This window comes from Micromys minutus, assembly GCF_963924665.1.
Source record: "Micromys minutus genome assembly, chromosome: 21".
In the NCBI taxonomy this organism is placed as follows: Eukaryota; Metazoa; Chordata; class Mammalia; order Rodentia; family Muridae; genus Micromys; species Micromys minutus.
In genome coordinates this window covers 21,604,174-21,676,262 of record NC_137956.1, presented here as the reverse complement: position 1 = coordinate 21,676,262, position 72,089 = coordinate 21,604,174, and the positions used below count along the sequence as shown (strand labels likewise).

General features: G+C 41.2%; 3 protein-coding genes across 4 annotated transcripts; 1 reads left to right on the top strand and 2 right to left on the bottom strand.

The window, feature by feature from the left end:
- Positions 1–21,660: 21,660 nt before the first annotated feature.
- Positions 21,661–22,264, top strand: LOC308434210 (uncharacterized protein; the record flags this gene model as incomplete). The annotated part of the gene is made up of 3 exons (XM_080934354.1): positions 21,661–21,728; positions 21,856–22,030; positions 22,187–22,264. The coding sequence occupies 3 exons, from the start codon at positions 21,661–21,663 to the stop codon at positions 22,262–22,264; spliced, it is 321 nt and encodes a 106-aa protein (XP_080790480.1).
- Positions 22,265–24,299: 2,035 nt separating this feature from the next.
- On the bottom strand, positions 24,300–51,844 carry MTHFS (methenyltetrahydrofolate synthetase). Of its 2 annotated transcripts, none has more exons than XM_080934185.1 (3): positions 51,715–51,844; positions 47,141–47,402; positions 24,300–25,826 (listed from the first exon to the last, which is right to left on the bottom strand). In XM_080934185.1, exons 1-3 carry the CDS (start codon positions 51,829–51,831, stop codon positions 25,594–25,596), a joined length of 612 nt encoding a protein of 203 aa, XP_080790311.1. In that variant the 5' UTR covers positions 51,832–51,844; the 3' UTR covers positions 24,300–25,593. The 2 variants fall into 2 exon arrangements, with proteins under 2 accessions (XP_080790311.1, XP_080790312.1); XM_080934186.1 differs by lacking the exon at positions 51,715–51,844 and adding an exon at positions 48,125–48,165.
- A 3,705-nt stretch (positions 51,845–55,549) lies between these two features.
- Positions 55,550–63,693, bottom strand: BCL2A1 (BCL2 related protein A1; the record flags this gene model as incomplete). Its single annotated transcript, XM_080934310.1, has 2 exons — positions 55,550–55,673; positions 63,274–63,693. The coding sequence occupies 2 exons, from the start codon at positions 63,691–63,693 to the stop codon at positions 55,566–55,568; spliced, it is 528 nt and encodes a 175-aa protein (XP_080790436.1). The 3' UTR covers positions 55,550–55,565.
- Positions 63,694–72,089: the final 8,396 nt, after the last annotated feature.

The following is a 72,089-nucleotide window of genomic DNA, read 5'->3' as shown; positions in this document are numbered from 1 at the left end:
GTAATATCTAGAAACCAGGAAAATGTCACAAAGGCAAGATGCGGAGTCTGATTCAATATCCAGCCCAGCCAGGCTACAGAAAAGCACTCTGTTGTATGTTCTCATATATCTACCAGGGTAGGAACCACGGATCTAAGTCAGCATAAGAGTGTACAGGAAATATTATCCACTGGTGGGAACTACTGTCTCCAAGTTAAAACACTGTGAAGGGAAGAGGGTAGCATCAGACTCAGGCAGCTCACACAGCATACAAGACTTAGAAATCTCATGAAAATTATGAATCAAAAGACCTTTATAGGAAGAAACCGTTCCTCAAGGAGAGGAGACTACTGTATGCAGCACTCCAGGAATGGAGCTTTCATGAGCCCACATCCTCACTGGCGTGGCTTCCAGTGATACTCTGACTTTAAAACATTATGCTCCTGTAAGTAACCCCAATAACATCAAGGGTTTACCAAACTAAAAAGGGGTGAAATCATGTTCTGGTCTATTGTCAGTTACCCTACATAGATATTTGCTCACTTCTCCCTAGTAAAGTAATGTAACACCCACGTAAGAAGCAAAGAGGGTGTGTGGGAACCCACTGGTCTCATCAACTATGACAAAGCCCCTCAGCCTGAGACCTATCTGAGAAAAGCAAGATCTAACTGGGGAAATTTGGGTGTGGACTGCAGCTCAACCCTTTGCCTTCTGTGTGTCCTCTGGTAACTTGAGTTATTTCTCTGAGCTTTACATAGATAAAATGGAAAACATAAATCCTGCCTTAGAGGGTGGAAGGAAGGTTTATTCGAAGAGTCTATGTGTGCCAAGCAATAGCCAATACTCTGGGGATTTAAGAAAGAAAAGCCAATCATGGTTTTTGACTACATGGGGTTTGTAACCTAATGGGAGAGTGACATTCAGCAACTCATTTTATCATAATGAACATTTCAGTAGGAATGAGAAGCACTGAAACACAGAGAGTACCAAGGAGACTTTAGGCAGTACAGGGAAGGAAGGTGGCTGGATTTTCATGGGGAAAGGAACAATGGGCAGTTCTGATGGAGCAGGAAGCACGGGGAGTGGAGAAAGGGATGTATGCTACAGTTGCTACAGTGCAGATAAATGGACCCAGTGCAGAAGACAGGTTTGGGCCACAGGGAGCTGCCGGGCAGATAGAATGTTGTGAAGAGCATCCGAGTGCTGCTTTAGCCATAGGGTAGAAGAATCAGCATCACAGGCAAGTGAACAGCATGAAGGCCAGCATTAGTCCCAAGAGGCCCTTGTTCCCCTGGGAAGCCAAGGTCCTCAGATCTGCATTAAGATCAGCATTCTCAGAAGGAGGGACAGCCAGCCAGGAAGAGATACCCTTTACCTAGCACCTGCCCTGCCTGCTCAGCCAAGAATAGAGCAGAATATTCAGACCTATAAACCTAGTTAGAAGTGCAGCAAAAGTGGCATATATCTACTCTGTGAGTTCCTCCTCCAAGCTCCCACTTAGGGCAGAAACCACTGCCTACCCTGCCCTTCTGCAGCTGCATGAAACAGGAAGTAGAGCTCAGTAGTCCTGGGGCCTTCCAGTTTTTTCTTTTTCTTTCTTTCTTTCTTTTTTTTTTTTTTTTTGTTTGTTTGTTTGTTTTGCTTTTTGTATTTTTTTGGGTTTTTTGGTTGTTGTTGTTTTTTTTTTTTTAAGATTTACTTGTTTATTCTTCAGACACACCAGAAGAGGGCATTCAGGCATTACAGATAGTTGTGAGCTATCATGTGGTTGCTAAGAATTGAACTCAGAACCTCGGGAAGAGCAGTCAGTGCACCTAACTGCTAAGCCATCTCTCCAGCCCTGCCTTCCAGCTCTTTTAGACCACTAAATCTCGTGTATCTCCTTTATCTTTTTTTAGTGTACATAATTAAGAAGAGAATGGGGCCTGGAAACTCCTTGTCTGATCAATAATTAAAAATGCTGGTCTATGTGACATTTTTGCCATTATTATTCTTAGGTCAAGCTTTCATGAATTCTGCAGAAGTTCCCTGCTGGGACACCAAGGGAGAATGAATGTAATCTTTGAATAAATTTGTATTTTTTTTAATTATCCTTCCTTTTCTTCTTAAAGCACTGTTAATAAATAAAGGTGAATGTAAGAGTGCCATGAGTTAGAGATTTGTAAAGCTGGCTATTCAATTCCAGTACAAATTAGAGAAGCAAGAAACTTTGTGGGTATTTGTTGAGCAAAAAAATACCCATTCAGCTGGATGTGGTCATGTAGTCCTATTTAGAAAGAGGTGAAACTAATTCACATGACATTTAGAAACTCCTGACATTTCTGTTTTATAATGAGCACCACTGGGGTATCCATGGCCTTGAGAAGTACTCTTCTCTCTCTCTCTCTCTCTCTCTCTCTCTCTCTCTCTCTCTCTCTCTCTCTCTCTCTCTCTCTCTCTCTCTCTCTCTCTCCTCCCTCCCCCTCTCTCTCTCTCTCTTCTCTCTCTCTCTCTCTCTCTCTCTCTCTCTCTCTTTCTCTCTCTCTCTCTCTCTCTCTCTCTCTCCCTCTCTTCCCTTCCCTCCTCCCCTCTCTCTTTCTCTGTCTCTGTCCTCCCTCCCTCCCTCCCTCCCTCCCGTGTATTCTCTAATTTCTGCCTCCTATGCATGGGTCTGCTTGATGTCTTCCCCCTCCTCACCCAACCAGTCCTATAGAAAGTACTCCAGTGGCTTGGCTAATACCAGCATCTTCTTCTCTCAATATTATATAGTGACTATAGTTAACAAGGTGGCACAGCTTTCTGGACCCAAATCCTGACTGGAGAGAGCTGGTCTCCCAGAATTTCTGTCTCTACTAAATTCACAGGTGAGAGGAAGACTGTTGCTCCAATAACTGGCCAACAGGACTCAGGAACCGTGGAGCAACTGCGGAAAGGTACTCACAGTCTCCATCTGTAGCATAGCTCTCCAGACCCAAATCCCACACAGAGAGCTGGTCTACCAGGAACACTGTCACTCCTAAGTTCAGGGGGTCACAGGCTCACAGGAGGGACAGGCTCCAATAAGAGATGGCAAGAACAACTAACACCAGAGATAACCAGATGGCAAGAGGCAAACACAAGAATCTAAGCAACAGATACCAAGACTACGTGGCATCATCAGAACTTAGATTGCCCGCTAGAGCAAGTTCTGGATATCCCAATACACCAGAAAAGCAAGATTTGGATTTAAAAATCATACCTCATGATGATAATAGAGGACTTTTGGAAGAATATGAATAACTCCTTTAAATAAATACAGAAGGACACCGGTAAACAAGTAGAAGCCCTTAAAGAGGAAACACAAAAATCTCTTAAAGGATTACAGGAAAACACAACCAAAAAGGTGAAGGAATTGAAAACCATCCAGGATCTAAAAATAGAAATAGAAGCAATAAAGAAATCACAAAGACAGACAAAGCTGGAGATAGAAAAGCTAAGAAAGAGATCAGGAGACATAGACACAATCATCACCAATAGAATACAAGAGATAGAAGAGAGAATCTCAGGTGCAGAAAATACCATAGAGAACATTGACACAACAGTCAAAGAAAATGCAAAATGCAAGAAGCTCCTAATCCAAAACATCCAGGAAATCCAGGAAATAATGAGAAGACCAAACCTAAAAATAATAGGTATGGAAAAGAGAAAAGGTTCCCAACTTTAAAAGCTAGTAAATATCATCAACAAATTATAGAAGAAAACATCCCTAACCTAAAGAAAGAGATGCCCATGAACATACAAGAAGCCTAGAGAACTCCACAAAGACTGGACCAGAAAAGAAATTCCTCCCATCACATAAAAATCAAAACACCAAATGCACAAAACAAGGAGTGTTAAAAGCAGTAATGGAAAAAGATAAGTAACATATAAAGGCAGAACTATCAGAATTACTCCAGACATGTCTCCAGAGACTCTAAAAGCCAGAAGATCCTGGGCAGACATCATACAAACCCTAAGAGAACACAAATGCCAACCCAGGCTACTATACCCAGCAAAACTTTCAATTAACATAGATAAAAAACCAAGATATTCCACAACAAAACCAAATTTACACTATATCTTTACACAAATCCATCCCTACAAAGGATAATAGATGAAAAACTCCAACAAAATGAAGGAAACTACATCCTAGACAAAGCAAGAAAGTAATCTTCTTTCAACAAACCCAAAATAAGATACCCACACAAACATAATTCCACCTTTAACAACAAAAATAACAGTTAGTAACAATCACTTTTCCTTATTATCTCTTAGTATCAATGGACTCAATTCCCCCCAAAAAAATACATAGACTATCAGACTGGATACATAAACAGGATCCAGGATTTTGCTGCATACGGGAAACAACCCTCAGTGACAAAGATAAAAACTACCTCAGAGTGAAAGGCTGGAAAAAAATTTCCTAGCAAACAGTCCCAAGAAAAAAGATGGAGTAGCCATTCTACTACTGAATAAAATCAACTTTCAACCCAAAGTTATCCAAAAAGGTAAGGAAAGGTACTTCATAATCATCAAAGGAAAAATCTACCAAGATAAACTCTCAATCCTGAATATATATGCTCCAAATGCAAGGTCACCCACATTCTCAAAAGAAATTTTACTAAAGATCAAAGCACACATTGCACCTCACACAATAATAGTGGGAGACTACAACACCCTCACTCTCATCAATGGGCAGATCATGTAAACAGAAACTAAATAGAGACCGAGTGAAACTAATAGAAATTGTGAATCAAATGGATTTAGCAGATATCTATAGAACATTTCATCCTAAAACAAAAGAATATACCTTCTTCTCAGTACCTCAGGTATTTTCTCCAAAATTAACCATATAATCAGTCACAAAACAGGCCTCAACAGATACAAGAAGATTAACATAGTCCTATGCATCCTATTAGATCACCACAGACTAAGTCTGGTCTTCAGAAACAACAAAAACAATAGAAAGCCCACATCACATACTCACAGAAGCTGAACAATGCTCTACTCAATGATAACTTGGTCAATGAAGAAATAAAGACATTAAAGACATTTTAGAATTTAGTGAAAATGAAAGCACAATATACCCAAACTTACAGGAAACAGTGAAAGCAGTGCTAAAAAGAAAACTCATCGCTCTGAGTGCCCCCCCAAAAAAATGGAGAGAATATACACACTATTAGCTTGACAGCACCCCTGAAAGCTCTAGAACAAAAAGAAGCAAATACACCCAAGAGGCATAGAAGGCAGGAATAATCAAATAATCAAACTCAAGGCTGGAATCAACCAAGTTAAAACAAAAAGAACTATACAAGGAATCAACAAAACCAGGAGCTGGTTTTTTGAGAAAATCAACAAAATAGATAATAATAGCCTTCCTCTATCTACTCAAAGGATAAACAGGCTGACAAAGAAATTAGGGAAACAACACCCTTCACAATAGTCACAAGTAATATAAAATACCTTGGTGTGACTCTAACTAAGCAAGTGAAAGATCTGCATGACAAAAATTTTAAGTCTCTGAAGAAAGAAATCAAAGATTTCAGAATATGGAAACATCTCTCATGCTCATGGATTGATAGGGTTAATACAGTAAAACTGGTCATCTTGCCAAAAATGATCAACAGACTTAATGCAATCCCCATAAAAATTCCAACTTAGCTATTCATAGAGGTAGAAAGAACAATTACCAAATTCATTTGGAACAATGAAAACAAAACAAAGCAAACAAATAAACCAGAATATCGAAAACTATTCTCACAAGAAAAGACCTTCAGGGGGAATCACAATCCCCAACCTCAAACTGTATTACAAAGCAATCATGATAAAAAAATGATAATAACAATTTTAAAAACCTACAAGGTAGAGTAACAGGCATAAATCAATGGAATAGAATTGAAGACCCAGAAATGAACCCACACAACTATGGTCACTTGATCTTTGACAAAGGAGCTAAACCCATCCAATAGAAAAAAGACAGTATTTTCAACAAATGGTGCTGATTTAACTGGCAGTCAGCATGTAGAAGAATACAAATTGACCCATTCTTATCTCCTTGTACAAAACTTAAGTCCAAGTGGATCAAGGACCTCCACATAAAACCAAATATACTCAAACTAATAGAAGAGAAGGTGGGGAAGAGCCTCAAACACATGGGTACAGGGAAAAATTTCCTGAACTGAACACCAATGGCTTATGCTCTAAAATTAACAAATGGGACCTTATAAAATTGCAAAGCTTCTGTAAGGCAAAGGATACTGTCAATAGAACAAAACAGCAACCAACAAATTGGAAAAAAGATCTTTACCAATCCTATATCTGAGAGAGGGCTAATATCCAATACATACAAAGAACTCAAGAAGTTAGACTCCAGAGAATCAAATGACCCTATTTAAAAATGGGGTACAGAGCTAAATAAAGAATTCTCAACTGAGGCATACTGAATGGCCAAGAAGCACCTAAAGAAATGTTCAACATCTGTGGTCATCAGGGAAATGCAAATAAAAAAAAATCCTGAGATTCCACCTCACACCAATCAGAATGGCTCAGATAACAGCAGATGCTGGCAAGGACGTGGAGAAAGTGGAACACCCCTCCATGGTTGGTGGGATTGAAATCTGGTACAACTACTCTAGAAATCAATCTTGTAGTCCCTCAGAAAATTGGACATAGTAATACCTGAAGACCAAGTTATACCACTCCTGGTAACATACCCAAAAAATAGTCCAACATATAACAAGAACACATGCTCCACCATGTTCATAGCAGCCTTATAATATCCAGAAGCTGTAAAGATCCCAGATGTCCTTCAATGAAGGAATGGATACAAAAAATGTGGTACATTTATACAATGGGGTACTACTCATATGTTAAAATCAATGACTTCATGAAATTCTTAGGCAAATAAATAGAACTAGAAAATATTATCCTGAGCAAGGTAACCCAGTCACAAAAGAACACACATGGTATACACTCACTGATAAGTGGATATTAGCCCAAAAGCTCATAATGCCCAAGGTACAATTCACAGACCATGTGAAGCTTAAGAAGAAAGAAGACCAAAGTGTGGATGCTTCAGTCCTTCTTAGAAGGGGGAACAAAATACTCAGGGAGAAAATATGGAGACAAAGTGTGACGCAGAGACTAAAGAAAAGGCCCTTCAGAGACTGCCCAACCTGGGGATCCATCACATATACAGACATCAAACCCAGACACTATTGAGGATGCCAAGAAGTGCTTGCTAACAAGAGCCAGATATAGCTGTCTCCTGAGAGGCTCTGCCAGAGCCTGACAAATACAGAGGTGGATGCTCTCAGCCAACTATAGGACTGAGCATAGGGTCCCAATGGAGGAATTAGAAAAAGAACTAAAGGAGCTGAAGGGGTTTGCAATCACATAGGAAGAACAACAATATCAACCAACCAGACCTCCACCTGCCCCAGAGCACCCAGGGACTAAACCACCATCCAAAAAGTACACATGGCTCCAGTTGCATATGTAGCAGAGGATGGCCTTGTTGGACATCAATGAGAGGAGATACCCTTGGTTTTGGGAATATCAATGCCTCATTGTAGGGGAATGCCAGGGTGGAGAAGAAGGTGGGGGCAGGTGGATGGGAGAGCACCCTTATAGAAGCAGGGGGAAGAAGGATGACGGGATGGGGGATTCCACAGGGGAAACCAAAAAAAGGGATAACCTTTGAAATGTAAATAAATAAAATATCTAATTAAAAGAAAAAGAAATGCCTCCCTGATTCTGTTCTAGCTAGATATGCACAAGTGAACCATCTGGCCAGTGATGTTTGAGCACAGACTAGACCTGCCTTGAATTATTCAGCGATGTATGCAAAGAGTAACCCAGAACAACTTGACTTTAGAGAACAGCAGCCTTGATCATAGTTGTTACTCCATCTTGCGTATAAATGGCAAGAGAAATGGTTTTATATAACTTGTTTATAACCACACAATGGTGGTCAACAACTGTACCCACCAGCACACATGGAGGTACAAATTGATAGAATGCTATCCCCTCAAATGGAGCTACAAAATGAGAGCCCCAAAACAAGTATGTACCAGGCGCACTGTCCGTGATGAGCCCTGACTCTGTTTCAGGCTCCAGCTCATGTCTTTACCTGACCTTTAGACTACTTTCAATGTCACCAGGACTCAGATTTGGCATCTGTAAGCCTGAACAGCTCTGTGCTGGAAGGTTCTAGGCCTTCCATAGATCTGTTTTCTGCGCCTGCGTCATTAGAGCTTATGAAAGCCTCTCAATCCTGCAGACTCTGTAGTACTTTTTTGGCTATTTTATAAGCCACGTGAGTGCAAATTGCTGTGTAATGTCTTAGGAGTGATATGAGAGCTACTATTTGTAACTTAGATTAAAATAAAAGAATCTGTGTGACTGGTAAGATGACTGAACCGATAACCATCCTGGGCTTGATCTCTGTGACTCACCCACCAACTTCTCTAAGTCCTCTGACTTCTACAGCTGTAGCCTGGAACACATATACAAAGAGAAACAAAACACATAAAATTTTAAATTAAAAAATAATCTGTGTTTGCCAATGGCCAGCTATTCAGAGAAATCAGATTGCTTGGCAAATCGCGGCCAACAGAACTGACACAGCTTGTGAATTTATTGGCCATTCAATAAATTTTGACATAGTAGAAAGACACAAATGTGGCCATTTGTATTTCTGCCATGGCCCACACATGAAAGATGTCAACAGAAAATGATGAAAAACAAAACTGACTTCCCTGGTCTGAGCTTGTGCCGCCTGCCTTATTCCTGCCTGGAGAGTTGATTCTGGAAGGAACCAGAGGACAAGCAGAAGTCTCACAGATATGCTGTTAAGTCCCACATGAACGGAACCCAACTCCTCCCTCAGCACCTATACCAACCTAAAACAGGCTCTGTGGGACCCATGGTACCTGTAAAGGAACTACATTCATGAAGATGCTCACAGAGTCAAACACGTTTCCCCAATCTGCATGAGCTCCCCTGTTTTAGATCCAGAGAATTTTCTGACTCTGCTACCTGGAAAATTTAACACAGTCTGAGATGGAATATCACAACAAGACAGTTCTCCACTGCCTGATAATAATTTAAGACAGCAGGAACTTCTACAGGCCCCACCCACCTATATGCTGGAAATGAGAAACTGAGCACAATATCTAGAAGCCACAGCGCAGTTTCCAGGAGCACAGTGAAGACCTTCAGCTACTGGGAAAGCCTCATAATGTACTTACTGGACTTCAGTTGCTCAGATCCCTTCATCCCCATACAATATCCATGCAATACATCTACCCGCCCTCACATGACCTCAGATCTCTTCTGGTACAAAAAGCAATGCATCCTCTCAGCTAGCTCCCCGCCCTACCTAGGCATCACTGAGACTCCAGCTTTCTGAACTGGTTCCTCCGCTACAAGTGTTCACTACATCTCCTGACCTATCTCTTTGCTCGACTTCCACAGGCACTTCTGTGCTGCCCCCGACCTCCCAGTTCTCAACGACCTCCTCCCAGCACAGACCAACAACACAGCCATCTATGTGTTGGTGAATTAATGAACATCCCTTCCTTCCTTCAGACTCAAGCCTCTCATGTCTGTTAGGTCAGCCTAATGGATATCCCACTTGGATGATTCCTTAAGAGTCTTCAGCTGAACATGATGAAACTTCAAGTTTTATTTTATTAAAACCAAGAAGCAGATATCGTTTTATTTCACATACATTAAAATGGTTATTATCAGAAAACAAAAATAACAAATGTCAGTCAAACTGTAAAAACAGAGTTAAAACATTGGTACATGTGTATTCTTGGTAGGAATGTAAAATGTTTCGGTCTCTGTGTGAAATAAAAATACAGTAGTTTCTACATTAAAAATAAATAGAATCCTCATTGATCTGGAAGTTCTGCTCGGAGTATGGATTCCAAGGCTAAATGCAGAAACTCCAATACTCATCTGTGCCGCTTTGCCCTGAACAGCGCTGCTCACAAGAGGCCCATAATCAACAGGTAGAAACAGCAAGTGCACCAGATGACCACAAAAGCAAGATGTGCCACAGACACAGCCTAGCAGGGGAAGGAAACCATCTTCGGTGCTGAGGCATGGGAACCAGGGCCGACAATAGGAGGGTAGGTAGCCTCTTTCCCCACTTGGGAACTAAGAGCTCTAGAGACACAGCCTAGAGTGACTGGGGAGAGGAGCATCTTTGCCAGTGGCTAACAACAGGGTACACTAGGCAAGAACTTCACTCTGAGGTATGCCACAGCCTCAAAAGAAAAGGAACTTAGACTTATGTTACAAAGTGAAGTAAACTTGAAGATATTGTGCTAAGTGAAATAAAGCCATCATCAAAGAACAGAAACTTGAAGATTTCACGTACACAACGTACCTAGAGTAGTTAACCTCATAGAGTTAAAAGGCAAAATGGTGGTATTTGGAAAGTTAAGAAAGGTGAAGCAAATGGAAAAGCTGTTGTTAGCCAATGGCAAAGATGCTTCTCTCCCCAGTCACTGTAAGCTATGTCTCTAAAGCTGTTAGTTCTCAAGTAGGGAATGAGGCTACCTACCCTCCTACTGCCAAAGAGATGACAAGTACAGCCTGCTGTGCTGCCTAGACTATGGCAGATCCTGGTTATCAGAGGGAAAAGGGTCGGCACTGCATAGCAGGAGTGTCTCTGGAATGCAAGAGATCTGATGTGGTGCATGGCTCGTGGCAAAGTGATTAAGACTGATAGAGAGCTGGCTAGATGGTTCAATGGGCAAAGGTGTCTGCAGCCAAACCTGAGATGAGCCAAGTTTGATCTCTAGAATCTGCATGGTAGAAGGAAAAACTTATTCCTGAAACTTCTATTCTGACCTCCACACAGGAGCCATGGTAAGCATGTTTAGGCCCCCATATATGCATAATATATGCATGGGATAATTAAAAAGTACACAAAATTGATGGATACTTACATTCAATTTATACATGAGTGTGAATAGCCTAGGATCGGCAAACTACAGCCTACAGCATTTTAGTGTGACAACTGCAACATCCAATTTAGTAGTTGAAACAGAATCACTAAGTCATATTTTGCTTACCTTCCCAGAGCCTTTACTGAGGAAGATTTGATGACCCCTGGCCTAGACCTACCTACTACTGGGTACCTGTAGAAGGCAAAGGTGATACCAAATAATGGATTGTAACTAGCTATGATCATATGACCAGTTATATAAAGGAGACTCATAATATTTATATTATTTTGATATAGATGTTTATATATTAGGAATGTTTATATAATAGGAATGTAGCTCAGTTGGTAGAATGTTCTCCTAACATGCACAAAGCCTTGGATTCAGTCCCCCAGCAAAGCATAATCTGGCATTGGAGTATATTCCTGTAATCTCGGCACTGAGAAGGTAAGAGGCCAGAAAAAAAAAATCAACTCAAAGTCATCCTCAGCTACTTAATGAATTTGAGGCTAGTAAGAGCTGGATGAGAGTTTATCTTAAAAAGCAAAAATTAACAACAAAACCCATAGATGTTTATGTATATAAATTGTGACCCTCTTACCACTTACATAGGAAGTATTAGTAATAGTTAACCATTATATATAATGTATATATACGTGTGTGTGTGTGTGTGTGTGTGTGTGTGTGTGTGTGTGTGTGTGTGTGTGTTGAAATAGAAGAGAAATAGGATTAAAAGAAGAAACAAACGCTACGCTTGAGGAGGAGGCAGGAGTTACAAAGGCTTTGTGAACAACCAATATAATCCTGGCTCTACTGCTTACCAGGTTTGTGTAACTTGGCCATGTCACCAGTGGCATGTATCTTCCTTTCACCTGGCCCACAAGGTAACTAAACACAAAATTAAAACCTAACATCGTTTCCCTTCATTTTTTGTCTGTTTTTTACTCTGGCTGAAAGGACAAAGATGCCACTGTCCTTAACCTTTTCTTTTGAGTCGCCTTAGGCTGCTGGCACAGAAAAATCCCACAGGACAGCTCCTTGCCCAAATAAGGGCAATTATTCATGATGGTGAAGACATACCTTGTAATTATCTAAGAACCAAGTGATGACAGTGCTGAGAGATCTTTGGGTCATCTTGTAGAACCAGAACCAAGGGAAAGATAACCACACCACATTATTCATGCCATACCTTACCATATGCATGCATACCTCTGGCCCACTGCCCTAGCTCTTCCTTTCCTAAATCTAAGCTGATATCAGCATCCTAACATTGATTTGTGATTACTTCTGCCCTTTATCTGTTTCCACTCCTAATGCACTCACACAGAAAAAGTCTCTATTTTCACCATTATTTGACAAATAGCTGGACCTAGCCTGTTGGGGCTCCTTGGAATGAGAGGTTTTGCCCTGAAGGCTCTGGTAACGATACTGAAGGATGTAATGTTTCTATTGGACCTTGCAGGAACACAGATAAGCATAGCACTTTCTCACCCCACCTGGAAGGAGTTCCTGTGTATGGATGGGATAGAAGTGGGTTGGAAAAGGTCTTTCTGTTAGCTACTAAGCAAGGCAGGCACTTTCGGGGAAAGATGCCTGTGTTAATGTACATTGAAAGTATCCTTTCTTTCTTTCCTTCCTGCTGAAAACTTGCTACCAGCTAAGCATGCCCAGGGGCATTTCTGTCCATTGCTCTAATCTTTTTCATATGTGCTCCATGGCTTTGAACATTGTCTACAATGAAAATTATGACCTTAAACTGAGCATGCTCAGGGATTTACTACCTAACTGAGCAAGTTCAAGAATCAGCCAACCCCTATCTGAGTGTTATATCCATACATAAAATCTTCATGCTTCACTTGTTCTAGTAGGGCATGGCTTGAGAAGTGACAACTGTGCTCTTTGCTTGCTACATGTAGAAAATCTTTTCCCACCTTTCTTTATGCCTTCATGGTATTTATTTCAGATCTGCACTCAAGACCTGAACCGACTGCACTGGGTCACAGTTCTGCAAATACAAAAAAGTAATTTCATGAAACTGTGGGCTCTTAGCCATTTGCTGTGACAAACCAGCTTGGTGCTTTGCAGCCTTCAGCACTATAAAGCCAGTGAAATCATGACTCCCACTTGGAATGTATCATGTTACTTTTTCAAGACTAAAATGTAAACACATACCATACATTATATCTATAGACCAATTATGCTGGGGTAACAGGACCACTATTGCTGGTGGTGAATGATCAATGATACACTACACTCTCAATTTCCCACTGGCTATTTCTATTATTCTTTAATGTCCCACTGATCCTTTAGAAATGAAGGAATTTCACATAAAATGCATAGCTTGATGAACTTTAATCTTACCCATAATTAGATAATAAAATTAGTTATATACAGTAATTAAAAGGATTGTGGTAAGAGAGTCACTCTGCCATTCAGTTTGATCCTCTTCCCAAACATAAATTCAGCTTGCAGGAGAGTAGGAGTCAAATAATGACCTTTAGGACAGAAATGGCTCAGTGGGTAAAGTGTCTCACTTGCAACCCCTGAGAATCTGAGCTCAGTCTCTGAGACCCATGTGGTGGAAGAAGAAAATCAACCTGTGTGAAATGTCCCCTGATATGCACCACAGGTTCAATTACACACACACACATACAGAGAGAGGGGGTGGGGGTGGCAGTGGTGGTAATAATATAATAATTACTTTAAAAACAAAGACAAACCAATGAGCTCCTTTGGGCAGGAAGGCTCTGTTACCTGTTAGAGGAAAAAGTACTATAGAGACTTCCCACATCAGCAAGGGCTGATATCATTTGAGAAGCTTTGATGCAAAGTCTTTCATTTTAAAGTTTAGACTTTGACTTGCTAGTGAACAAGAAGTAATCCGCATGATTTTAATCTAGTGAGTTTAATTTTCTAGATTGTCTCCAGCTGGTTTATCTAGCACAAATTAGCCATTGCTACTTCTTTAGCATAATGTAGAATTTGCAATTCTTTTTTCTTCCTGGAAATTCTGATGTAATATGTCTAGAATAAGACAAGGAAACCCACATTTGTAAACAAGAGTTGTGGGTAGTTTTTGTGATATGGCAAGGAACTGATTTTATCTCAGTTTAGAATCACCTGGCAAGATTTAAAAATGAGGATCAAGCCAGTGATAGGTCATCCAGACCAGCTCTTCCTATAAAAATGAAACAAAACAATATTTAGAAAAACTCATTATGTTCAGAAGCATGCAGTGAGCTCTTCAGCCATTGGGGTCAATATGAAAAAGACACACAGAAGTGAATTTAGTGTTGGCAAAGTATTTGCCTCAAAGTATTTGCTGAGCCTGAAGCTAAACCTACAAGCTGAGGAGCTGCACGTTTTATCAGAGAGAAGCAAAAGGAGAAATAAAGTAGAAACTGGAAGCCTCTGAGGCCAGGGCATAAACAGAGCTGTGGGTATCTCTCTGCCTATGAGGAGCAAAAGTAGAGTTCATGGTTTCTCCCAAAAGGAGGGCCCTGGGATGAACACAGATTTTTACAAGAATCTCCTGAATCCTAGCAATGTACTAGTCGGAAATAGAGTGATTTTGACTGGATATATACCCATCTGCCCATACTTTGATTTGCAAAGGCAAAAGTATATCTCAAGGTGAGAGATGGTACCACCTAGACCCTCATATTATCTACAAAATTACTCACACAGTATCTGCTTACCAAAAAAACAAATTACAAAAACCAATGAAACAAATTAAAAACATAAACTCCCAGAATTCAAGAAGATAAATATAGAGATAAATCCAAAGAGGTCCTGATACTGGCCTTATAACATTAGAATAAATGTAATTAATATGTACACACAAATAAATTTTAGAAAAGAAGTATATCCAAATGAAAAATCTTGATGTAAAAATACAATAAAGCAAAGAATTCATTAAACTTAGTAGTAAAATAGACACAGCTGGAAAAAGAATTAGTGAATTCAAAGAGAAGTATCAGAATATTGTTACTGAATGAATGGAAAGAAAGTCATGCATAGAAAGTACTGGGGTAGACCAGAGCAACACATGAGGCGCCATGTATTGGATAAAGGCCAACGCACATGTGATTGGACTTCCGCAAGTCAAGAAAAGGGCACTGGTGAGGTAGTCGTTTTTATAGAATGATAGAATTTCCTGAAACTAACAAAATATGTTACTACAGTTTCCAGAAGTATTATAAGCTTCAAACAATAAACACAAAGAAAATAAAATTTAACCACAGTAGTTGTAAGGCCACTTTTAATTTTAAAAGCACTCGGGAATTCTTACTTCTTTTAATTTTTTTCATTCCAAGTCTCTCTTATACCTACGCCTATTCTAAACTAGTCTCCATTAAAAGCATAAGAGCTGACTAAATTAGGTTCCTTAAATCTGGAAACTACACAGACTGATCACTCCTCAAAAGTCTCATGGAGTGTTCATTTGTCCAAAGTTCACTGGAGTTCATGGCCTCTAATATAAATTCTGGGCTAAAACTGTGCATAGTGGAGAGGTAAGCAGGGCCCCACTTAAAACCTGCTTATCTGAGCTCAAATCCTTTCTACACTCCTGTGGTGCTTGTTTCTTCAACTTGACACAAGCTAGAATCATTTAGGAAGAGGGAACCTCAATCAAGAAAATGATCTCCTCCAGATTGACCTCTGGGCAAACCTGTGGTTCATTTTCTTAATTAGTGATTCAGGCAGAAGGGCCCAGCTACCTTTAGGCAGTGGTGCTGGGATACTGGCCCTAGGTATTAGAAGAAAACAGGTTCATCAAGTCATGAGAAGCAGGCTGGTAAACAGCATTCTTCCTTGGCCTGTGTACTAGTTCCTGCCTCCAGGTCCTTGCCTTGAATTCCTTCCCTCAGTTCTCTAGATGATGTAACAAAAAGTGTAGGATGAAATAAATCATTCCGTGCTGGATAGATGTCTCAGTGATTAAGAGTACTGACTGCTCTTCTAAAGGTCTGAAGTTCAATACCAGCAACTACATGATGTCTCACAACCATCTGTAATGAGAACCGATGCCCTTTTCTGGTCTGTCTGAAAACAGCTACAGTGTTTCCTATAAAATAAATAAATAATATTTTTAAAAGAGAGAGAGAAAAGAAAGAAAAACAGAAAGGAAGGAAGGAAGGAAGGATGGATGGATGGATGAAAGAAGTAATTTCCTCCCTGAGTTCATTTTGCTCATGGTGCCCTATCACAGCACCGGAAGCCCTAAGGTAACTCCCCCTCTACAGGGTAGCTTAAAACCATTAGAGTTGTATCTATGACTCCAGTTTTCTGGGCACTATTGGAAACCTCCCCCAGTTCAGTTTCTTAACCCTGAGGATCACATTAGCCTGAGCCTATCTCTGCCTTGCAGCTACCTGGACAGGAACAGGTACATTAGCATCTATCTCTGCTAAATCATATTTCATCCAGACTCTTACCCTTACCCTAATTTCCTCGCTGATCTAAACAAAAAGAACAGCACTAGTTTATTGTGAGGTTCTTTCCCTCACCCTCACTATAAGTACAGGAAATACATTTTTACTGCTCAAAGACTACCCCAGAACCATTGAGCCAAGTAACTGTGGAACAGTGAAATTCACCTGAAGCTGTTGTACTTCAACACCGTTAAGCCCTGCATCTGCCAACCTGCACCCAAGAAGAAAACCTGATGCTTTTACGCCAACAAATCCAGACAAAAAAACAAAAACTCTAAAATACTGAAGGTGCCAATGATGTGAGCAAGTAAAGAATAACGAGAAGAATTTGTGGGATTGTAAACCCAATGTCTGGTTGTGATCATCCTGCTTGCTTCCATTTCTAGAAGTACACTCGGCCATCTGATTCCCTGTATCTGGTTCCTGAACTTTTAACCTGTCAATTTGTTTATTCTTAGGTTCAACAGCTCTACTCTAGAGAACACCTCAAAAGGTTTTCTACTGTTCCCACTGGAAGCACAATTTCCATTAGCCTACAACGAGGGTCTTCTACAAAAATTACTGGGTAGGACAGACAGTCTGTCAGACTGTTGTGTGAACGACTTTTCCTGGGAACACAGCACATGTCTACTCTCTCAGAAAGTAAACCTGTGATAGAATAAAGCAACATCTGCACTGTAACATCCAACATGGCTAACCACTGAGGATTTTATTGGGGTAACTGACAGGCTTCTGAAGGAATGTAGGTATAAAAATCCCAGATAACTTAAAAGCAGCTTCATCACCCCAAAACCTACCCCAACGTAAGTGATTCCCCAAACTGTAAACCCATAAGGCTCTCTAAAAACTGCAAAGCTGGGAGGCTCTCTATACAACTTACACTCAGTTGCAAACTGCAATTTGACTGGTCAGAGCATAGTTTATGTCTTTTTAAGGCTGAAGAGGGGCCCTCAAGAATCTTCTCTGTATTCAGAGACACGTGAACTTTTGTTTACCTTCTGAAGCCTATAAACCTCCCTTTCATCTCTCAAGGAAATATTGCATTTGAAGTAAATGTTGCAATTTGGAGAAAAATGCCCTTTAACAGACACTTTGACAAACATTATTTGATACGAAAACTGGGCCTAAGTCTATGCAGTTTTTCCAGTTTTCTACAGGTCAGCCATTATGTTTTGTTCTTTATCCATTTTCTTTTTCACCCTTCACCACAAATCTCAGAGGTACATATTATGATTATTTCTCAGGCAGGATCTGAAACTACGTGTCAACCTTGGAACACACAGAGCTTCTTAGTTGCGTTGCTACCCCCCACGTCTGACCCCCCACTTTATGGTCACCCCATAAAGCAACCGATGCCTTCTGTAGCATCCACCTGGCAGATGGCATGGCAGCCTGTCGAGCAACAGGGCCTATGGTTTCCTGGCTGTACCACTTTATGTGGTGATTTTACCTACAGTCTCTCCTTCTGTGGCCGTGCATTTCTCCATTTGGAAAATGGGGACAATGATGCCCATCTTCAGAGTGGAATGAGAAATAAATGCCTTTGACAGACTCTCATTGCCCAACAAGGTGAGCTCCTGAAAATGGCTGCCCTGGTGGACTGTTTGGATGCCACTGTGCTTGGAAAGACCTAAGGTCAAGGCCCTTGTACCTCTACACTATTCAGGCCTCAAGAACAGGCTGCCATCTCGAGCTGCTGAAACTGGTGGATAGGACCTCGGCTCTGAGTAGTCAGTAGCCATCATCCTGCTAACCGAGGAGAGCATAGCCTTGTCTCTAGGAAGAACAGGAAGCATGCTATACTAGCTATGTCTCTGTCCAATAGTTCTTTTCTCTTACTTACATTCTGTCCCTGCTTGAAGGATAGAACAATAGCTGAATCATGTACAAAGAGATGTCAGACCCTAGGCCCCAATCTGTCCCCTGCTCATGGGGAACATTCCTTAACAACATCAAAATCAAAGTTTATCTGTCTACTCCTGTCACTCCCATTCTCAAACCAGAACAAGAACATGAACCCTTATGACCAGAAATATGTAAGTGCTACTACCTAGTCAGAGCTAATGCTTGACAGTGACTGTGACTACTAGCTTTCTGTCTGTAGTAGTAAAGTATTGAAGGATGCCAGATGACACGCTCCCTCTTCTAGAGTCTCCAAATTGGGAACAACAGATAACAAATGTCAACAGCTTCAAAAGTGATGGACATACTGTTTTATCCTGGATCCTCAGAAAAACAGCCACCAGGACAAAGAATTGTGTAAATCAATGTTGGTAATGGGAAGAGGGGAACAGTAGAGGCAAGGCATCCTTCAAGGTGGCTTAGTTAGCTGATGAACACCACCAGCACAGAGGATCCATGCCTGGGATTCATGTCAGGATGAGAAAAGAACAGATTTTATCAGCTGCCTCCCAGCCTAACTTGACCAAATATGGCTCCTTGAGGAATTGACTCCTTCACATTTTCTGGTCTACATGCATGGTGTGTATGAGTTTCACACTTTCTGGTCTACATGCATGGTGTGTATGAGTTTCACACTTTCTGGTCTACATGCATGGTGTGTATGAGTTTCACACTTTCTGGTCTACATGCCTGGTGTGTATGAATTATGAAGAAGGCTCTTGCACAGGTCCCACCAAAGATGACACCTCAGAGTAGAGAGCAATGCAGGTGAGAAGTACCATGTAGGGTCTGTGCTTGAGGGATACAGATGTAAGAGGAGGGTTTAGACACTTTCAGCTCATTGAGACATAATAGTTCTACAAGGATTCCCAAGAACAAGGACTTACCCACTGTACTGTGTAGTCTCTACTAGATCAACCTTCTCAAAATAGACAAATGCCTTTAAAAGATTCCTACGAGACAACAGCAGATCAAACCTAAGTCATCAATCACAGTCATGATGAGCAACAATTGCTGATGCCTTTGTTTCTGGAGCAAGCTGTTCACAAGCTTCACAAGGAAAAGCTTGTGGTTTGCCAAGAAGTCAGCTCAAAAGTTTGAAATGATCACAAAGATTTTTCCCAAGTTAGGATTTGTACCTCTGTCATTCACGAGGGCTTTCATATCTCACATCCACAGTGTTGGCTGTGACATCTACATCAGAGAAAAACGATGAAGGCAAACTCACCTGCTCAGCAGTGTATAGCATCCTGCAATGTCAACTTGAAGGGCTGTGAAACATGCTCACTAAATACAGTGGTAAATGTTCATACATTTTAAAAGTGTTCTCACCTAGTAGAAAAAGACAAAAAGTAGCATGCTGTTTAAAACTACAGATTCTCCATGCCAAAGAAATGTGAATGCAAGAGAAACAAAGCAATGAGGAAAGAGACAGTTGCATCCTTTTGTCAGGACACAGAAAACACCTTTGAGAGGCTGAAAACCTCAACGAAAGAATAAAGTGTGCAGGGCAAGAGGTTGAACGGAAGGACAAATACTTTCTCCTGCAGTGTTTAGGAATATGTTCTGGCTGAGGTCAGGCAGAGCTGGGCACAGATCAGTCTGTAAAGTGCTTGCTGCACAACAGACACCTCTTGTAACTGAGGACTGGGGAGGTAGAGACAGGCTTAACCAGCCTAGACTTCTTGTGAGCTCCTGGCCAGTGAGAGACCATGTCTGAACAAAAAAAGACCATGTCTGATGGTTCCCAAGGAACAACAAATATCTGAAGTTGGCCTTTGACATCTACATACATGTACAAACATATGCAAGTGTCCACATATGACTAACACACACACACACACACACAGAGAGAGAGAGAGAGAGAGAGAGAGAGAGAGAGAGAGAGAGAGAGAGAGAGAGAGGATGAGAGGGAGAGGGAGAGGGAGAGGGAGAGGGAGAGAAAGAGAATAGCTATTTCTCAAAATACCATAAATGTTTCTAATTCCTAATGGAGTGGCTTCTTCGACTGAACTCAGACAGTGGTATTCATTCACATGAATAACAGGTAATTTACAATGCAGAAATGTCCACATGAGGCAGGCTTCACTGATGCGAAGTTTACAAAATCACATTTTAAAATAAGTAAAATATTTACAATACTTTGTAGTATGTTGAAAAATATTGACCATTATAGGCTACAATGGTAACTTGACAATTACTACCTACGCAAATATTTTAAATATATAGGTATATGCAATTTGAATCTTCCAGGTAAATGTCCATGTCCCATCAAAGACAGATGAAAACTACTTCCAAAAAGGCCTTGTGACTGAGGATGTGGTTCCTAGATAAAATGTTTGCCTAGCATAGTAAGGCCTTGAGCTTGATCTATGGCAGGTAAAAGAGGGAAAGGAGAGGAAGGAAGGGAGGTGAGGTGTAAGGTAAAGTAAGGACAAGAGAAAAGAGAAGGAGGGAAGAAGGTAAGGAGGAGCAACAGGGTATACTGAAAATGACTTTTTTGCCATGACTTTATGTTACATAATTAAACTATAAAACCCATATAATACGCATACACTTCCATATTTACATAAGTACAATTGGAAGCATATTTTTTCTAAATTGTTTTAACATGTTTTTAAAATTTTCAATAACCTGTGAACTTAGTTGTTAACAATGTGGATGGTTCTCCTTAGACTGCCCCACTGGAGATCCAACCCACATGCAGCCACCAAACCCAGACAATATCACTGATGCCAAGAAGTGCATGCTGACAAGAGCCTGTTATAGGTGTCTCCTGAGAGGCTCTGGCAGAGCCTGAGAAATAGAGGCAGATGCTCACAGCCAACCATTGAACTGAGAACGGTGTCCCCAATGGAGGAGTTAGAGAAAAGATTGAAAAAGCTGAAGGGGTTTGCAACCCCATAAGAAAAACAATACCAACCAGCCAGACCCCCCCACCCACCCAGAGAGCTCACAGGAACTAAACCACTATCCAAAGAGTACACATGGACAGACCCATGGCTCCAGCTGCATATGTAGCAGAGGATGGCCTTGTTGGGATTCAATGGGAAGAGAAGCCCTTGGACCTGCCAAGATGCCCCAGTGTAGGGGAATGTCAGGGCAGGGAAGCAGGAGGGGGTGCGTTGGTGGAAGAGAACCCTCATAGAAGCAGGGGGAAGGAGGATAGGATAGGGGGTTTATGGAGGAGAAACCAAGAAAGGGGATAACATTTGAAATGTAAATAAAATGTATCCAATAAAAAAATGTAGATGGTTCACCTTTAATTCCAGCAGGCAGAAGCAGGTGGATCTAAGTTCAAAGCCAGTCTGGTCTACACAGTGAGTTCTAGGCCAGCCTGGGCTATATAGTGAGACCCTATCAAAAAAGAGAAGGAAGTAGAGGAAATGGAGAAGGAAGAGGATGAGGAAATAGAGGACGAAGAGATGGAAGAAGAGGAGATGGAGAAAGAAGAGTAGTAGAAGTAATAGTAGTAGTAGAAGCAGTAGTAGTGGTGGTAGTAGTGGTAGTAGTAGTAGTAAAAGTAGTAGTAGTAGAATAAGAAGTAGGAGTAGTGGTGGTAGTGGCAGTAATGGTGGTAGCAGTAGTGGTGGTAGTGGTAGTAGTAGTAGTGGTAGTGGTAGTGGTGGTGGTGGTAGTAGTGGTGGTGGTAGTAGTAGTAGTGGTAGTGGTAGTGGTGGTGGTAGTAGTGGTGGTGGTAGTAGTGGTGGTGGTAGTAGTGGTGGTGGTAGTAATGGTGGTAGCAGTAGTGATGGTAGTGGTAGTAGTAGTGGTGGTAGTGGTGGTGGTGGTAGTAGTGGTGGTGGTAGTAGTAGTGGTAGTAGTAGTGGTGGTGGTAGTGTTGGTGGTGGTGGTAATGGTGATAGTAGTAGTGGTGGTGGTGATAGTAGTAGTAGTGGTAGTAATGGTAGTGGTGGTGGTAGTGGTGATGGTGGTGGTAGTGGTAGTGGTAGTAGTAGCGGTGGTAGTAGTAGTGTCTTCTGGACATGACAAGAAAGCTGCACTCATGGACTCACAGCAGCTGGGGTCAATTGCACAAGATGAAGCCAGTCATCATTCTAGCCTGGAGAAGGGATTGGTGAGCCTCTGCCTCTAATTGAGGAGCTATGGGCACTTGGTGGCTAGTGTGGGAAGGAGAGTCCATCTTCCTTCTTGTTTGTATATTGTAATTTAATTTCAACATGTCTCCTTTCCCTTTCCCCTCTATACCCTCCCAATGGACACAGGGCAGCATTAAAGCAGATTCATTTCCTCATCAGGAATTATTATTATTTGGTGGGGTCTGTAGTGAGTCTTGAAATGATTATGAACTTGTCAGAGAATGTACATTCAGGAGCTATCGACTATGGAATGAATTAAACATATACCTATGTACATACAATATAAACAACTGGACTTCAGAAGTCTCTATAAAAGAAACACATATATGCTCTTATCCCCCAACCCACCCCCATATACATACAAATTTTTTAAATCTAGGGCTATGAAGTGAGTTTCTGTAAAAAGCTACCCATGTCTCATTCCTTTAGATAGGGGAATATTGGGATTAAATGTGAATTATTCTTAACTACTTACTACAACTTCATGTGGTTTTAGTTCAATTAAGCAGTTCTATAAAATATGTACCAGGCACCTCTTTGTGGTTCTGATGTTTCCAGCTCTTCAAGACTAAGTGGAGTCTTAGTGGGTGGAGCCTAGCTGGCAGAAGTAGGCCACTGGGAGTAGACCCACCTCTGATTTCTCTCTGGCTAATGGGTTTAGCTAGTATCTGATAACTAGTTCTCTTCTATCTAGACAGCGCCTTCTCCTGATACCCTCTTCATTCTGAAAGCGTGTGCTTGTTGGGAAGTCAGAAAGGAACCTGGACAGACCTACCTCCAATGGCCTACCTTCGCCAGCTAGGCCCTGCCTCCTAAGGCAAAACAATGCCGGGGAAAACCACTCAGAACATGAACCTGTGGGAGCATTAATGATTCAAATCATAATGCATGATGCCCTACACTCTGGTCATAGATGTCCTAATCTACATACCTGATCTACCTACAGTGTTATCCTACCCTACATCATGGGGTGTGGGGGGTCACCCTTCCAATACCTTCAGCAGGAATTCCACGGTTCAAGGTCACAAAGAAATGGCTGTCATTTTAGAGATGTGTATTAGTTGATATGTTCATTATTACCAAAATATTTGATAAGAAACAACTTAAGGAAGTATTTATTTTGGCAAATACTTTATAGCATTATAGCATCCAGAGGCACACACAGTCAGTAGAGAGCAATGATCACTAGTGCTCAACTCATTTTCCCCTTCTCATTCACCCCCCATCCCATGAGATGGAGTTACCACAGATTGGGCAAGTCTTCACTGTTTGACTAAACTTTTCAGGAAACACCCCAGGATATGTTTCTTCAGAAATTCTAAGTCCTGTCAAGTTTACAAGATTAGCCATCATAGACAGAGAGAGATCATGTGACTTTTGACTTCTCTGACCCTTGAGTGCCCAGCAATTTCTGGAAAAGTCACTTGTCTATTCTAACTATACCTGGCTCTTGCATGTTTTCTTTTAATACAAGAATAACACAGGTTAAGAACGTAAAGCTTTCTCGACCTGCAACAGCTCAGTAATTTTATAATATAATTACTTCACACCAACAGTCATGTCAGTTATAATAACATCTACCTTATCCTTGCTACTGAAGTAACAATGACCAAGACTAATCAGTATACTAATACCATAGCTTGTAGTAATTCCATTTCTCTCTCATTCTAAACTGTACAGATCCAGTCTTTCCTGAATTGGCATTTTTAAATACATATACATATACATGTACATATATTACTTCTTGTGCACAAAATATCAAACTGTATATATTATGTAAAAATAGTAGATCTGTGTTTACAATGAAATAATTGTTACACATGTTCTGTTTATGATTTTAAAAAATGTTACCGAACACTTTCCATCAGTCAACTACTGAAGACAAGAAGCTCTTTTGAACTTAGAGCCTCATGAAGGGACAGACATGGAGACTAGTAACTGCTCCATAGAACTATGTGATAAATGGGCAACAGCCACTGCAAGGGAAGGAAGAGGATCTAGAACTGACAGGAAGGAAGCCATGGAAGACCTCCTGGAGAAACAAAGCAAGGGCAGAGCTCTGAAGATACCCAGCCATTCCCAAAACAAAAGCTAGCATTGAGATGCAAGAAAACAGGCTTGCACTGGGCATAGGGCCAGTGTGCTTACAGCATGCACAGAAAGACATACAGGAGGAGAGGGGAGAGATCACAGAAGTGGGGGTTACAAGGGATTTCCTCTACAGTGGAAGGCATCTACTTGTTAAAATGTCTCCAAAATACTTGGATGTGGAGTGTCCATACTAGATTTATGTCTCATCAGATCATCCCTGAAATAAATTGGAGGCAAAAGAAGCTGAGAACAAAGGCTACCTGCTTGAGCTGATAAATGCTGAGAGTTGAAGAAAATGGAAGCAGGAAGACAGGAAGGAGAGAGCAGATGCAGACGGCACCCCAGAGGCAATGCCGCAGGAGCTAGTAACAGGCTGCAGGTAGAACCAAGCAAGCAGTCGTGTCCAGGAAGACCCCTGAGTGTCTTGTGATAACCAAATCTTTCCCCTCAACAAAAGTATCTCTCCCGACTGTGAGGCCATCTGGCAATGTCCACGGCCACTTCCATTTCCAAATGGAACCCACCAATTAACAGAAATGATCCCTTACATAAGTCCTAAGGGCCAAAGAGCAATCAACTGAATCAAAGTATGTAAACCATGAGAGAGTCCCATCTATTCACCACACAGAGCTACAAAATGTCACATACAAAACTTCAAGGTGAATAAATGAAGCCATGATTATTAGGTGGTATAATATTATTCTTGGGAAATATTTTATCCATACCAAGTACTGCCAAACCAATTAATAACAGCTGAGTCTCCATATGCCAGAGCAATCAGGCCTATGACTGGATATTAAGAAACAGTGCCTTCACTCACACCCAATTTCTATGTTTCTCTAATACTCATATGTATTTAAATTAGAAGACAGAAAGGTCAACTTACCATCTTAACATCGGAAAGCGAAGCTGAAAACCATACAGTTCCTAACTCCATTTGCATTAATATTCTAATAATAACATTTCTATTGATTTCTAAAGAAGATTGTAAATTATTTTATATTTATACTAAAAATCACAACCCATATTCACTTTAATGTGTCATTCTGATTCATTTGTGACAAGAGAAAATATACAGATTTTCTTCACACCAGTACAAAGCAGTAAGTGTGGCCGTCGTGGTGTAATTTAAGATGCTGGGGTGTCTTCATAAAGGACTTCATCTACCTTCATGTCGTGCTCACCCACTGGGATCTGGGGACAGATCTGCTCTTTAAAAGCCAAAGCCAAGGTGTAGGGCTTCACTTCCTGATGCTGTGCACAGCGCTTCAGGTAGGTGTCATAGTACCCCTTGCCCCGCCCCAGCCGGTTGCCATCTTTGTCAAACCCGAGGCCAGGAAGGAAGATGAGGTCAAGTCCACCTGTGGAAAACAGAAATGTACTTGGAATATCAATGGTTACTTCAGGACTGCTTCAGGATAGCATGTTATTTCTAATAACATCAACCAGAAAAACAAGCTGTACAAAGGAAATGACTCTGCAGCAATGCTGTTGGGCTGTGCCCACCCTTCGCAGTTCTTTGTGTGCTCTACAGACGTGGCTGTAGCTAGAGGAAGCAACGGCTCAGACCTTCCTTTAACTCTAGCCTGCGCTGACTCCTCACACCTGACTGGTTTGGAAGCCAGTACCCTGGGATAATGACAGATGGAGGATGTGAGAAGGCAAGGGAAGACAGAAAGGAGGGAGCCACTGTCATAGCTGTTAAGAGTATCATGCACTCTTCAGGGCCCGCTCTTCCTTTTCCTCCCATTGACAGGCAAGGTGTGGGTTAAGCACAGACAGCACTGCTGGCACAGTAGACCACAGATGGAAGCCAAGGACTCTCCAGCTCAGGGTGCTAGGAGTAGGTGGTTCAGATAGGTTGGTCCTGGCTTCAAGCAGCTGATCACTTCTATGAGGTGAATCCCACTTCCTGTTCCTGCCATGTACATGTTCACCTTACCTGCTAACATCCCACACTGAAGAGCTCAGATGCAGTCAGATCCCACCCTCTAAGCCTGCCCATCTATTCCAAGGCCTGCTTTCTTTTAAAAAATAAAATAAAAAGGTGACGTCACTGATCTTTCCTCTCCATCCCTGTCCCATTAATTTATCTCTATAGGAATAGACAGTGTCCTGTACATTTGGACCTTGGTCCCAAGGGTCTTCTTTATGGTTCCAGAGCAATTAACTTCAAGCTCCAATCTTCTAAACCTGTAACACACATATATGTTCTATAATTTCTGCCTCTCCACATGTAAAAAGTTGTTTTGTAAAATCTTCAGAGAGGACACGGAGTCCCGGCCTTCCAGACATAGCAGTTCAGTTAAAATAACATGTAACATCGGGCTAAGATGGCATCTCTATCAATTGTCCCAAAGCTACAGAAGCAAAGACTACAGACCCCAACACAGAGTAAGTAAGTTCAGCTGTGTGGTAAGTCCTGGCCATGGGGTATTTTGACTTGGCATGGGCTTTTTAAGAACGTATCAAGAGTTAAGTTACATCCTGGAAGCCAAAAGGATAGCAGGAGTGGTGTTTGGGGAAGGTGCAAGCAGCAGTCTCTCAGTGCAGGAAGACTGGGGTAAGGAGTAGAAGATGTGCACTTCTCTCCAGCGAAGGAAGAACAAATGCCAGGACAATGACACCAGGGTTCTCAAAAATTTTAAAGTACCACTACCATAAATAAGGTCTAGAAACCCTACTTCTAGGTGTTTATCCAAAAGAACTAAAATCAGGATGTCAGCAGATCTTTACACCTCCATTTGTATGTAGAAGTGTACCCAACAGCCAAAAGGTAGAACAATGGAAATGTCCATCAGAGTAACAACCAATCAAAACAACAAACAATAACCAAGACCATGGTGCATGCATATGGCAATGTATTAATCTGCCACACAACTGAAGAAAAGTCTGTAATACTGGACATGGATGAACCATGAGGACTCTATGCAAAATGAAAACAAAATCATATAAACACATGCACTATATGACTCCATTTATATTGGTTATCTAGATAGGAAAACTTTTATAAACAGAAAGTAGAATGCCATTTGCCAGGGGTCAGGGGAATATTCTATTTGATAAGTATAGCATCTCAGCCATACAGGATAGAAACATTCTAGAGGTCTGTTAAGACACTGTTTATAGCCAAAATAAATATGTTCTACCTAAAATTTAAAAGGTTACATCTCATATGGGCTACTAATTAACATAATAAAAAATAAACCATAAGATTAAAGCAACAAAAAGGGATGGCAATAAAACAGCCAGGATATTCACCAGTGCCAACTCATCCGGGAAGAAGGCAGATGTTTGGAGCTACCACATTTATGCTAGTGGAGGAAAGGAACAGAGAAGGAAACAGTCAAGGAAAGCCATTCTCAGCCCTCAAGCTGGAATCACAGTTGCTGCTGCAGCTCCTGCTCCTCCCTGTGCTGGGTCTGCTGCTCTCCCTGGAGTCTATCTTGTAGAGCCGAGTGTATATGTCTCTGTCGACTCGGCTGGACAGCAATTTTCCTTGCAGGCCATAATTTTTTCCAAGTCATCCTTCACGCTTGAATTTTAATAGACTTCTAGAGCACAAAGCCCCTGAAAGATGAGTACATTATCTTCAGACAGATCAATCCTGGCATGGCACCCCCTACTTTAGTAACTCTAAGGTACATATATATATCTGGATTAAAGAAGTGACATTATGGTACAAAATGAATAAGTCTATCCTCATATGGCCACAGCTGGTACAGAGTGAGAATGGCCTTTGGGCCATTGGGTAACTCAGGATCTGAAACTGCCCTTCAGAGGTCCTGCCGTTCTACCTGGGATGCCAGCATCTGAGTCCCTGCCCACAGAACTGCTTCCACCCAAGTCCCTTCTACTATCGGTGCACTCTACTGTGGCCCTGGTTCCAGCTGTTACTTAGAAAGTCCTTTCTGGTATGTTCCCACTTTTGCTATTTTGGTGTTTCTGAATATATATTGACTTCATCCAATGGCTGTTGCCCTAAAGTTCTTTCTGTAGCTTGTCAACATCCTTTCTTCCTTTCTGTCCTCTTCTGCTGCCTGATACACACACACACACACACATACACACACACACACACACACACACACACACACACACACACCCTTACCTACCTACTTACCTCTCTGTGACTCTTCACACTTCCATATAACTACTTCTGAATGCCACCGTTCCCCAGTGAAGAAAGCAGTGGGTCAAGTAAATCAGGTATGGGCTCAGCAAGCTTTCCCTGCCATATATACTAGGGTATGACCCTAGACACACCCTAATGTACTAAGTCAAAATTCAGCAGGAAAAACAGAAAAGCCTTCCTTCTTCATGTGTATTCTTCCTACATGACTCTATTTACAATCAGCAAAGGCTCATTAACAGAACACATTAGCATGGTGTCCACCACAATCCTGACTTCAGTTAACCCCTTGTGCTCTTGCCTCACAGACCTGGCTGGAGTAAAACGTAACTAGGACAGTTAAAGAGTCCCACTCATCAGGATTGCAAGGAGACCTTCTGGCAGAAGTCTCTGGGACAGGCAGTTCTACTGTACAGTCACACCACTGTTTATTTGTTCTTGCTGGGGGCATGCAGTTTCATACTCTCTTGCATTCAAAACTGCAAAGCTAACTCTTTAGAAAACTGCACCAACCTTATACCTTGCATTTGTTTGAAACCTTTCTTTTTCCCATCATTTGTTATTGCTCTGAAAGAGCAGCCTCCTCTGAGGGCAGCTGGTAAGAAGCAAGCCCCATGCTATTTCCTAGCTGTGGGACCGAGGGGGAGTAGCCTTCTGGTCTGTGCTTTCAACATTCCCACCTGCAAATCTGCTTTTCACCTGCTGTCGAAAACACTGAACCACACAATGCTTGTGAGCTAAGTACAGTCCAAGATAACCACGTTTATTATGAGACTTTCTCCTTTGAATGAAGAAATCTAAGGCACCATTTCTTGAACTGGTGGAGAGAGGGATGATGTTCCTCTGGAACTCCTGGTGATATTGGCCGAGTGTCTTACTTCAGTCTTCCCTTAGAACTGGTTGGTGAGTGTATTCTTCCTGCCTCAGGCCTCAGCCAAAGAGAGAGCAAGAAAACTAGGAAGGTGTAGGTGAAGAGCCAGAGTGAAGCGTGTTAAATCCTGTTTTCTATAAAGGGCCAAGGGGCAGATAATTTAGGCTATGAGACCCCATGGACCGTGGGTCAGTTTGTACTGTGAAAGCGGCCATAGGCAGTACATTTATGAAGAACTAGCCATTCTTATTCATTTCAGGTAGAGGCACAGACTTGATCCGCAGGCTACAGTTGCCACCCTGCCATGCGATACAGAAAGTGTCCAAAATAAGGCAGGTCAAAGGAGGACAGGATAAGAACAGTATCTCTTAGAGGTGGCAAGAAGATAATTGTCACAGTAAGGACACACAGAGGATGGGAACAAGCAGAGCTGTACTCATCAGCAAAAGGAACCCTAGGAAACGGGCTTTTAGATAAAACAAAAGGAGATTTTATACATGCTCCTATCCACCCTAGTTCTGAGGATTTAGCTCCCCCTTGGGAACATCATTTTCAGTAAGTTACCAGTGGATATCTCTGACGAGATTCTGAACACAGACTCCTGGGACAGGTTTGAGACTGTTCAGCCACTGGACTGCCTCTGCTCTGACCCTGAGAATAAGTGATGGAGCCCAAGAGATAGGCACAGCCTCCTGTTCCAGATTCTACGGGCACAGTTCTTAGCATTCTTCTCCTCCCTTTGATTCGTTTTATCTTGCATTTCTGGATCACACCTTCTATACACTCTCCTTTAGGAGCTTCATGAATATAACAGTGTAGTCACCCCTCATCTTGTAGTTCTGAATCTACCATTCCTCCAGAAAGCTCAACTGATTATCCCACTGCCTAAAATGCAGGCTTTTTTCCTGGCTCTCCCTTGTTCAAAAGCAGGAATGGGAATGTAGCTCAGTTGCAGAATGTTTATGCACTGTGCAAAGTTTAATCTTCAGCACTGCCTAAAAAGAGGCATGGTACACCATATATGTAATCCCAGCCTATAATTTTAGCAGGAGAATCAGGAATGCAAAGTCATCATTGGCTATGAGACCATCCAGGGTTACATGAGATCCTGCCTCAAAAAACACTAACAATTACAAAAAAAGAAAAGGAAAAGAAAAAATTTCAAAAAGTGTATTTAGTATATCACCTTTAATGATAACATCCAAGAAATCTTTACTTGACTATACAAAACCTCCCCTAGTCTCTTGGATATTACCCTCCACATCACTTCCCTTGTACCCATGATATCAGTTATATCAGTAAGTCCATGTCTCACAAACCCACTTGTGATTATCTGCCTGGGTATCTGTGTTCCAATCCCAAGGCTACCTCATCTAATATACCAATGGTCATATAGCAAGCCTTACTTAAAACCCATGTAATACAGCAATGGCCATATAGCAAGCCTTACTTAAGCTTGCGTGCCATTCTTTTGTGAAATCACCATGCTATAAGCAGCTCTTGCCCTGGGGTCCAGTAAGCAGTAGGAATCCTCCCCTCTTTCTAGGATTCCTTATAGCTCAGCTCTCTCTGAAATGGAAAAACGGAGTGAAGGACCTAATAAGCAGCCTGTGGCTTCTCACCATATCCATGTAGTCACCTGCTTCGATCACTAAAGGAGGCGCCTGACTCTGACCCACAGGGCCTGGTCAAGAAGAGAGAGTTCAGAAGCCAACAATGGCAGTGTCCATCAATGTCCAGCACTCAACTCTCCCCTAGGAATAAAAGAGGTGAGCAAAATTGCTACATCTGTAGGCAGACAGGAGGGTGCAGACTGCTCTTCACACGAAAAGCAATTCAGAGAGCTCAAAGGATTCTTCAGAGTCACCCAGTTCAAAGAGGAAGGTCAAGATTCAACATCTATGCTGTCTCCACTGCTAACAGGTACAAGTGTGACTGAGCAAAGGGATGAAGAAACACAGCCACAGGACAACTACTTTAGAGTCCTGATCAGTGCAAAACCATAGCTCTCACCTCAGAGGGAATGAGGAATAAATTACTCTAAAGCTATGTATTAGTGATCCTGAGCCAGGAACATGGATTCAGGCTATGCCAAATGCCATGTTCTGAGAGGTGGGAGCTAACAGTTCTGTGAAGTATTTATAGTTACAGAACAAAAGAAACTCATAAATCAAAGCATTTCCAAAATACATGGTGGGAGCATCATATTGGCCAGTTACACAGAGAAAAGCAAAAGAATTAGTTGTAGGCTTCAGATGGTATCTGGTAGCATTCGTAACCTTTGGGTTGGTGCAAGCTAGTGGTTTGTTGGTACATTGTTAAAAAAAGGATTTGGCTGGGCAATAAATAACTATTGGAGGGCTAAAGATAGCTCATAATAATTTAGTTACAGATCTGCAGCATTACAACTTTACACAATCATATAAGCTCCAAACTTTGTAGAATTGGAACACAAGTGAGGCTTTTTGTAGAAAAAGGATTTCAGTCTACACCATTTTACTAAGAGATGGGCTGTGCAAGCTTCTAAACAGGTTTAAATCTTGGTAAGATCACATATTAACCATGAAACATCAATCAAAACCAGCTTCACCTAAAACCATGAATAAATAAACATATGATAAAGTGTCCCTGACCTAGTAACACCAAATGTCAATTTAACAGCTGCATGCTACTCTTGAAGTTCATACACGTCACACAGAGACTCAGACATGTTATCAAGCATACTTTCATGGCAGAAAGAATTGGAAATCCTAAAAAGAAACACAGGGTCAGTACCTCATGACAGCTCTCATGATAGACTTAGAAATCAATACTTTGAACTTATCATGGCTGTGTTAGAGCAGACTGATACAGGATGCTTGCTCCTCATGGGAAGACAATAAAGAACATGTGAGGTAATAAAAAAAAAACCAATTATGTGTTGTAATAAGACACAGTCCACTTCTGATTACACGTATAAGTGGTTTTGAAAAAAAAAAAATTTCTGGGCTAGCAAGATAGTTTAGTGGTTAAAAATGTGTGCCATCATGCCACATGGTAGAAGACAAATGACTCTCCCCAACAGTGTCCTTCAGCTCCACAAGCATACAACATGCACAGACATGCTCACACACACACACACACACACACACACACACACACACACATAATAAAAGCAGTTCTTCTTGAGGCAGCAGACAATGGGGAAGAGTGTCAGCAGAGGATAAGACTTAGTCTTATGAGACATTCGGAGTTGCTGAATAATAATAAAAAGTTTAAAATCTAAGTCTACGTTACTTTGCTACTGTAGCTCACCCGCCTTCTGTGTTCCTCTGAAGCCAGAAACTGCAGTCTCTGGCACTTAGCTCCTCATCCTACACCAGCAGGAGATTAAGTAAAGGACTAATTACTAGATACCACTTGCTTGTCAGGCTAGGGGGGAAACTGGAGCCATAAACTTCTATTGAACCAGGAGAAGAGAATAGCACTCACAGAAGGAAAAACTTTTACATAAGCAAATATGAATAAACTCACATAAGTTCATACACTGATTCACACATGCACATTTATACATTTCCATTCAAACCAGCTAATCCCATCTTTCATACATTCTCACAATTACATATTTACACACACACACACACATACATACATTCGCACAATTGCATACTTACACACAGACAGTCATACTTACATATGCATATGGATTAAGAGACCAATCACTGGTGTGGAAAGAACTCACTCATTCTGGATGAAGAATGATCTTCACTGCATAGAGAAAGAAAACGCTTCTGCCTTTTTAATCCTAAATGAATTAAACCCAAGTTTGTAAGAAAAAAACTTTGTCCCTTTTAATAAGACTAGGCCTGCCTTGTTATTAAGAAAAGACCGGTTCTGTCCCATGGTAAGGAGAAGCCTGCCTACTCCTTCCGCTCTCTACAGCTTCTTCTTTTTTCCTCTTAGTTCAGTTTTGTCTAAAAGGTGTTCTGTCTAAAATTTCTCCTCAGTCCAGTTCCCTCTCACAGTTCAATTCTCCTCTGCTCAGTTCTGACTCTTCTCTTTGTCCTCAGCACTGAAACATCTTTCAGAATACATGATCACATGCTAAAACGTTCATCAAAAGTTCACACACGAATCAAATCATAAATTTAGGTAGAAGTTTAAGAGAGAATGTTTACATGCATATCCATTAGGAGTAATTTTCCAGCTAAACATCCAACACCTGTTCACCCACAGGTTCATTGTAAGTAGAAAACCATAACTAAGATATTAGTGAAGTTTTGTGTAGATAAACGCAGTCAATATTTTATCTTCTGTTCTAACACCTATAATAAATCGTTAATTCCCCTTTTATGACCTTCGTTAATTGTTTTACAACCTTTTGGAATGTGCTCTGAGTAGGAGAAAGTGGTTACTATCTAAAAGCTATTTACTGGTTACACATGGGAGACTGGCAGAGTTCTCATTGCAGTGTTAATTATCAGAAAAGGACCTAATAGCAGTCCCACTATAAAAGAGCTTAATTATTACTAACATAATTTTAGGAATTCTTAAAGATTCATCATTAAGTTTTACAAAGTCATCTATTTGTCTATATATCATCAGTACAAGACAGTACATCTTTGTAGATCTGCAGAGATCTGCTCAAAAGGGGTGGGCTAATACCTTGTGATTGTCATATATGTCTAATAATAACAGGAAAAGCATATTAATAGCAGGGATCTTTCCTAAAATGAGCACTCTTTTGGCCTTGCTGAATAAGAGCAAATCTGTCACAGATTATAAAATCCCAGGCAGTCATCTCAGGAAGATCACCTGCTAGTTATTAGCTTGTCCTATGATGGCTCCTCACAAATCTCTAAACCTATGAACAACTAATCCACCGAATCACCTACTGGAATCAGGTAATTAAAAATATTTACATAGAAAATGCATTTTCACTGGGTCTCAACATGTACGAGCCAATGGGAATCTTAGTGTAGAATCATATACATCTGAAGACAGGATGACCCCTGACTGTTCACTTTGGCATAGTTAATAATAACATTCTTGCTTTGACACAGGCACCAATGCTTGTACCAAAATACAGAATCAACATTCATTACCAGAACACTAAGCCAACCATACAACACCAGGTAAAATGTATTCCTGGATATAATGGGACATCCTGCTGATACCATATGGATCACAGCATGAGACAGTCTATCTATGCCTTCCATGAAAACCTAAGTACATTTTGAGTGCAAGACTATATTTAATCTCATGAACATGATATGTTGAAATGAAGAAAGTAGTTATAGACATAGATTGGAATCCAGAGGATACCCACTGAGATTTTCAGAGGTTTTGAATCCCTGAAGAAAGAATTTGATCAGAACCATATGTACAGTGGTAGAAATGGGGGCCATGTCTTAAGGCTAGAGAGCAACTGCCTTCTCCCACTTTTGTACATTCGTCCCTTACATGCAGCCTTGATGGGAAGAATTTCTGTGTTTCTGCCAGGTCACTTCTCTTATGTAAAGCCTGATGTCTCTCTGTGCCCTAACCTTCTTCTACAGTCCATGGGAGACAGGAATTTAGATTCTTCTGGGCAACACTGAAATGCAGAAGAAATTAGAAGTGATATGGCATAAGTGCTGAGTGTTTCTGCACAGCAGAGCAACCTAAAGACCCAAGGCCAAGAGCTAAGATGGCCTGTGAAAAGTCACCCTTCTCTCTGTAATGTCTGTGCATTCCTGTGAGTCTGCCCCAGGAAGGACACACAGAAAAGTGGCAGCCTCTGAGACAAAGGGGACTATAAACCTTCTCACCACTCCTTGTTAATCACATGGTGCACAGGACCAGAAATGCAAAAGCTTCTTACTTATCAACCTTCTATGTGAAGCCAAGAGCCTAGAAGACTGTCTAGAAACCAGTCAAGTGCACTGGCCTCCAGATGGACCACTGGATGCAGACTCCCACAACAACCATGCGTAGCTAGAAACTTCTAAGTAATTGAAGCTCTCCTTAAGCTTTCTTAAGACTGGAGAAATACCAACTTTACAGAGTCACTAAAAATGCCTATTCTCTGTTGACTCTTAAGTTCTTAAAAGAGTTATTTAGGCTTTTCTTTAGCACAAACCCCATCCAAGAGCAAGACTAGCTCTCTACCACCACCTGCTGTTTGCTAAAACTGCAGGCAGGAGCCATCCACGGGAGATGTTCTGCCAGGAGCAGTGTGTTGGCCGCGCAGACTCTCTGAAATGGTGGCTCTAGACAGGTGTGGTGGTCACAAAGCACTTGCTTTCACAGAGGGTCTGCGGCAAGTGTCTGTTTATAAGAAAATCAGGAACAACGCATGGATACCTGATGCTCACTGCCCACTTGACAAACACATCCTCATGCCACCTGCCCACAAACCCCACGGGACACGTCATCATCGGCTTTCTCCGCATGGGAAAATCAAGATTCAAGGAGATAATGTAATTTGACAAAGTCATGTAGCCAGTGATGCTGAGGCTCCAGTGTTGGGGAGGATGAGAGCCTTTTGCTGGAGGATAAGGCAGGCAAAGAGTATTTACGAAATCTGCCATGGCAGCAGGCTCAGTCACACGGAATATGGCGCCCATACTAGTCAGGTTTGGGCCACAGTGTGAGCAGACAGCACACAAACTGAAAAAAGAAACTCAATAAAGGGACCAGTAAAAGGACTGGCCACTCATATGCAGTGACTGCTGGGGAACACTGGACATCCAACATCTTCAGGGGGTGGGAACAGGGAGAGTATGCCTATGGTACCAGCAGGAGAGCAGCTGGAAGGGCTGCTGGGCAGCTGTGTGGGCACTGCACCGGGTACAGTGTTAACCCTCCAGCTCACTTGACATCATCCCTAGTCTCTAATGTGTCGCCCTCTGTGGGTGTGTAGCAAGTGTAAAGTGAGGAAGACTGAGTCCAATAGATGCTAACAAGCAGACCCAGCAATGTTTGAATGTGGTTATTATTAGCGGTTACTTCTGGGCATGGAGACCGGTTGTTTTTCATTTTTACTTTATGTCTCATCTTTATGATCAAACACTGCTGATTTGTTCATTTGTTTTATCTTGACAAAAATGACTGTCCTGGTGCTATAATGGAGTAGAGATTACTTTGGCCTATAGCAAAATAAGAACAAAAAACAACAAAAGCTAAGTCTATGGTAATGATAGCAGAGCTATTCCTCCCTTCCCTCATAGACATAGTTGGAGGACTACAAGTTCCTCATCTAGGATTCCAGCCATAATCCCACAAATCTGCTGTGTACTCTTAGGAGATGCGACACTATATAACAAGAGGGGAGGTTAACTGAAAGTGGTACCCCATGACAGAGTTTGCACATCATCATTTATGATGGAGAAGGATTTTGCAGTGATGTAGCTGTTGCATTTGGGGGCTACACACTCACCTGAAGTAGTTCTTTCCTTTTAAGTTAAGAGAGATGGAAAGGAGCTCCTGAAGGTATAGGAACCCCTCACCCATGTTCTTATAAACAAACTTATTGGCTTACCATGTTGGTCTAGGGTGGGTTTGTTGTTAGGACTACATCTGGGTTAGGTAACTGCTATTTTATATCTTCCCAGGAAAAATAAACACAAAACAGAACACAGCTATTTCCTTTTAGTAAATGTATGTGTATGTATGTATGTATAGTGTGCATGTATGTAATGCATGTGTGTGAATACTCTAAATTCTAGTTTTAACCAGGAGATAAACTTCAAAGCATGTTAATTATTCTCTTAAGCACTTAAAAATATAATTATATCTTGGCTAACACTTTATCTGAAAATATACTGCTGATATTAACTTAACAAGTAATAATAGTCTGACATTATTTGACTAGACAGCATGCCCATCACTCCTATCCCTAAGAACAACAATCGTAACTATATCTGAAAGATACAAAGTCACTTGCCAAGAACCAAAGTGGGAAGAGGTGAACCAATTCTGTGTGGGTGTGGGACAAAAACAGGGCACAGCTATTTTCTTTTAGCAAATGCATATATGTATGTCTATATGTGCATGTGTATAAGTATGCACTCATACAGGTACATTTTGTGTGTGATTGTATGTGTAGGTGTGCCAGAGAAGGGCATCTACTGTTCTATCACTCTTTGCTTGATTCTCTTGTATCCTCTGAATCTCCACAGTCCCACAGCACTGGAACAGCAGGCCTGGCTTTTTGCTTGGGCTGACAGTTTAAACTTCGGTCCTCAGACATGTGAAGCAAGTACTTTTTCCTACTGAGCCATCTCTACAGCCTTGGATTCTGTAACTACACAGGTTTGCTACCCACAGCCTCCCTGCCAAATGTGGCTGTAAAGTTTCACTGGAACCCAGCCACACTTTACTCTGGCCACTAAAATGGAATAGCCAGTCCCTGAACGTGCAGTATCAGCCACTAAGCCCCAGATACTTACTGCCTGCTCTTTCACAGAGAAGGGTGCCAGCCCTTGCCTTGAGCATCTCCCTTAAGGGCAAAAAAGAAAATCAATCCTTCAGTTCTTCCTATGTTAGAAGATACAGACTAAAATTAATATTAAGGAAGGGGGAGATTAAGTTGCTTTCAGTACAAAAAAAAAAAAAAGTTCAGAGGTGGTATTATCTTAATCCAAATGACATTCCTAAGTGGTATTTCTACACCGAGTTTGGGGAGACTCATTATCATGCATAATCAGATGGGTCCAAACAGGACAAGTGGGAAGAAGTGAAAGATTTTCCTGTGCTTTTTCTCTAACCTGAGTCTCCTCTGGTTATGTAATAGAAAAGAAAGAAAGAAAGAAAGAAAGAAAGAAAGAAAGAAAGAAAGAAAGAAGGAAGGAAGGAAGGAAGGAAGGAAGGAAGGAAGGAAGGAAGGAGAGAGAGAGAGAGAGAGAGAGAGAGAGAGAGAGAGAAGGAAAAGAAACTTCAATGTCTTGGATTTATTTCAAATTTAAGTTAAAGATCTTTAGAACTTTAAGGTTACCTCTTTTTCTGTGTGACACAATCAAGAAATAAATGAGAACCACAGAAAGACAAGTTCTGCTGAACCCCACTTATACATGTGTAAAGCAGTCAAACTCAGAAAGGAAAGAACTGTGGTTGCCTCGGGGTTGGGAGCAGGGGTGTCGTCTCTCCCGGCAGAGTTTCAGGTCCCCAAATGGAAATCATAAGAAAACTGTTGCACAACAGAATGGACTTAACACAGCTGAAATGAGCATTTCAGAAGAGCAAAGATGTAGATTTTATACTACGTGCTTCTTTACAATAATAAAAAGAAACAAATACAATAGGAGAGGAAGAGAAGGACTGGGGGTCTGGCAGTGTGAGTGGTTCCCTCACATGTGTGAAACCACCAGCATCAGCCACAGGCATCAGGAATTAATCAATTAAAATGTGGCTTACTCTAGAGCAGTGGTTCTCAACCTATGGGTTGCAACCCCTTGGGATAGATAGAATGACCCTTTCACAAGGGTCGCCTAAAACCACTGGAAAACACAGATATTCGTATCACAAGTCATAACAGTAGCAAAATTACAGTTACAAAGTAGCAATAAAAATAATCTATGCTTGGGCTTCACCACAACATGAGGAACTGTATTAAAGGGACCCAACTGTATGAAGGTTGAGAAGCACTGTGTAGAGTAATGAAGAGTGTCTTTCATAGGTGCAGGGAAAGAGTGCTTGCTATCTATCCTACTTTGTACACGGGTAGCTCTCACAGTCATAATCCTAATCAGTTACAGTGCTGCCCGTTTCCTCAGCCTCAAGAGTTAAGCAAGACAGAAACTGCTTGCTGCCTTCTTTTTTACCCAAATGTTTAACAGACGCTTGAAAGCCAGGCAATCTCTCTAAGTGAGCAAACGTAACTAAACTCAGTCTGTTTCTTCTCTAGCATGTATAGGAAGTCCAGAGCTCACTGACATGAGCTGTGTGCCACTGGAACAACTCCAACTGCTGTAAGATAAAGTAAGTCAGTGTTTTGACATAGTACCACATAGGTCTGGACCATCCTTCCCCGTGGATTCATGTGTGTTATTTTCACCCCACTTACTATCTGTCTCAATTGGCCTTCTTATGGTGGGTAAAAACACTTCAGCTTAAAACCCTTAATTCACAATAAAACCAGCTAACAAGAAAGGGGAAGGAGAAAAAAATTTCACAAAGCTTTAGGTTTATCAAAAATTCAATGCAATCAAGTCAATAACTAGCCATTATTAGTAAGTCTATAAATATGCTAGCACCACCCAAGGAACTACAAGAACATGGGACAAGTATATGCTAACAAGAACTAACAACTTTCTTAGCTAAAACCACACCCAAGAAGTTGAGCGTAAGAAAACACCTAAACTGTAAGGGATGGAGTAGTGTATGCCAAGGCCATAAACAGAAAGAAGGTCACTGTACCCAACTGCCAAGAGGTCAAGTCCAGGAAAATGACATTCAGGAAGTGGGTGCTGGAAGAACAGACTTTCCAGGGATCTGGAGGAGGGGTAGCAATGGCCTGTGATACCAAAATGAAATAAACAAAAGCATAGATTTGGGGAGCTTGCATGTGTTTGGCCTCTCAAAAACTAGATAGCAAGGGCATGCATATGGACCATGTTAAAAAGTGCCTCTACTGGGCTAGTAGAGAAACCCACTAAATTCCAAAGACAGAATCAGTGAAGTCCTCAGGCAGCCTAGCAGGAAAATCAGGTAAATCCCAGTGGCTACAGAAGGCCAAACTGAATCTCCAAAGAAAATAAACTCCACCACTGTGAGATGGAGACGGCAGAGGAAAAGTGAGAAGCATCTTTGAGACTACAGAAAGTCTAAAATCTTTCCTTGCATTTAAAAACACTACATTATCCTCTCCCCACATAAGCAACCTCATTCCTTATGGAAATGTAGTATTAAACTGCACGGGATGCCTATATCCCCTGGAGCACTATGAAGGGAAGCTCAAGAGAAGGTACTTACTGCTAGTTATTGGTTTGTAAAGACCCCAGGAACCTGTACCCCATGTATCCTGCCAGACAGTCCCTGGTTTTTCTTTGGCCATAATGAAGAAGAAAAAGAACATATTTTGCCTATTACTTTATGCATTATTTTAAAAGATAAAAGATTTCTTAACAGTACTTTTCAACACAGAACTAAATCATTTGTGTGATTTGCACTGGATAACGCTATTAGCAGGCAGAATTCGGGAGTAATTCTACTGGTATCACATGAGCCCTGTGGTCAAAGGAAGCACAAAATGGTTTTCAAAGGTCACTTTCACATGTAGTAATTCCATATCCAGCCAGCTGCTTTCAGGTACTTCCAGCTAATTATACAGTTGCAGAATCTAGCATTTTATTCATCATGACGGACCTGCTATCTGTACACCTAAACAAATGAACAGCATTCACCTCTTTCTCCTCCAAAAGTGGGACATCTACTCTGGATTATCCTTTTTTTTTTTTTTTTTTTGTTCTCCATGATTTTGGTAACTATTTTTAATCACTCTCTAAAAATGGAGAATCTTAGAAACAAAAACACTTGGCTTAGCTTCACCATTCACTGTGTGACTTTGATGAATCGTTTCCCACAGAGGCCCTATTCCCTTACCAACAGGAAAAAGACTGACTTGGATGGTCTCCAGTTGGCCCCCACCTCAGTGACCCCAACTGCAATGTTAAACGACTAAGGGACATACATGTGGAGACTGTGGACAAAGACATTGCTTTAGTCTAATGCATCTGTGAAACACTGACATCTGCTGGACTTAGAGGAAGGTGTGCAATTCATCCAACACAGCCTTAGGAAATCCAGCTTGTACACCCCATTTTGAAAACAGTTCGTCAAGGATAAACATTTTCTATAAAACCAAAGCTTCAATGTTTGTTTTCATGACATTTAAGAACTAATTTAAGATTGTAATGATTCTAAAATTCTTTCAGAGAATCCAGATTCTATTTAAAAACTTGAGACTATGCTAGTGTGCTTTTTTATACAATAGGGGGAATGGCACTTTAAAATATAATGGAAGCATCTAGCTATGGTGGCATGTGTTTAATCACAGCTCTAGGATAAAAAGAATGATGGCCAATCAGAGATATTCCCTCTCTCTCTGGAAGTTTAACCTGGCTAAAATGCACTTAATACACTAGTGGAAGTGTCCAGAAGCAAGGTTAGAGGCACGTGGACACGCGGAAGATGCTATGCTAAGAATCTGTTGACCCTTTGGACCTGTTTTTATCTTGTCATCCAGTAAGTTTATTCAATGTACCATCTTATTTACAATAAAAATTTTAAAAAGTTCTGACAGGAGAACAAATATACCAAAACATCCTTACTAACTCTTTAAACTCTTTAAAATTGAGAATGTAAAGATTTATTGTATTATTTTAGATCTGTGTAGAGGTGTGCATATAGCACAGATGCCTGTGTAGGCCAGAAGAGGGAGTCGGAGCCTTTGGAACTAGAGCTGTCAGATGCAGGTACTAGAAACTAAGCTCAGATCTTCTACAAGAATAGTACCTTAACTGCCAAGCCAATTCTCTAGACCCAGAAAAAATGTAAATTTAAAAGCCACCAGGTTATTTACACAGCTATGCTGAGACACTGAAGGGCACCTCTCCATTGGCATGCCATGCCTACACTGGTGTGTACTATTTTTGACCTACTGAATCTGTCTCTGTCTCCCTCCTCTCTGCTCCACCCCACTCTTTCAATACTAGTGCTTGAATGTATATTAATATTTTTCTTAGTAAACTCCAACTCTGTTTCAAATTGTCCTTCTTATAACTCTTTTCTGTGGTGAAGTCAAACATCCTGACCCCCGTGGAGGGGGATCCCTAAGAAGCCAAAGACAAAGACTGAGCCAGAACAGAGCTTTGTCTTCTTCCTCCTGTGACTGCTACCCAATTAGGTGATGTCATTTACAAGCCCAGGAAGAAAATTCACCTGAATATACAGCCACAGAGCTTACTTTGTTCATTAGACAACAAGTAAGCAAACCAAAACAAACAAACAAAAAAAAAACCAGTATTTTGCAAGTCTACAGAACTCTGACAAACAGGAACTAACCTGATACCACTGACCCAACACCTCCCTATAATCTGCATAGATATAAATAAATAAAGGAAAATTCTGGATTTCCCTTATATATAGGTTTTGTTACCATTAAAGCCAATGAAAGGTAAGGGTTTCCAGAAGTTTCTTGTAGTAGAGGCAGCTAACATTCAACCACTGCCATCAGCTCCATTTCCCTTCTGGCTTACTGATGTGATGTGATGTGATGATGTGATGTGATGTGATGTGATGTGATGTGATGTGATGTGATGTGATGTGATGTGATGGCGTGACGTGACGTGACGTGGTGATGTGATGTGATGTGATGTGATGTGATGTGATGTGATGTGGTGATGTGATGTGGTGATGTGATGTGATGTGATGTGATGATGTGATGTGATGATGTGATGTGATGTGATGTGATGTGATGTGATGTGATGTGATGTGATGTGATGTGGTGATGTGATGATGTGATGATGTGATGTGATGATGTGATGTGATGATGTGATGATGTGATGATGTGATGTGATGATGTGATGTGATGATGTGATGTGATGTGATGTGATGTGATGTGATGTGATGTGATGTGATGTGGTGATGTGATGATGTGATGATGTGATGTGATGTGGTGATGTGATGTGGTGATGTGATGATGTGATGATGTGATGTGATGTGATGATGTGATGATGTGATGTGATGTGGTGATGTGATGATGTGATGTGATGTGATGTGATGTGATGATGTGATGATGTGATGTGATGTGATGTGATGATGTGATGTGATGTGATGTGATGTGGTGATGTGATGATGTGATGTGGTGATGTGATGTGGTGATGTGATGTGGTGATGTGATGATGTGATGTGGTGATGTGATGTGATGTGATGTGGTGATGTGATGATGTGATGATGTGATGTGATGTGATGTGATGTGATGTGATGTGATGTGATGTGATGTGATGTGATGTGGTGATGTGATGTGGTGATGTGATGTGGTGATGTGATGATGTGATGTGATGTGATGTGATGTGATGTGGTGATGTGATGTGATGTGATGTGATGTGATGATGTGATGATGTGATGTGATGTGGTGATGTGATGATGTGATGATGTGATGTGATGTGATGTGATGTGATGTGATGTGATGTGATGTGATGTGATGTGGTGATGTGATGATGTGATGATGTGATGATGTGATGTGATGTGATGTGATGATGTGATGTGATGTGATGTGATGTGATGTGATGTGATGTGGTGATGTGATGATGTGATGATGTGATGTGATGTGATGTTATGATGTGATGATGTGATGTGATGTGGTGATGTGATGTGGTGATGTGATGATGTGATGTGATGTGATGTGATGTGATGTGATGTGATGTGATGTGGTGATGTGATGATGTGATGATGTGATGTGATGATGTGATGTGATGTGGTGATGTGATGATGTGATGTGATGTGATGTGATGTGATGTGATGTGGTGATGTGATGATGTGATGTAATGATGTTATGATATGATGTGATGACTGAATCTGCAGAAGCCATTTCACGAGTAGAAAAAAAAAAATGCCAAGAAGATGGTAGCCCACACTCTCATCTTATACTAAGAGGCCAATGTCAACAACCATGTGCCACTGAAATTTTCTTCCCATTGCATAAAAATAAGTAATAAATAAGCCCCCTCCTCCTTCAAACTGGACTTCACAAGATTTCTGTTTGTTAGTGAAATATCATTATTAACAAACTGCAATAATCAAATATATTAACCTATGATGAAAGTTTTAATAAAATCTGAAAGTTCTAAAGTGTTTGTGCTTAACCTTCTTAATGCTGTGACCCTTCTTACTGTAAGAATTTGTTCAACTTTCTGCAGTGCCTATATCTGAAGAAAATTTTCTCTGTGAGGCAAAGAAGGAAGCTACTCCAACAGCCACCACAACAGATAAATGTGAGAAAAGCACATATGAAAATGACAACTGTTTTGATTTACTTTTAGCTAAAACAAGCCATTTCAAAACTTCAAGTAAGATCAACAAATGTTTCTGTTGTGTAAAGGAGATGTTTAAAATTTTCCTAAAATACTTCCTGTAAGACAAGAGCTGTTACAAATCACACTGAAACACCAAATTATGTGCAATCTTTAGCAACCTACTTTTTTACTTAGTAGAAGCTATGCTAAAACCAAGGATTCTCTCCTGAGCATATTACAGTTCTGTGTGGCTGTGTCCCTGAGTTTCTGCAAATGGCTGGAACATCGTGGCCTGGCACCAAGGCTACAGGCCATCCCTGGCTTTCAGTCTAACAAGTAACACACTTGTGTGGCCTACAAAAGAGGAGATATAGCAGACATATTGTCTTCATCTGATCTGAAGCCTAGCAACTATATCAATGTACCCAAGGGCACAGAAAGAACCATGGTAGAGTTGGTCGATGTAACCAACCGACAGGAGTTATGATATTCTAAAGACAGACAGTTGTGGTCATCCCAATGGCTATTAGGATACTGAAACACTTGCTGCCAGGGAATTATAATTTCCCTAGTAATATCATCCTTCAAGGAGAGAAAGTCCAGTGCCAATCAGAAAAGAAGCTCTTTTCTGCTTTCACATGAAGGAACTGGGGATAAAGGGCCAAGCCTGGTTTGTCGAGCCTTCTGGAATCTAAGCCTTTGACCCTAAATACACCATTAAGAAAACTGCAATTTCTGTTTCTTACCAACCTTTAACACAATACCCCTCACAAATACACAAGGCCCCCAAGCCAATCCTCAGCCTCCACTGCAGGTGTGGTAACATCTGCAGCCAAGCAGCATTCTCTTAACTCAACGACTTTCCCAAACCATCCCTAGGAGAAGGAAAATTCCAGGACCATTCCACAGGAAGGCCCTGACCAAACCAAAAATAATGTTGACATTTTACATATGATACAAATAAAAAGCAAATCACACCATCTATAAAATAAATCCCATGTATTCTTTGTAACTTTTTAAGTTCAGGTTTTCTTTCATGGTTATAAAGGACTGATTGTCTATTCATCTATATGAGCACTGTCTGAACTTATAACAAATTCAGATTTACTTTGAGAAATTTCAGTATGAATCAACATGTTGCCAAAGTTATTAAGGTCAGAGCATAGACCCTGGCAACTAGAACAAGCCAGGCTCAGCCACTGCCTTCAAAAGGTCAGTTACACAGACAATGGTATAAAACAGAGAAAGGAGATTAACCCAGTGTAGCCACACTGGAAGGAGGAATCAATAAAGAAGTTCAACCAACCCTCTGCCTTTATTTACTCATTTAGTTAGTTATTCTGTTAGTTACTGGGGAAGAAAGCACATGTCACCAAACACGTAGGAAGTCAGAGGTCAAGTTGCAGGAGTCAGTTTTCTCCTATCATATGGGTTCCAGGACTAAACTCAAGCTTATGAGGAGGAACTTTTACCTACTAAGCCATCTTGCCAGCCCCAAGGTTTACATTTAAATAGCAGGCAACCTGTGGTGTGGTCATTGCCTATCACTGTTTCTGCTCCAGTTTCTCCTTCAAGGTAGTCTGGAAAGATGTCAGAATTGTTCGAATCTCTCCTTGGAAAGCAAATTCCTCCCCTGGGAAGCACCTTCAGCTTTTTCTATCTCTTGGCATGAAACTTTTGGGAAAAGTCAAATACTGTAAACCTAATACAAGAATACCTTACATGAATTTTTTTGCTTAAGAACTTGTCATTGCAACTGTGGCTACACAAGTTCACCCTTTGTTAAGCTGAGAAAAGGCTAACCAGAAAGACAGTAGACAGCAAAGGCTGCAGCAAAGACAACCAGGGCTCTCATTGTCTTACCTCGAAGTTTGATTTAGGCTTTAGCACTGAACTTGCCACATTCTAAACTGCTAATGCAAGTAAAACTGAACACTAAGTGGGATGTGAAGAGATAAGATCGAGCCTGCCTGCTCACACATTTCTGCAAACAACAGTGGTGGTGAGGGGTGGGGTGCGGTGGGGGTGGGGGCTGCCACATACCACAACTGGAAGAATCTAAAGCATCATACTCTATTCCACTGCAGCTTGGGCTGTAAGTATCACAGTAGCAAAGGTCACTGGTGCCACCAACATGGCATGGGTAGAGAGCAAAGGATGAAGATGAAGAAGCCTGTGTTGGGAAAGCACATTTGCAAGACCAACCCCTGAACTTCAGTGTTTTCAAGATTGGATATCTTTTTATCTGACATTTATATTTGATGTACAGTATAAGTCAAGATACTTTTATTGACATAAAATTTCTATCTCTCCAGCAATAGTGTGAGTCCTTTCAGTCTTTCAGTGTGGTTCCCGAAGTCCTTAGATTCTTAGACATACAATAGATCTGACCAAAAAACAGATACAGATATCTGGTGGAAGCCAGAGAGAAAGTGTATGCCCATGAGCACAGCACTGGAGACAGGCAAAACTTTGAGAGACTGAAGACCAGCCTCAGCTAGATATTGAGACCCTGTCTCACAAAGCACACAAAGGGGAGGAAAAAAAAAAAGATTTGTATTTGAAGAAAAAAAAATCTGATGAAATTATCAAACCATGCCAAGACATCAATTCTCCCAAGTTGGCCAAGCATGATCATGCTTAGCTTCCAAGATCAGAAGAAACAGGATACACCAAGGTAAGAAAAAGATGCCTTACCAGTAGATAAGGCCTCCTCCCGAACATCTCCCTCACCGGGCTGATGAATATTCCAAGATGTCTTGGGAAGTAAAGCGATTTCTTCAGGTGATGCTAGTCTCACCATGTCCATGTGATTGCTCTGGAATTGGTACCGAGGGATGAAGCAGATTTTGCCTTGTTTGAAAATGTCCTTGATGATTTCTTCCGTCTCAATTTCATCTTGCATGCTCAGAAAGATGGAAATTCTTTTGGAATTTTGATACTGACTGTGGGAAATCACCTAAGTGGGAAATGATGGCAATTTTAATTTTTAAGGCTGTATTCTTCATAAACTAGTAACTTTTCTAGCCAATTTCTCCCTTTTGTCCTTGGCCTTCTTCAAGGACAGTGATGCGGGGAGTTGAAGCTACATCCTGATACCTGGCTTTTATTTAGAGCCTCAAAATTTGCATACATGATTCCTTTATTTCTCTTCTAAGCCTATCTTTGGCCCCAGGGAAATTCCTTAAGAAGACACAGGATGAAAAAGCTGTCTATCTTCAGATTCCCAGATGTGATCCCAAGTTCCAGTTCCTGACTGTACACCTCAGAGACTTACTCATGGATTTGGGGATTTTTTTTTTAATTTGGATCTCACAAAATGTCTAATCCTTGGATCATTGGACATTTCTCCCTTCGATGTTACCCATTCAAGTCCGACTGAGACCTAACCTTACTGAGCTCTGCAGAACCTTTGCTCCATATGTAGGGACACACAACTCAACACTTCAGTGTATATGGTGAGTCCAGAGTCAGTCACTGCTTATGTATTCTAAAAGGAGGATTCTGAATCCATCCACAAGCTCCCACAGAGAACATACTGGTAACAATCTACTAGCTCAACCAGTGCCATTCCATTCAATTAGGTGCTCAGATTTCCTAATGTTAAGAATCCATGTTGAGTGGAATCTCTTCATCGGGCAGTGGGGGCTAAGCTTTGTTCATAAAGTCCTAGGCACTTACCCAGACTCAGAAGTTGGCCCCTTACTCCCTGTGTCCATTCCTTTTCTGTTCTCCCCTGTCCTCCAAGCTAAGAAAAGAAGGATAAAAGCAAGGGCAGCTTACAAATATGACTGGCAGAAAGATAAAGGGGAAGAGAGCCAAGTTACACCGTATACCAAGGGAAGAGAAAGAGCAAAGCACAGCACACCGGGGCTATGGAAGGAAGTCAACCCTGTAAAGCTGTCGGGAGCTGTTGGCCTGAGTAAAGCAAATGGAAAGGTGAAACCCAGATTTGGAGCAGGCCTGGGGCTTTTGACACCACTTACTGTATCAGCAAGTATTTTTCTTAATCTCTTTAAAGCAGGGTGTAGATAACCAAGAGCTGAATAAGCAGAAAGACACACAGCTGAAATTCAGTGTGAGATATGCATATGCATTTGCCTTCCTTCCTCAAGCCCATTTCCACACTATGTGTTAGGAAGGGAGAATGAAGACAATAATTCCTGTAAGACAGAGGAAAGATGAGACTGTTTATAGACAAAGCAGCACTAAAATGTGGACAGAGGAGGTAGACAGAATCCATTCCTCCCTTAGGATCCCAAACAGTGTTTGCACAAACACAGGGATGCTTGTAGCTAACACACTTTCATTCATAAATACATAGAGACAAGGGCCAGGGGTTTCAATCACCATTGGTGAGAACAAGGTCCTCAGCTGAGGCTCACTACCCCCAAAAAACATAAATATGCATAGCCAATAAATGATTTTCAACCATTTTGAAAAGCCAAAATACAAAACAGAAGGATTTTTAAACATTAAAAAATAGAATGGAAAAATGATTTAGTGCAAAACAGGTAATTCAAAAGATGGAGATTATTTTTAAATTCTAATTAGTTTTCTTAGACAAACTGAAGACAATAACTGAATCCATAAAATATTAATAGACTGCTAAGGAATCAATAAGAGATCTAAGGAACAATCACTGGCCATTAACTTTAAAACTGTGAAATAAAAACAATCTAGGAAGAGGTCCTGTGAGGGAGACAGATTAAGAAAAAAAAAGAAAAGTAGTTAAGAGACACAGAAGATTAATCTAGACTTTTTATTACCTAATTAAAAAGAATTTCTGAAACAAAGAAAAACCAGTAATCAAGACGTACCGATTTAAATGAGACTGAACACCTTAGGCTCATACATTTCAATGTCTTGTTGTCTCCTCAAAGGGAGAGATATAAAACCTGTTTTTCATCTAGAAGGCTGGGAATGAATTTAATTAATAGCCTGGGGCCTCTGAACTATCTGTCCAGCCAAGCCACTGTGGCTTCCCCAGATTCTTCGGTTTGTCTCAGTTAGCCTCCCTAGACCTTTATCTACAGCATTGTTTCGCAGTCAACAGAACCCATCTTTATGGGAAATGCCATGTGTACTTTACAAATGGGAGCAGATGTAGTTAATAACCGGGTGACCTTGGCACTATCTGTATGACTGGGACCACATCAAGACTCTTGTTACATGGAATCAATCTTTAGGATCCATCTCTATGGGAGAAGACACATGTACCTTGTAAAGAGTTTCAATATAATTATGGCTTAAGCTTTGTTCACACTGGATTGAGTTAATTATAACCAGGAGGCTTTTCCCAAAATGTAATGTGCTTAATTAAATATGCCTAAAATAAACTGCCTGGTGTAAGACTCTAGAAGTTTGAACCAGCACCAGTTACTGAGGCGTGGTGAGCCAGACCTCCTTGCTTCATGCTGATAACACTCTTCTGGCCTCTGTGGTCACAGAGACCACCAAAGTGGGCTTTGAGGTTCCAAAAGCCCCCAGACTAAGGCAGGCCCAGGTCTCTCACTACCTCCATCTTGTGGATAAGAAGTTAAGTGTTCAGCTATTCTCCAGCACCATGCCTGCCTGCCTGTGCCTGCCTGCCTGTGCCTGCCTGTGCCTGCCTGTGCCTGCCTGTGCCTGCCTGTGCCTGCCTGCCTGCCTGCCTGTGCCTGCCTGCGCCTGCCTGCCTGTGCCTGCCTGCCTGTGCCTATGCCTGCCTGTGCCTGCCTGCCTGTGCCTGCCTGCCTCTGCCTGCCTGCCTCTGCCTGCCTGTGCCAGCCTGTCTATCTGTCTGTACCTGCCTCTTGCCTTCCTCCTCTGCCCGCCTGCCTATCTGTCTGCCTGTCTGTGCCTGCCTGCCTGCCTGTCTGTCAGTCAGTACCTGCCTCCTGCCTGCCTGCCTGCCTGCCTGTCTGTACCTGTCTCCTGCCTGTCTGTCTGCCTGCCTGCCCGTCTGTCTGTACCTGCTTCCTGCCTGCCTCCTACCTGCTTGCCTGCCTGCCTGCCTGCCTGCTTCCAACCAAGATGGTCACAGATCAGTCTTCTGAAACTGTAGGCAAGTCCAAATTAAATGCTTCCTTTTATAAAATTCTTTGGTTATGGTATCTCTTCACAGCAATAGAACAATAACTAAGCCTCACGATATCATACATAAATAAAAACATTAGTCTGGAATTAGTATTGGAACCCATAGGTATTGGGCAGAATAAGGAAAAAAATAATTAAAAACTTGAAATAAATGGATCAGTCAAGTTGGAGTTGAAAATATTTTAACATATAATATATTTAAAAGTTAGGTCTAGAGAGATTTGTTTCAGCAGTTTAAGAGCACTTATTGCTCTGGCAGATAACCTGGGTTCAATTTCAAGCACCCACATGAGGACTTACTACCTTCCTTAACTCTATCTAGTTTCAAAGAATCTGGCACCCACTTCTGACCACAGGCACCAGGCAAACACACATATACTTATGTATGTGCAAGCAAAACACTAATACATATCAACTACAAATAATGCCAACCATATGGGTATTTTCTTTAAAGTAACCCCATTGAGGATATACTGAAGGAAAACTAAGTAAGAAAGGAGACAAAACATGGCAACGAGTTCCAGAAACCCGAACTCAGAAGCAGCAACCGAAGGTATAAGCGGCTGTGCAGTGAAATGCAGTCAAATCACAACGTGAACAGTAATCTACTCATAAATAAAACTCAGAGTCTAGTTTGCCAAAAAAAAAAAAAAGACCCAAATTCAATGTATGCTCTAAATATGTACAAATAAAAGTCACAATAAAATAAATCAATAATAAAAAATAATTTAAAAAAAATCACTGAGCCATACCCCCAGCCCTACAATTTTTTCATTTGTCTCCTTCCTCTGCTAAATACTCCAATCCGTTAAGGGCAACAATCATGTTTGTCATCTCTATTACCCAATGCACAGAAAAAAAAAAAAAAAAAAGGTTTACTAAGTGTTCAACACAAGCGAATGGATTACATTTAAACCGGAGAGTGTGGGCGTGCAGACAGTCTCTGCATCTACTAAAGCTGGCTGTGATGCCTTTCCTCACAATAACAAAATAACTTTTGGTTATTTTGGATATGAATGAACAAACCTGCCGGGAGCCAAGCTCCCACAGAAGCTCGGGAGCCACCCACACAGTCCGCCCCGGCCGCGGAGCGCGCGCCCAACAGAGCGCGCACGCGACCCGGACCGGTGCGCCTGCGCAGACACGCGAGCCCACCCTTCCCGGCATTTAACTCCCGGCAGTCTTCCCCGCACCTTCTGCGTGAGGAGGCGAGACTGGCGCAGCCGTTCCTCCGCGCTCAAGGCCTGCAAGCGCTGCTTCAGCTCCGCCCGCAGGCCCCGCTTGGCGCTGTTTACAGCGACCGCCGCCATTTCCTGGCAAGCACCGCCCTCGGCCACGCCCATCACCCTCGGCCACGCGGGGTCCGTAGGTCGGAACTCCAGGGGCCGGACTCCGGCTCTCAGGTCACGCCCCCTTCCTCTGTAAACCAGCAAAGGTGCACAGGCCACTCGGGCATCTGAGCAGACTCCCGTCGCGTGGCAACCAATAGCCGCTTGCTGCGGTGTCCTTGACCTTTCGTGCTTGATAGCTGGGGATTTTACACGTAGCCCCAGTAAGCTTACGTTCTCTCACAGCCCACAAAAGGTAACCCTGCTTCTGCAGAGAGTCTAACAAAGGCGGTCAACTATATTTCAGTATTCATCTGATTGTCTTCATTTGTGGAGTACAGGGCTGGAAAAGCTTCGGAAGGGCAAAGCGATCCAGATATGCTTACCTCTTACTGGTAGACTCTTGGTTCCTCTTGGTCATTGGATAAAACGTTCTCCTTTACCACAAAATACCTTCCTCTCTTTTTCAGTCAGTTGGATCATTCCCGATAGATTTGGGGACCCGCTGTTAAAACAAATGGCAGGCCCTTTCTGGAGATGGATGTCCCCTCTGTGGAGCGCTCAGGACTCAGTCACCCTGTTCGTTATTATAAAAGTATTTAGCTGCTGCTGCCGCTGTTGGAATCTGCTGTTCAGAGACACATATGCCTTTCTCTAACAGGACGTTGGACTGAGGGGGAGCAGAGAATAAAGTAAGTAGCTTTGAGGAGCTCTGACTCGGATTTATACCGCCACCCCATGCTACCATGCAGTAGCCGAGGACTGGCTTTTGAGAGTTAATTTTTCAGAGCTAGGGAGATAGTTTAGTTGGTAAAATGTTTGGTACACAGGCTCAAGGAGCTGAGTTTGAGTCTCTGGCACCCAAGTAAAAGGATATGTAGTTCATTTATGTAAGACCTGAGTGCCTGGAGACAAAGCAAGGTGGAAGAGAGCAAAGATGAATAAAATTCTTATCATGGACAGTAAATCACGGAATTCACTTCCATCTGGGATTGTGTCCTTATGCTTCCTAATAATTCATGTCGGTGTCTCAATGTAAGATCCATTTACCAAGACTTGAACAGTTTTGCCTGAAGGCATGTTAGACATGGAGAATCCTGAGCCATCCTCAGACCTAGGGAGTCCAAATGTTATCTTAACATTGTCCTCAGGTGATCCATAATGCTTGAGAATCACTGCCATAAATCAATCTATTTATCAGCCATTAATTCGCAGGGGGGAAAAACAGAACTTAGCATGCATGTAGTCCTGGGTTTTATCATTAGCACTACAGAAAAACAACTGTACCCGTTAACATTGATCAATTGCTGCTGTTCAATTCTGAAGACTTCGATTTCCTGGATTCCCATGGCTATTCTAAGTGGCTCCTTATCATAGACACATCCCTTCAACAATAAACGGGTTGCCTGAAAGCATGACCCGGGGGTAAAGTGCCTGCCTGGCAAGTGTGAGGTTCTGGTTTGATCACCAGTGCTATAAAAAAAAAAAGTGATAGCTTTGTCCAGTTTGACATGGGAGAAAGCATTTTCATCCCTCTCTAGAGTCATGAGTCTTCCAGAGGGTTCTGCATATTCTATCACAGGTAATGATATGTTTTGTAAAACACAGTATGGTGCGGCCGTAAGGGCATGCATGCCTTAGAGAGCCCACACTGAGGCACGCCGCGCCCCACCCCCAACCAGTCATAAGACAGGTCTAGTATAAAAGGAAGTTTTTTGGGGGGGCATGGGAAGGGGAGTTGAGAAGGCAATATAGACAGAGGGGGAGAGTAAGGGAGGGGAGGAGAGGAAAGAAGAGGGGAGACGAAGAGAAGAAACTGGCAAGAGACACAGAGGGGGCAGGGGAAGGAGACAGAAAAGACAGAGAGAGGGAGGTGGGGGTATCAGAGGAGGGGGGAGAAGGGTCAGAGAGAGCCCCCAGAGGCCAAACAGTGTTTTATAGCAAGCCAGAGTCCTACCTGGCTGTTGCTAGGTAACTTTTGGGTGGAGCCTAGAAGGAAAGCTAACATATTAACAGGTAAGGTGCCATGACAGGATCACTGACATCACCATTTCCTCCATAGCTTTGACCATCTGGAGTTATTATTTCCAGTAGAAATCAAAATCATAGGAAGGCTCAGTAGCCTAAAAGTTTCAGACACTGGGGAAGCTGCTGTACTTGATACTAAAGGGTAGCTGAAGGAAAGGAAGAAGCGATCACGTGTTCATTTAGAAGACAGGTTGTTGAAAGTCTCACAGGGTGATGTCTGAACCCTGAAGGCTCTAGGCCATTCTAAGCTACATAGCAAGACCCTGACTCAAAACAAAATCGAAAAGACCTCACATAAACTGTCTGGAATGTGGTGGCACACACCTCTACTCTCAGCATTCAGAAGACCGAGGCAGGAGGACTGTGCGGATAGGATATGCTAAGTTACACAGTGAAACGTGTCTTAAAGCAAACACAGTTTCAAGGTTTGAAGGTGAAATTCCCCCACCCACAGCCGCATGTGTCTGAACACTTTGTCCCCCATCTGGTGGCACTGTTTTGGGGTGTTGTGGAACATTTCTAACAAGTGGCTCACTGTGGGCATCAGAGCTCAAAAGCAGTAACAGGCTCTGCCTCACCTCAGTAGGATTCTAAGTAACTTCCTACCTGGTCGGCTTGCTTATTCCTTTCCACTTCTCCAGTTTAAAGGTGGCAACAAAATAGAAGACCACAATGTTTAGGATATGGTGCCACTGCTATGCACAAAGCCTGGAGGCCCAGCCTCCAGCACCACACGAACAGGATGTGGCAGTAACATATCTGTAACCCCAGCCCTCAGAATGTGGAGACAGAATGACCAGAAGTTAATTAAGTTCATTGCTGACTTGCCCAGTGTCTTCATTCCCTCAGTTAGGAATCGCCTCAGAGGTACTGTTAATAATTGACATTCTTTGTAAAGATGTACCTGGCCTTGGAAATAGAGCTTCCTTATTTACAGGATCTACCAATAGCCTCAAGAGAAATATAATGCAAGTGATCTAGACCAAAATAGAGGATTTCTATATTTCCATAAAACTTGAACTAAGAAACTGGAACAGGGTCTAACAAAAGATAGTTCTTTCATCCCACCCCTCACACATACACACACACACACACACACACACACACACACACACGTTTAATAATAGCTTGATATCTCTTTATTTAGTTGCTTTTGTTCAAAGCACTCCAGTTTCTTGCTATAGGAGCAGAAAGAGTAGTGATCCCTTCTTGACTATTAGACAGACACATAGAACACCTATAACTTGACTGTTGACTATGACTTGACTCGGGGAACGTGAATCCCACTTGTTGTGTCTTGCCTTGGAGGAAAATGTAGGTTGGAGAGAGAAAGAAGGCAAGAAAAGGTAGGAAACTGGTTTTAGCCTCCATAAGGTTTGCCCTAAAATCACAGCATTTAGATCGTGAGCACACCCTCATAGTAGAGGTAAAAGAAAGGAGCCTTCTAGGTCTCGCCAGTCCTTACTTTAATGCCTGTCCCTGTATTGAATGATGTTGAAATTCCAGGCAGACTCAAAAACTGAACTCATGAAACACATGCAGAAACAATTATTAGTAATTTATTCATTGAAGTAGAGACAAAACATCTGCAGCTCTGGGAAGTCAAGTATTGCCATGTGTGTTATCTGTTTACAGATGGAAATACCAAGTGGTGCAGCCATTCTCCCAGGAGCCAGGGTTCTCTCTGGTCAGTAGTGTTGCTTCAGGAGAAAGACCATTTTCCAGATCTGCCCTGTCGTCTGCAGAAAAGTCAGCCAGCCAGATTTAGGTTCAAACTTCTTTATGAAGCCATCTTCCTATGAGAACAAATTGAACATTAGAAACGGGTGAGATAATAGTCTCTCGACTCCCACCATCTGTAGTCACTCCATTCCCAATATTATCCTCTACTCCAGCACTAAACTCCTTTGGGAACTGCCCAATAGAAACAGAGTTTCAGCTACATATGCTAATTTCACTTCTGTTTTGTAAACCACATATTAAGAAGTATCTTAGGCAATCTTCTAATACTGTAAAGACACACCATAACCAAGGCAGCGCTTATGAAACAAAGCATTTAATTGGGCGCTTGCTTATGGTCTCAGAGGCTTAGTCCATTATCATCATGGTGTAAGGCATTGTGGCACACAGCAGGGACTGCAGCGGTAGTTGCTAAGAGCTACATCCTGATCTGGTCCCTAGGCAGAGACAGACAGACTGAGTGACTGGCTGACTTTGGAGCTGACAAGGACTTTTGAAACCTCAAAGCCCATCCCTTACTGACACACTTCCTCCAACAAGGCCACACCTCCTAATCCTTTTCATCCTTTGGAATACTGCAGCTCCCTGAAGTCTAATCATTCAAATATATGAGCCCATGGGGACCATCCTTATTCAAACCACCAGAAGTGAAAAAGAAAAAAAAAAGTAAAAATAATTTGAAAACATATGTAATTCAATGTATATTAAGTATTTGAATATTCTTTCAGCGTGTAGACAGTATGAAATTATGTTTGAGATGTTGCACTCTGTTTTGCCTATTGGATATTCAAAACCCAAAAAGTAATACTTTCCTCTTCTCTCAAAGTAGCTAAGTTTCAGATGCTCATTGGCTATTAGCTCTAGAAAGAGGAATTTTTCTCTTTATCTTTCAACTGCTTAGCAGTGAAAAATTACATTTATATTTATATTATAAACTGTACTGCCCTGAGAATTATAAGGACCCATAGTAGATCCAAATTAAAACCAATGTACTTGACCTAAGAAGATGTTAATGATTTCCATATACTTCCTTTTAAGACTAGCCTTTTCCTTTTAACAGGAAAGCCCAGGCTGATAGAGATGATTCAAGCTTCTGAACACACACATACACACATACACCGATTAATTGTAGCACACTGTAACATCCCTTTTACAACTTAAAACCTATAATTCTATGTTAACTGGAAATTACTTCCACACTTTGGCTAGTTCCTATTCTATCTAATAAGTACACTGCAGCTCAGGGAGGGCAAAGTTACCTAAGTTCATTGAACTCATTGTGTGGTTAGCATGCTGTGGTTTTGGTACTTGTGAGACAGAGACAGAGACAGGGGGATTACTATACGCAAGTCTTGACCACACAGTAAGTTCCAAGCCAGCCTGGGCTACAAAGACACTATGCCACAAATTAATACAAGATAACATAATTCTTTGCCTGGATGGAGTGTGGGATGCAAACATTAAGTTCCTTTTCATTCCCTGTATTTCAAAAAAAACCACACTTTTTTATTTTTGTTGTTTTCAGACAGGATCATATGTAGCCCAGGCTAGCCTAGAACTCACCAAGTAGCAAGAAATAACCTTGAACTTTTGAATCTTCTGTCTCTACCTCCTAGCCCTGGGATTACAGCCATATCCCATTGTGCTGGGTTCGGGCAATGCTGGGGATAGACCCCAAGACTTTGTGCATTGTAAGCAAGTACTCTACCAACTGAGGCATATGCCCAGACTGTGCTTGTATATGCTCTGTATCACCACCCCTGATATTTTCTGTCTTTATATAGCTAACATTTGCTCTGTTCCTTGTAAGGTCCAAGGTTAAATGTCCCCAAATGTCTATACTGTAATGGGACTATTGCAGAAACAGTGAATCAGATGAGGACTCTGGAAATCTCTCCAAATCTTGAAATTAACAGTTGTGGAATCATCAGCAAGCCAGGGGAATCATTGCCAGTCAGGGAATTTCCCATTTGAATAATTGACTAAGAAAGTGTCTCTGTGCTATGTGCAGGGTCAGCTGAGACACATGTGATGTCATGTCCCAGCAGAAAGAAGACATTGCTCATTTCCCTGTTTCCTCTTCTCCTAACCTTACATTCTCACATATTTCCCACAGTCTCGTGGATTTAGACAATTCTTGTTCCCCTTCCAGGAATATTCATAATCTTCTATCAGATAGGTACAGTGGTAGCCTCTGAAATAATCTTTTATTAACAGGAGAGCTAATCATTATCTGGGCAGTTAACATGCTAATTTGTTACATACATTCAATCTCTAAGGTAAAGAAAAAATATATAAATGCAGACAAAAATAGTTGAAATATATACAAATACACATACACATATAATTAAAAGAGCTGCAAACCAGGAAAATAGATTTATCAGAAAACCACTTTTTCATTCAAATGTAAGAAAAAATAATCAGGCCTTAATAGTTGAAAGAGAAGTTCACTGAAACTTAAATCACTGAGTATATGAGGAAACATTTTAAGTTTTCAGCAAATAAGGAATTTTATATTTCAATACAATCATGATGTAAAAATTTTCTTTAGCAACACTATTATATACGAATAAATATACAAATAAGGATTCATTATCACATTAGTAATGTAGTAATAAGCAAAAACACCCAGGCCTGATTATTTCTGAGAGCAGTGATAATTTTTTAAGCTGAGCTACTCTGGTTTTGAGAAAGCATGAAACATAAAATAATACATTAAGCTGCCATGGTTTGACTACCTTCTAAAACTCATCTTGAGTCTTAATTGCTATTTTGATAATATTAAGTTGGAATCTTTAAGAGATGCTTTGACCATGGGAGTACCCCCAACCCCCACTCCATGGCCAGATCAAGACTATTATCCAAAGAGCAGATTTGTTTGTTTTGTTTGATTTTTAGGGATTTTTTTTATTAACATTCTCCTTCTTCATTCAGTATTAGTACTTCCAAGACAGGCTATTTCTGAGTTTCCCACCATCATATTTGTTAGTTTAAGATGCTGATCACTTAAAAAGCAATTTGGAGAGCTCAAGCCCCAAGCCCATCATTGTTGTCTCCCCTCCCCCACACCCCCTCTCTCTGGCAGAGTTAAGAAGCCATGATGTGTTGTTCAAGCCTCAGATTTCAATGTCAGTTCCTGAGAGCAACAGCTACCCATCAGGTACTTTCTACATCATGAGGGCCTAGGCTAAGCATGAGGGACGCAGTGTTGTCTATAAAAGTATAGTCCCTCAGCCCCCTCTGGAGATAATGACCAAGAGCTCTTCTTTGTTCCACAAGCCTGGACACAGAAAAGTGCTTCATTAAAGAGTATGGAAGTGGGAAAGTCGCTTGAATGGAACTAAAGCACAGCTTCCAAAGGCTGAGACACTGAATTCCATCCTAAGCACATTCTTAGTTTTTGAGATAGGGTCTTACCCACACTTGGCCTTGAAATTCCCCTGTGCTCAAGCAGTGTTCCTCTAGCCTTTGGGTAGCTGTGACTATAGACAACCAGCTACTCGAAGGTATTCCAGTGGCCTTAGGAACTATCCTCTCCTCCCAAATCCTGATGGTAGCAGCAACAACAACAAAATCATGCAAACCAGACATTAGGAGTCCAGCCATGCACTTCAAACTGATAGAGGGGACTGGAGAAAATAATAGTACATGTAGACGCTGAAGCAACACAGAGATGCCAAGTTGGAAGCTAAGGGGAATATGTAAGAGAAGGAAAGAACAGAGGAAGGGGAAGAAGGAAGAAAGAGAAGGACTGGGAGAATGAGGACAGGAGCATTGGGAGGAGTGAGATTATCCCAATTATTAATTAACTGATAATTAATCTCATGTTTATCCCCTTCATGCACCCGAGCCCCGTGCTGACTAATACCTAAGTGGACCATACAACTTTTGGAGTCTAAATATACTTAGATTTGCTAAATTAGTGTTAGTACTAATGTTAGCATTTGTTAGTAATAACAACAGTCTTAAAATTGTACTGAGTGCTCATTTGCAGGAATTGCTCTGGATCCTTTGTCTGTAAGTAACACATGTGATCCTTATGCCAACCCCATAGATAGACTGCAATGTGGCCTATTTTTACCGACAACAAGGAAACGAAGTATAGAGAAGTTACGTAAGTTGTTCCGGTCACATGTATGGTAAGCACTGAGCCCCGGAATGAAGCCAGCCCTGCTTTAGTTGGAGTTAGTGCTCTTTCTATCTCTGCGGTACTGTACCACATCGTGCTCTGAAAGTCTCCTGATGTTTCCAGGCATAGTTCAAGTGAAATGAAAGCGTAGGTTTCATGTTTTGTGATCAGTTTAGCGGTTTCCCTTTCAGAAAATGAAAAAGGAAAACACTGTAAAATATCCATTTCTCCTTTCTACTAGGCCACCTGACCATTGGCATAGACATGTGTCTGTGTGTTTTCTACAAACAGAACAAACCATTCAAAGTAAACTACATCATCAGAGCAGATTTGTCAATGACACTGTAAAAAAAGAAAAAGAAAAGGTACCAGTTTTCCATCCCTCTGTCTCTTAGCTTACTATATAGCACTGTTTACCGTAAGCAGAATAAGTGGTTTGTTAGCTAGAATATGGCATTGAGATTGCTTTAAGATAACCTCAAACACCTCTTCTATCATGTTGACAACATAAGCTCCCAGCTGTAAAAGAAAAGATCTGAGAACTCACATAGGAGCTTTGTGAAGTGTGTGTGTGTGTGTGTGTGTGTGTGTGTGTGTGTGTGTGTGTGTAAGAGAGAGAGAGAGAGAGAGAGAGAGAGACATAGAGAAAGAGACACAAAGAAACAGTGACAGAGATAGACACAGACAGATGTTTTTTATATCTCTTTTAAGGTAGAGTTTATATGTGTACTATATATATTTACTTTATATGTGCTAATATCTCTGTGACTTCCAGATGATGAACACATTTCTAGAGATTCTCAAAGACTGTCCAAGCCTGTCATTTATTTGAATTTTAAGAATTCACACAATATGTTAGGACATTGTTAGATTTTTGAGTAACATGTATTTTGTGTCTTCCAAATGCTGTTCTAGATGATGGGAACACAGTGTAAACCTGTAGAGCTTGTAAATGTCTTTGCTACAGCTTCATTTGTAGCCTCTGGGTTGGAAGACACTTGCAGTACACAGTGTGGCAGACAATTTTCTGAGTCCTTCTCAGAGCCAACCAGAAGAAACATAAGCAATATCTGACATGTTTGACCTAGACCCAAATCAGACCAAGTTCGAAAGAAGACTAGTTGAAGGCATTGAAAAGGAGGACTGGTCTACAGTAAGACAGCACTAAGCAAGCAGACAGAAATGGAACAGCCAGTGTTCAATACAGTCGACCACACCAAGCTTTTAAACACTTGTAATTAATGAAGACATAAACAATTTTAGAAGATAAGAAACAAACTAAAAGAAAATCTGCCACAAATAAAAATTTCCAGAGTTCCTGTAAGTTAATAATGCCATTGAGAACTGGGCAAAATATATAAATAGACAATTCTAAGAATTAGTCAATAAACACGAGTCTGTGCTCAACGTGAAGAGAAACTGTACTAGTAACCAAGTGGAAAATGAATTAACACAAGATAACTAAGAATATGCCTTTTGTGTACCAAAGTGGAAAATTTTAATAGATTACTAGGACCTCATATCAGTCCACTTGTACCAAGGAAATACTGGATACTCTTAACATGCATCTGGGAGGTTTATAATTTGGTAAAACCACTATGGAACAGAAAACTCTAGGAATTTCCAAGTGGATATACACCATGAGCAAATAGCTCTACAAACAAATATCCACCCTAGAAAACATGCCTACACATGGGAGAACATAGACCTGTACTGTGCATTCAATGAAACATTACTTGTGACAAAAAGATCTGGAAATAAGTCAAATAAATATACTCCAGCTGGAAGAGATCAGCTGTTCAACGACATGTACATACAACAAAACACAGCAAGAACACTCTTAATTTTTATTTATGGTGCTAGGGGTTGAATTAGAGATCTTGTTCACACAATACAGGGACTCCACAATTGATGTACTTCCTCAGGCCATAAATATTCTTTAAAATGTTATTTCAAGTACCCTGTGCTGACAAAAATCAGTTACAGAATAAGTCTATGTAGTATTTGTGTAAGGACATGAAAGTGTCTTTCATGTCACCAGAGGTGGCCTTCTACTGACTTACTATGTAGTTGACAATGACCTTAATGTTTTGGTCCCCTTATCTTTGCTTCCTCAGTCCCAGAATGGACACTTCCATATATAGCCCAGGTAGCAATTTTAAAATATTTCTCAGACAGAAAGATGGCCATGAGGCTAAGGACACAATACACTGATAGAACCCGTCCTCAGACTGCATTAGATTCTAGGTTTGGTCCCTGGTGACAAAGGACTGTAGGGGGAGTCTGGTTAGCCACACATGATCATTGCTACCAGAGCTCCAGATCTATAGAAGGCTGAGGGTGGTAGAATCCCTATACTCTGGGAACTTTAAACCAACCTGGGCAACACAGTGAGATCTCATCTTGAAATAGGGGTGGGAGATGAAGATTTTCTTTGGGTGTGTTCAATAAACATGCTTTGTATATACAATGATAGGCATGTCTACAGCTTGAGCGAGAGAAAAGCTGGGGAAATGGATTGGAGCGACCCTACACGGGAATATTTTCAACTCTGTATGAAACATACTGAGACTCAAGGTGAGGCAGCAAAATCTAGCTGGGGAGGGCGTCTGATGAGTGTGGGATCTAACGCCTCCCTGTGCAGGCCTGGCTTTTTAAAACACTAATTCAGAGGAAAATTCTTATATTTGAATATACCTTTAAAAGGGAGTTCCTTCCAGGGATATAGTACATTATTTATTTTTAATCACAAAACTTCAACAGCCCATCATTTGTATATAAGAAAATGAAGAAAGTTAGTGTGTAATGAGTGTACAAAACTGTACATATGGCTGACTATCACAACATAGTGAAGTACATACGGCAATATTTAATACCAGCTCTTTCCGTACAAGTTCTCAATTGTCATAAGAAACCGGCACTTGGGGATCTGCACTGATAATTCTGAAAATACGGTTTTTAGAAAATAGTGCTGTTCTCAAACTCAGACCTCACAGCTAGAATTAAAGCTGCAGACACAAATGTTCTCCAAATATTAAGAGGGGAGAGGGGGGCTGGAGAGATGGCTCAGCAGATAAGAGCACTGACTGCTCTTCCAGAGGTCCTGAGTTCAAATCCCAGCAAACACATGGTGGTTAACAACCGTCCGTAACGAGATCCAATACCCTCTTCTGGTGTGTCTAAAAACAGCTACAATTTACGCACATACATTAAATAAATAGATAAATCTTTACTTTTAAAAAGTTTTAAAAAACATTTACAGTAGAAGCCACTGGAAATGACCCAAGGAAGTTTTGTTAATTTTAATTAAGAGCATCTAAAAATAAGGCATACAAACAGACTGAAGTCCTTTGATGGTTATTTTCTTGTTTGTTTTAATTAGTAAGGAGACCTTCATTCCTATTCTGCAGGACAGAAATGTTAAAAAAAGAAAGAGAAAGAAAGAAAGGAAGAAAGAAAGAAAGAAAGAAAGAAAGAAAGAAAGAAAGAAAGAAAGAAAGAAAGAAAAAGTCATCAATCGCACATACCCAGCCTCCGTTCTGCCGTATCCAGTCTCCTGTGTTATTCATTATGAATTCTGCCACAAAACTGGAAACTTGCTTGTAAGCATCCACATCCAGGGCCATCTGCTCTTGTGGAAGTTTTTTGAGGAGAACACCCCCAAAGGCAAATATAGTCACAATCCTTCCCCAGTTAATGATGCCATCTTCAAATTCTTTTTCCATCACTTGGTTGAATATTACTCTGGCAGTATCTATGGATTCCACGTGAAAGTCATCCAGGTATGGCTTCAGATTCTTTTCAACTTCCTTCTGAACGGAGAAAGCAACTCTCTGTAGCACTCTGGATGTTTTGCTTGGAGCCGATTCAAAGGCAGGTACCTGCAGGACGTGCTGGAGGTAGTTCTCAGCCAGGGAGTGGATATAAGTGAACTCATAGTCAGTCATCTTCCCTGGCAGAGCTGGCTGGAGCTGTCCACCTAGAGGCCGAGGAGGCAAAGACTGCAGAGATTGGGCTTGGCAGGGGAGGAACCCTAATCATATCTGGAGGTTGCTGGAATTTCTGTTTGCATCATGTCACTGTATCCTTCCTTCTCGTCACTTCTGTGCGTGGGCTGTGTGTGAAAGCCAAAGTTCAAACTGTGAAGGAGGAAAATGCTTCAGAGCAGTGTACCACTTCCTCTTCCTCTCATGATTCAGTTTAAAAGTCAAAAATGAGAGGATATGGAGAAACAAGATCCTTGTAAGTAGCTGGGAACTAGAGGCCCCTCAAAGTCACTCTGGCAACAGTACACTTGAGAGGTAGATATACGAGGTTGAGAGGGGGAAAAGTCAGCTCCTTTTATCAGTTTACAATTTCTGTTAGAACACAATCAATCTTTAAACTCCACTCAGTACACACTCCTTTTAAGTATTCTTTTTTTTCTTTGTATTTGCCTGAGTGTATGTGTCATGTGCATGAATACCGCACAGAAGCTAGAAGAGGGTGTTGGATCCCTTACAGCATGAGTTACAGGCAGCCTGGAGCAGGTGCTGGGATGGAACCTGGGAAACCCTGGAACAGCAGCGAGGGTTCGTAACTCCTGAGTCACCTCTCTAGTCTGTACATCTCGTATCACATACATTATCCATCATCTGGAGTTCTGATCTTAGAGTCATAGTGCCTTGTCTCAGTTGTAGACAAATCCTTCTTTCTGGTTTTTTTTTTTTTTTTTTTTTTTTTTTTTTTTTTTTTTTTTGTGGCTTTGGCCTGAACTTGAAAAAGGAAGCCATCTAGACTGACTTTAGAAGCTTGGGGTGAGGCTAGCAGAGATGACCTAACTGTTCCTGTTACTGTGTCTGGTGGGATGTGGGTGCTCTATAGTGCTCCTCTTCATTCTGGCATAAATGATGGTTTGGCTTCTCAGTCACCCACTGACCCGGTGAGTACAGGACTTCCAGAGTCTACGGTTTGAAGTTAAGAGAAAATACATCATTCTGTTGAGCTTTGATAAGCAACTCTGAGAGCTTCGTGGAGATTGTGACATCAGTGGTTAAGGCAACGTTGAAACTTCAAATTATTGAAGTTTCAAAAACTTCAAACAAAAAAATTCAAACCCTAAGTCTCCTCACCTAGCAGGGAAAGCAGCTGCTGAATGCTTGGGGATGAGGCTATGTTTGCCTGACAGCTTCAAGCTAAAGAGCTGATAGTAGAGAAATAGAAACAATTCCTATCCTTGGAAATATCAAAGGTTTCCTCTTTCCATTTCTCTCCTTCCATACGTGCAACAACGTTGATTCTTTGCATCAGCATCTTCTGAGCAACAGCAAACACAGAAGAGAAATTCGTTTACAACATGTATTTATGAACCATTATTATGAAGCTGGGAAGGGAGGGAGAGAGGCTACTTAGAGTGCTCGGAAATAGAAACTTGTGGTAGATGTGGAAACATGCAAGGGTTATTGACTCAAAGCCAGCTGACCTGCCTTAAACCTACCACCAAGTTTGCACTAGAGGCCACAGGTTCCACAGTCTGTTTCCAGCCAATGACAGCAAGGCAGGAAGGACTGTGAAGCCACACTCCCACACAAGCCAATGTCCTCAGAAGGAAACTGGTTATACAACTTTCTGCAACATGTAGATTATATTAAGCTGCTTCCTGAGAGCCCTCCAAACCCACTTCCCAAGTTCTTCTTTCTTCCCCACAGGGTCAGCCCTGAGTTGCTCTCTTGAAGCCTGCCAGATTCTTCTGGCTCCCTCTCCACCCCTGCCCACAGCACTTTCCCCAGCTTATCTCCTCACATCTACTTAACACAGAATTTTCTTTGGAGGGTCCATACAGAACAGAGAGTTCATAGCTATAGAACCACCACAGTTCTCTAATATTTTACTGTGCAAAAGTTCTCTGTGACTGTTTCTGTTAGCTCACAGATCACAAGGCCGGGACTCCTTTCTGGCCCCTAATGGTATTTGAGCATCTAAGAACCACCACAATGAAAGGAGGATGGTCTCCCTCTGTCCCACAGTCCTATGATGCTCAGAATTTCTGAGAAAGTAATCAAAGAATGTGGCTTAAGAATCTCAACAGTCTTCTGTGGCCACGGGTCCCTTTTCTATACTTTATCACTCCACCTATCATCTAAAGTCTGGATCCAGGAAAGGCAAATAGCTGGTCTTTGTTGAATAGTTGAAATACACTTAATTCAAAACCATTCATCTAGTTTTCAGTCCAGAAAAAAAAAAACTATACTATATTTGTTGCAATGTCCTTTTCAACCAAAATCACCAATTTGTTGCGATATCCTCTTTAACCTGAATAAACCCATTCAATGAAAACTCAGTTATTAGGAAAACAAGCTGTGTGTATATTTTGGGCAGATTTACCACTACAATCTCTCTCTATTCCCCTCCTAGAAGATCCCTTATCACTTGCCATTAACCATCCTCCTGTTCCAGTTCCTTCCCTCCCTCCTCTCTCTCCTCCTTTTACATTTTACTCCCTGACTCCTCCTCTTCCATTTCCTCTGCTTTTTCCCACCTCCTCTCCCTGTCCAATCATGTATTGACTCTAACATAAGTCTACTTATATTATATTAGTCCAAGGATTTGCTGAATGAAATAATCAGAAAAGGTTACTCTAGAATGTCCAGATATAGAGATACTTCCTGGATGACAAACCATGATGGCCCTAGGCTGAGGCCATGCAACAGTCTGAAGCTCCGAGTCGTGTCTATTGCAAATTAAGTAGAAGAGGCTGACTGGGGAGACAGAGATGGTGAAGGAAGAACTACCAGTATTTTGGTATTTAAAAAATCCTTTGGCCTAGGTCTGGGATTTATGATAGCAGTAAGACAGCTGGTTGCCATACTTTCCTACTGTCAATCTCAGCAACACAAAGACTGAGCAAAAACAACTGTAGCCTGACCAAGACTTTCTCTGTGGTTATTTTATCCAGAGCCTTCTATTGAAGAAGCATGATAGTCCAGACAAGACTGAAGGAACTGCTTGTGACTGCCAGGAGAACAAGAATAATGTGTGCCATCTTAATGATGACTTTTTGCTGTCAATGTTTTATTAGTGTATAAGTCCTTGTGTATTTTCATTGCAGTGAAATACTCCTATGTTCAGTTCCCCATGCTTATAATAAGCCACCTTTGCAGTACTCAAGGTTTAAAATGGTAATTGTGTGTGTGTGTGTGTGTGTGTGTGTGTGTGTGTGTGTTTCTCATGACCCTGACATTTGACAGGATTCAATAGTGCTAACTGCTATTTGTTCCTTAATGTCTAGGATTTTACTAAAATGACTCAAAACATTTTGGGCTCTTTTATAGTCTCAACAAGAAGAAACAATAGATGGAATAGAAAAGAAGAGAACAGAAAGAACTCCAAGACAGAACTCTGTCCCAGCTGATGGGTATCCAGAGTGATTCAAGCTGCAGCTCAATGTAAGTAACTTTCAAGAGAAACTATTGAGGTCAACTTCTCTTTTCCCCAAAGGAGGAACCTGAAAATTTGCTGGGCTTTTTGCTGCTTCCTCAGAGGTGGCATAGCGTGTTGGGGAGCAGGAGGGGAGCTCTCACCCTGCTTGGTTCTTTCACTCTTCTGATTTTAGCATAACTACTTCTCTATTCGGAAGCCCTAACCAAGGCAAATTCTTTGTTGAGAAGACTGGTCTTTACTTATATAAAATGAGGACACAACTACTCCAAAGTATGATTCAGAAGTTTTCAACTGTAGATTCAAGGGTAAGTATCTGGAAGAGTCCAGACCAAGGAGAGAAAGTAGTAGACTATACAGGATCAGTACATAGAACTGGACCATGCAGAGTCGAGGGTCAAGAAAGAAAAAGAAGACAGAGCAAAGATGAGAAAGAACCAAGGGAGGGAACCAAGAACCAAGAGAGCAAAAAGAGGATGAATGGATGAAATGGCAGGGTTATATAGGAATGCAAAGGCAGAGAGGGAAACCCCTGAGCTGGGGAAGTTTAGGGTAAGGGGTAGGGGTGAGAGTCACAGGTAAGCCATGGACTCTGTAACAAGTACGTGCAATGCTGAGAGAGACTGGAGGCCAGAATGTTCTTTGGTATGTTGAGAGGTATCATGGTCAGCCATTTGTCCTCAGTTTCTTTTGGACTTGACACATTAGCACAGATGGAGCACAAGAGAGTGAGATGAGTAAGCACATCTATGTGTTCCTCATGACTTGTTTCAGTCTTGTGCGGTCAGACTTCCATGGTCAGAAAAGTTCACTAGAGACAAGCCAATGTTCCCAGTTTCCTATTTGTTTGTTTTCTTTTTGCTTAAAAAAGCAAAGGGCCGGAGAGATGGCTCAGCAGTTAAGAGCACTACTGAAAATTCTTCCAGAGATCCTGAGTTCAATTCCCAGCAACCACATGGTGGCTCACAACCATCTATAATGGAATCGTCTGGTATGTCTGAAGAGAGCAGCAGTGTACTCACATACACAAAATAGATAAATAAATTAAAAAAAAAAAAAACTAAAGGCTCAGTGTGACAAGGACTAGGCTCCAGGCTATCCTATGAACCAAATGCAAGTAATTCCATTAATTTTTCTCTTATGTTCAGGAGGAAGGCTGCAGAGGATTCTAGAGAAACCTAACTAGTCCTGAACTCAGTGAATGGATGGATGCCTGACAAAGCAGAGAAGTACCATGCAACCTGTCTAGTGGTTGGTCTAAGGAAAGAGGGGCACAAGGAGATGACAGGGGAAAGGATGGGGGAAGTGAATCAAGGAACAGAAATCCAGGAGAGAAGGTTACCTTTAAGGATAGCCTATACATACTACAGTGTCAGGAGCCATCAGAAAGACTACCTTAGCACTGTTATTTTGTTCTAGAAATTTTTTTCTTTCTATTTTCCCTGACTGATATAATGGTCCTTCTTCTTCATTTGTGTGTCTCCAAATCTTGGTTCATGTTTAATTTTCAGCCAAGTAAAACCTTCTCTATCACTCCAGCCAATATGCACTAGACAGGAGTATGTATGCAGATAGCAAGTGTCATGCCAAATCTTGTATGATAGCTACTGTGCATTTTGAGCTCAGCTACAAACTCATAGCTTTCTAAGTAACAGTAATGCTATCTCGCCTCTTACTTCTCTGGAAAGCATAGCATAGCAACTGGTACATATAAAGTACATGATAAATGTTCACTGGACTCTGTAGTTTTGTTAAGTATTTCATATATGTCCTGCTACATAATCAGGTTAATATTGTATCCAAAACTGCATTGGTTTTTCTGTTAGGTTTAGCTTAACAAAACAAAAGGAAAATGTTCTTTTCCTTCAAATGTCATCTCAGGAGAGGCATGAGGGGATGGCCTGTTTAAATAGGACCTTTAAGTCATTGTGGTAGAGAACCTTGGGGTTTCTACTGCCCAGAATGGAATGGCAAAGGGCATACCTAAACCAAGCAGAAGTACTTATGACAGCAAGTGAAACTGGGTCTCCAAAGAGCAATCTTCTACAAGTGTCAAGGCCTAACCATTCATGAAAGAACAAAGAATAGAGAATTGACAAATATTTACCAAGCCGATAGCTCAACAAGTTCTACTGAATACTTGCCACAGCCAGGTCCTGAATATTGATTGCAGTCTTGAGTCATTAATACATCTCTCAGAGTGTAAACCAACAAAAAAAAAAAAAATGGTCTTTTCTGAGAAGACTGACACAGAAGTTGGCTTTTACAGATAAACAAAATGTTATCAGTGAGAAAGTATAGCCTTGTGAAGTGTACCAGTGTGCTTCAAGTATGTTTGTGATGAGCTTAAAACATGGACTGTAGTGTATGGATGTGTTAGGAGAGGGGAATCCAAACTACAGTAGCCTTGAGTATCAGGTTATGAGCTCTGAGTACTGGGTTGTGAGCTCACATTAAGAGGGGCATTTGAAAGGTCTAAAATAGGACTGCAACATGGTTAAATCTGTATTTTAGGACTGCTATTTGCACAACACTATTTCTAGTAGGTTATGAGAAACAGACTTTTATAAACTCTGCATATGAGAATAAATACGGCATCTGACTTTCTAAATTCAACTTATTTCATTTCATATAATAATTTCAGTTGCATCTATTTCCCTAACAAATATCGTAATTTCACTTTTTATTTACAGGTTCATAACATTCCACTATGACCATGTATTATGTTTCCTTTATTCATTTTATTGTTGATGAACATGTAGGCTAGGTCTATTTTAGTCAATTATAAATATTGTAATAATAAATGTGACATGTAGGTATTTCTGTGTTATGCTGACTTAGCTTCCTTCAAATATATACATAAGAGTTACATAGGAGGTTGATATGGTCTTTCTGTTTAATTTCTGAGAACCCTTCATGTCCGAGGCCAGCTTAGTCAGACAACGGGTTCCCCAGAGAAGGAATGAGGATTTAAAAAGAAAGAGAGACACTTAGTCAAAATTATAACAGGACTTCAGCCAGTTCTGAGGCTGAAACTATAAGACCCAAATTGAGTCTTATTTATTTGAGGCTTTCATGAATGAGATGAGAGATCAGGGATCGATGCAAAAGCAAGATGTTTATTAGTCCAGTGCACTGGGGTAGCCTACACCCTGAGGAGAGGCAACCTGGAGCCCTCTGTTAGTATAGTTTCTATACTCTTATTAACACTGGCTACAGCAATGGTGACTAGGCATGCAAGCATTGGTGGGTTAAGTTGAATTTTAAATCGATTGGCTGCTGCTAATGTGGGTTGTATCTAAGGGTCTATGCCCTACATTCCAGGGCTACCCAGATAAGGTAGAAGCACTCCTTAAAGGGTGCCTGGACTGCAAAAGCCCTTAGTGGGAGAAGAGAGCTGTAAGATCCTCAGTAGGAGGGGGAAGCTGTAAGGAAGGTGTGAGACTGTAAAAAGCCCTAGGGTCTCTCAAAGCAAAGCCTTTTTTTAAATTCAGTCTTCTTTTAAACCACTTTAATTACATGCAGAGAGATAAGATCAGTTCTGAATCAAGAAACAAGCAAGTCAATAATCAGAAATGCTGTAAACATTTTTCTGGGGGCTAGGTGGGGTGACCGGGACAAAGGGGGGTCCCAAGAGACAAAGGAACTGCCACACCTACCTCTGCTGAGCCTGTCCTGAGCTACAAATGTAAATGTTCTGCCCTGAAATGGTCTTAATCCGGGCCAGTTTCCTGAGTTTAGGGCCAGAGTCAGATTTCTGCCTTGACTAACTTCTAATTGTCCTGGTGATAACAAAAATTCCAGCCACCAACTGTCCAGTGGCAACAAAAAGCTCTCCACACCTTCATACTTATTTCCATAGTGGCTGCACAAGTTTGCTTTCCTACCAGCAATGAATAAGGGTTCCTTACCTCCTCTCCTGCATGTGTTGTCATTTGTTTTCTTGATCATAGCCATTCTGACAAGGGTGAAATGGAATTTTGAAACTGTTTTTGTGTCTCCCCAATGGTGATACTGAACACTTTTCCGAGTACTTATTATCCATTTGCACATCTTCATTTGAGAATGCCCCCATTCAGCTTGTTGTCCCATTTACTTATTGGGGTGCTTTGTTTTTATGTGTTTCATGTTTTCAGGTCCTTATATATCCTAGATGTTAATGACCTGTCTTATGTGTAGTAGGAGGGTTTTCCCATTCAGTAGATGTCTCTTCCTTCTAGTCTTGCTTCCTTTGCTGTGCTAAGATTCATTTCATGTAATCTCTCATTTGTCAATTTTTAGAACTATTTCCTGTTGTATTAGATTTTCTTTCTGAAAAATGCTTGCCTGTGCCTGTATCTTCAAGTGTTTCAATAGATTTTTCTTCTAACAGTTGCAAAGTTTCTTGTCAAAGACAAAGACTTTAATGTCTTTAGTTCATTTTTAATTGATTCTTGCGGAGGGTGAGAAATAGAAAACTAGTTGTGGTCTTTTACATGTAAATCATTTCCCCAGAACTATTTGTAAATGAGACTATTTTGTCTCCAATTTATATTTTGGACAGTGTTTTCTAAAACAAGATGACTGTAAGTAACTATATGGCTTTATTTCTGGGTCATCTATTGTAGCCTAACTGGTTTTGTTACAGTACCATGCTGTTTTTAATCACAATAACTATGTAATAAAACTTGAGGTGAAAAGTATGTCATATCCCACATTGTTCTCTCTGCTAACAACTGCATAAGTTAATAGGAACATTGTGATTCCTTATGAGATTTATGATTTCCTTTTTTTTTATTCTGTGAGGAATGCCATTGTCATTTCGATGGGGATTGCTTTAAATATGTAGATTGCTTTCAGTGACATAGCAATGTACACAATATTCTGTCTATCCAAAAGAAGAGGTAGTATCATCTCATGTCTTCCTCAATTTCTTTTTTTCAGTTTC

Excerpts from the sequence above, each read along its gene's own strand:
- MTHFS (XM_080934185.1), bottom strand. The coding sequence starts at position 51,831 with ATGGCGGCGGTCGCTGTAAACAGCGCCAAGCGGGGCCTGCGGGCGGAG. Across the intron at positions 47,403-51,714 it reads CTCGCCTCCTCACGCAGAAG|GTGATTTCCCACAGTCAGTA; the intron begins GTGCGGGGAAGA and ends TTTCCCACTTAG. Across the intron at positions 25,827-47,140 it reads GGAGGAGGCCTTATCTACTG|GTGGACTTGACCTCATCTTC; the intron begins GTAAGGCATCTT and ends TGTTTTCCACAG.